Source organism: Plectropomus leopardus, chromosome 7 (assembly GCF_008729295.1).
Source record: "Plectropomus leopardus isolate mb chromosome 7, YSFRI_Pleo_2.0, whole genome shotgun sequence".
NCBI lineage: Eukaryota > Metazoa > Chordata > Actinopteri > Perciformes > Serranidae > Plectropomus > Plectropomus leopardus.
Window position 1 is genome coordinate 23,936,694 of NC_056469.1, and position 70,772 is coordinate 24,007,465.

Genomic DNA, 70,772 nt, shown 5'->3' on the forward strand with positions numbered 1-70,772 from the left:
GCAGGCGCATCCCCTCCGGAGGCAGGGCAGCTGGACCAGTGCCGTCGCCAAATGACCTCGAGGTAGAGTTGGCGCTGCATGACCCAGAAGCAGCGGTGGTGTCGGACGACCCAGAAGCAGCGGTGGTGTCGGAAGACCCAGAAGCAGCGGCGGCGTCATCTGCCCCAGAAGCTGTGGCAGTGTCAGACGACCCATAAGTTGTTGCAGTATCGGACAAACCAGAAGCTGTGGTGGCGATGGACAACCCAGCAAAGGCTGCTGTGGCGTCTGATGATCCAGCAATAGCTGCAGTGGCATCGGACGACCCAGCAAAGGCCGCAGTGGCCTCAGCCAAGCCAGTTACAGGAGCGTGGGAGTGTCTCTGGCCGAGCTAGCAAAAGTCTGAGGTACACAGAAGAACATGGGGACGAACGCCGGCCAGGCACGAAAGAGTTCAAGGGGCACAGGGAAAGGCTTCAGTCGACCCAAAAACAGTCTCAAAGTCACTCGGAGTGGTATCGACCAAGCCAGCAACAAGCAGTCTGGGAGGGGTTCTGGCCAGGCCGAGAACAGGAGCAGATCAGATGTCGTCTGAGGACAAGACGGGAGCAAGAGCAAACGAGGCGTTGTCGGAGGCCGACCTGGGAGCAGACGGAGCGTCTTTGGAAGTCGACCCAGAAGCTGCGGAGCTGGGTGGCTGTAGATCCCTGTGAACCTGGGTGGCGTGAAGACCGTTGAGGAGCCAGACAGCGTGAAGACCCTCGTGGATCTGGGTGGCTGAAGACCCATGTGGAGCTGGGCAGCATAAGGACCCCTGTGGAGATGGGGGGCTCTTTTTGGTTTTTGGCCCTTTTTTTGGACATGCTATACCATGATGTGTCTCTACAAGCTATAACATGTCATTTTCAGCCATTTTTTCAGCATCTCAAAATTTGACGTTTTTCAACATTTTTTTTTTTGACATGCTATGACATTTTTTGTCCTTTTTATTCAACATGCTATACATTGAGCAATCTCCACAAGCTATAGTATGTTGTGTTCAGCCATTTTTTCAACATATCAAAATTTCACATTTTCCATCATACTATACTATATTGTTTTAAGGCATTTTTCGACATGCTATATTATGACGTTTTTTGCCTTTTATTCGACATGCTATACTATGATGTGTCTCTACAAGCTATGCTATTTGTTTTTTAGGCATTTTTTTCAACATGCTATATTATGATGTTTTTGGCCTTTTTTGACATGCTGTACTATAATGTGTCTCTACAAGCTACAATATGCCATTTTTTCAAAATATGATGTGTTACTATGCAATGACTTTTTGGTCATATTTTGGATGACATACAATAATATGACATTTTGGTCACAGTTTGGATGACATACTATAGAATGACTTATTGGTCATGTTTTTGATGACATACTTTAATTTGACTTTTTGGACGTATTTTGAAGGACATACTATTGTATAACCTTTTGGTCATACTTTGGATGACATTGGACTCAAAAATCAACTGATTAGATTTTGGTGGTCAACGGTCAAGGTCACTGAGTCTTCACAAAACATGTTTTCAGCCAAAACATCATCGGCAAATGACAAAAATTAAAGCAAGTGTTATATAGGATAGAATGATGGAGCTGCTGTCATTTTATATTCAAAAGGTCAACTTCACTATGATATCATAATGTTGTGCAAGAACACTTTTTTGGCCTTTTACTCAGCATCATAACTCAGGAACAGAGTGGGAGATATATGGTCAGACACTTAATTGGTGACAGTATTCTTGGGTGCCTACCTTAAAACTACCTCTAGTTGTGGAGGGGCTGCCATCTATGGTGGCAAAAATGCAAATTTCTCTATCTAGATAGCTTATGGGTTAACAGGTTACAGGTGATCATAACCTAGAAAATCACTATTAATAGTGTAAGGTAAATGCATGTAAATTTCATTTTTATTTACTTTGTTAATAGATGCACTGTAATGTGTTGATCTTTGTCTACTTAATGTACAGACAGAATAGCCCATTCATCATTGGTATGTGTAAACTTGGTAGAAACTCTATGGTTCAGTCAACTGTACACTCCCTAGCTGTATGATTTCCTTTTTGGGTACTGGACCGTTGATCTGAGAAAAAAATAATTTGAGTGCTTAGAAAAAATGAAATGCCTTTGTTCCTCACTATTTTGTCATGCTTTATCAAACAAAATTGTTTGATCATGAAAATAATAGTTTTTGAAAGCCCTAGAGCACATCTTGATTTATTTGAAAAGGTTAACTTTATTAAAACATCTACAAAAATAAACAATGAATTACAATGGCATCAATGTAGCAAGCGTTCTACAGAGGTACAGAAGACCCCAAATGTAACAAAGAGTTTTCCATATATTAGTAAAGGAAATTACAATTCTGTCCTTAAAATATGTACATACTATTATGCTCAACTTCAGACACAAAAGGACGAAATCAGACATCAAGAAGTGTCAAAGTACATACAGTATATATAAAAATATGGGTTTAGTCGAACTACAGTGTATCAAAAATGACTCAAATGGCACAACCATTGACAATCAGTAAACATGTTATACTTGATGATCTTGATCAGGACTGATTTACAGTGCTATACAATCAGTAAGGTAGAGACAACATTGATTCTACCGTGGTCAGCTTAATGTACTAAAATGGGATGATGCAGAGGTTGATGTTGACATTCACACTAAAATGAGGACTCACAGAATTACCTGTTTGAGTAGTTCCTTAGAGGGTACCTTTTTCAGTCTAGACCCTGAAACATCCCTGAAATTGCTGTTGCCAGACCCACCAGACTTCATCTCAATAGAAGTATTGTCAATTATCCTAAGACAGGCTTCTTTATAAGTTGTCAAAAACAAAATGAAATTCATTAAAAAAAATACTGTGGTTTGTTTTTCCACTGTTCCAACAATTGTCAACTCTGGTTTGGTTAAAATAAATCCTTAATTCACCTAGTTACATGTGAAATATAGTGATTGTATGCACACTAAAATTACCAATTTAAATGGTGGGCTTGTCGATAGCGATTACAGGGCTGTTTTTGGTAAAACAAAAAGGATCTCACTCTTTAACAAAATGGTCTGTCTCTGTAGGGGACATTAAATGATGGTTGCAGTACTTTCTCCCAATACTGGACCAATTTCAAAAAATGTTATTCCCATTAGTTACTTAAAACATGGGAAAATAGGGTTCTGGTTGAGCAAAAAAAAAAAAAAAAAAAAAAAAAAAAAAAGAGCTACCCTCCAGGCAATGATTTTTATAGTACAGTAATGCATTTGGATGAGCAAAGATTGATTATTCGATGAGTGAATATGTCTCATCAAAGCGTACAAAAGGCTGTCATATATTTAAAATGAGATGAATTGATGGTGTCATTCAGTTTTTTAAATAATATTTTACATCTTATGGTTTAGCAATGCCTTGTGGGGGAGGATTTAACAAGGCAGACAGACTGTCCTGAATTTGATCTCCCCTGGCAAAATATCTGAAATCACTGCGAGTGATTAGAATCCACATCGACAGGAATCATATCAGGCTCCTCACAAAGAAGAGTTTCTGGGGATATGCATGGAGGATTTAAAGTGCAGCTGGTCGTGGAATTTTATGTCTATCCTTTGTTTCTGCATCGCAGCCAGATACTAAAAATTGCCGAAACACCTGAGCAGGCGCACCTAAATGGTGTCCCGTCTGTCCACTGCCCCGGCTGGCAGTATTTTCTTTCTGCTTGGAAAAGCCGTGCCAGTTTGTAGGTGGCGTCTCACCGGCAGCAGCAGATCCTCCTCTTCCGTGCCTGTGTTCTCAAGTTTGAGAAGTCCATTTGGCACCAGAGATACAGTTAGTCTATGTGACTCAAAGATGGGGTTCAAAAACTGCTTGGGCTTTTTGACTACAACGGGGTGGTTTGGTGGTTGAGAGCAAAGTTGGTGTAATTGCTTTGCAGAAAGAGGGCTGCTGTTGTCTGGTCCACATCGTTTTACGCTAATCCACAATAACTTTGAGTTGCAGATGTGGATGTGGGTCACTCTGAAAGGCTGATCGAGGACTATTGAAGGGTTGGCAAACATGGTGAGATCTCTCATGTTCTAGACAGCCATAATCCATGTCTGAAACTCTTTCATGGACTTCTAGAAGATAATCATTGGTGGGGCTGAAGCATGGACTAATCTTGTGGAATTTGACTGACTGTAATGTGTACAGTACGCTATACATACTGTAAATACTAAGGCAATCCCTGTGCGTGCACTTTCATGTCTGATGTTCGGAGAATTTTGCGCGTCGTGCACCTTCACCTGTTATCCTACATGTAGCATTTGAGATGGATGAATAAAAGGCATGTATTTAACTGTTTGTCTGCTTGCTATATCTGTAGTTTGGAGTATTTTTTCTGTTTAGCCTCTGCTAAGCTTCCTGTGGCATTAACTCTACAACACTTAAGCACCAGTGATGTTAAAGTAACTGAGAAGAGAGAAAGGTCCTATGCAGATTGCACCCACCACCTGTGAAATGTAGCCCGGACTGTTACTTGTCTAAAGCTGGGGTTAGTTTTGGGGATGGGGATCTGATGTGGAAATGAACCGAACCAGCGGTGTCTCAGCCCCAACCACCCAAAAAAGTATGACTACAAAAGCAAGCAACCCACTCACCCTTCTCATCTGCCTCTTCCGTGCACCACCTCCACCACACATACCGACTGTAGCAAGGATGCAAAAACGTATGAGGCGTTTCCCATCTTTAGCATTTGCCTTTGTCTTTTTGTTTCTCTCTTTACACCATGTTCATGGCGTCCTCGGTAAGAAAGGAGTGGATGTCGGCAAAGGACGGGCGGAGCTTGCAGTCTCTGTTCCAGCAGCTCAACATGAGCTCATAGAGACCCTGAGGACACACAGCCGGTCTGCTCAGATACACCTGCAAGAGAGAGGCAAGAGGCAATTTAATAAGGGAGACTTTCTTTATTTTAATATATTTTTCATGTTTGATAAAGCACACCAGGTTTAAACTCTGAAATTAGTCATTTTATCAGATATGTTTATCACTTTTTCACTCCTGTTGGTTTAACACAGTTTGTCTGCGAGAGATTAACATGTCTCTAACTGGTTTTAATGACAAAGTTTCCTCCCATATCTATAGTGCATATTTTCTCCTTTTTTTATGCGAGGTCTGTGGATTATCTTGAGAATCAGACTGATGATTTCTGGAAAAAGACATTGCTGTTGACTTTTCCAAATTCATTATTTTGCCGCTTGGAGCACCACAAGTGCCATCGAGTTCCATTATACCGAAGACAGACAACCGATATCTCAAACACTCGGTAACTCACATCAAAACAATCTAGATTGATAACAAGCACTACAGGTAAGAGGAAAAATATGTATTTTTGATATGGGGGTGAACTGTCCATTTAAGAAATGTGATTTAAACTATGAGTTACTACATGCTCAGATAAAGAAGGTGTGGCCCAAAGACCAGCCACTAGAGGGCCTCTGAGATCATGAACAAATGGTAAATGATGAGCTTGTGTTGTTACTGCTTTGAAGTCAGTATGAGCCCAATTTAAAAACAGTTCAGGAGAGTGAAGATCGTTTTTTATCAGTAAGAGCAAAGCATGTGTTATTATAAATGAACTGTGAACTGACAGAAAAAGACTGTGTTAGTACCTGTCTGCCCTGGTCTCTGAAGAACTCTCCAGCGTTGTCGATTACTTGCTCATCTGTGAGGTTGGAGTACGGCTGCTCCTGACAAACGCTCAGCATCTCCCACAGAGTGACCCCAAATGCCCACACATCACTGGCTGTGGTGAACTTACCCTGAGAGCATGCAACCACACAGATATAATCTTCATCAATATAATCTCCATCACTATGACAAGTATTACCAACACCAATCCAAAGGGAGGGAAATTTTACATACAAGCAGTGCTGGTAAGTTACTGTTATGTAGAGCCCGACCGATATGGGATTTTTGACCTTTTAACTGTGCAACAGACTCCTCTTAAAGTCGTTGGTACATTTGAAAATGGAAATACTATATTTTTTTTAATTTCACATGGATTTTTGTATAAATGACTTCCTAATCTATATTTCACCTGTTTTTTTAGTACCTTAACTACTGGATTTTTAAACAAATACAAAAATAAATAAACAAATAAATAAAATTATCAATCCAAAATGATATATAAAAAACTGTGGCACAGCTATCACACACCATCAGATACACAAACACACACATTCCTGTCCTCTTACCATGAGTATACACTCCCAGGCCATCCAGCGAATCGGCAGCACAGCGCGGCCCTGGATCCTGTAGTAATCTCCAGCATACAAGTTCCTGCTCATGCCAAAGTCAGCTATCTTGATGTGACGCTCCCCACCCCGATCCTCTCCGCTCTCACCTCTCTCACCTCCGACCAGACAGTTACGCGTGGCTAGATCCCGGTGCACAAAGTTGAGGGAAGAGAGGAACTTCATTCCTGACGCAATCTGGCTGGCCATGGAGATGAGGGCCGGGTAACTGAGGGGGAAGAGTTGATAAATGAAGGAAATAATGAATAAATAAATGTATAGCTCTGTGTTCTCTTTTTTATATCTGTGTATATGTGCGATGTTTGTGTACACATTTCTGGTTTACCTGATGGTCGGGGTGTTGTGTGTAGGCCCCGTTTTGTCCAGAAGCACTCGGTGAGACAGATACTGGTTCAAGTCTCCGCATTCCATGTACTCAGTGACCATACAGAGAGGATCGCTGCTCACACACACTCCCAGCAGACGGATGATGTTCGGGTCCTTAAGGCGAGACAGGATCTTCACCTCCTTCAGGAAGTCATTCCTACCAGGATGAAAAGAAAGAATGAAGGACATCAGAGAAAAACACGCTAATTTTAGGTCAAATGCAAAGTAAACCTTTTGGATCAAAACCCCCCTGCCTGCAGCTCTAGGTGGCTTTCCACCTCATTGATTTGTTTTGCTGGTCAATATGTTTGTGTTGCTCCAGCTCTCACTAACATCCCGTATAAAACCCGTGGACAGCCCCTCTCAGCACGTCAGCTCAACAAGAAATGAGCTGTACCTGCCCAGAGCCAAAAGGGCAGAGAGCCAAAGTAAACAAGCAGCTGGTGAAAAGAGTCAAACATCTAGAAAACCACTGACGCCCAGATATTTCATCCTCAGGAGCTGGAAGTTCAAACCAGGGCTAAGTATGAGAAAACATTTGGACTTTTATTTGACAGGAGGAAAGAAATCTCTGCTCTGCTTGTGCTGAACATACATGCAATGTCATAGTTGACCACAACACATTCAGGGTGTCTACAGGAATCAGACGCTTACATTTAATGCTTTTTAAGACTTTCACGATAATTTTTAACAATTTCAAGACTAATTTAAGGACAACTCATTGTTTTCTGAATTAAAATATTTATTTTGGGCTTTTTGCCTTTATGAGATATCACAGCTCAAGCGTTAAAAGGGGAGAGAGAAAGAGAGAGAGAGAGGGGATGACCTGCAGCGAAGAACCACAGGACAGAGTCGAACCTGCGGCTGCTGCAGTGAGGACAGCAGCCTCGGGGTGCCAGCTCCACCAGGTTAGCCACAGAACGCCCCAAATCATTGTTTTCTTATTCAAAAAGATGGTGGTATATATATGTGGCCCTGTGCAGATATATGTTTTATGCAGGAATATTGCTATTAGAGTGAGTTAAGTTAATCTACATTTTTCAAACAGGTATGTGCAAGTATAAAGTAAAAAGACAGTACTCAGTTGAGTGGTAGTTTCCAAGATCTGTAAAATCAGAAATGTGCACTTTCATGCAGAAGAGCATGGCAAATTTTGCCAAAATTAAATTAAAAGATGAATTAGAGAATTAGAATAAATTAGAAGAAATGTTTGTAACAATTTATTCACACTTTTTTTTGGACTTTTAAGGCCTAATTGTGCATTCCTTAACATATATTTTTTCCCAGGAATTCCTTGATACTTCCTGACTTCTCAAGGAAATCGATCGAATTTCTGCTCTGCAACTCTAAATGTGCCCTGACATTCCAGAAATTTAATGACCAGCTGCAGTTCGAGGAACACATACAAAAGGGGAAAGGAGGAAATAAGCTGTAAAAGTGGAAAGAAAAACTATGAACAGCACAGAGGCCAGGCCCGGCAGTGTATGATGTTACAGACCTGGCATTCTTGGAGGCATCCGGGCGCAAGATCTTCACTGCTACCAGAAGAGGGCGACCTTTTCTCACATTGAAGGGGAACTCCAAGTTGGGAAGGTCCTGAGGGTTTTCGATTTCACACAGGTGCACCTTTCACCAAATGAACACAGACATTGTTAGAGAACAATCTCCCCTCCCTTCCTCCACCCCCGCACACATTCTTTTAAGGTCATTCCTCACCTCTCCAAACTGTCCCTCTCCCAGCTTCTCCTTGAAGATGAGACACTGGCGTGGCAGCTCCGGCAAAGGGGCAGCGTCGGCCCCGGGGCTTGAGGAGGCCAAAGCAGGCACTGCGTAGGTGTTGTTACCACTGACGCCCTGCAGGCTCACGATGTCTGCCTCGGCATAATGAGGAACACTGGGAGGCAGTGGGGGAGACACGGGGGGAGACAGGGAAGGGTAAGGAGGGGAGCCGGGGTAGGGAGGAGGCTCCTCCTGAGTCGGGGGGAAACCCTTCTCCATGTCCATTTCCAAACCACAGGCTGCAGGGAGGAAGAGACAGACAGGGTGGATGAAATGGAGAGATTAGAAGAACTGTGTAATTAAAAACAACTTTGCTTTGCTTGAAGGCGGTTTGTCAGTGAAAGAGTCACATGCTATCACAAGTCCAGACATCTTGTTATGAAGGAATAGTTTGGATTTGGGAGAAATCTCTTTGGACCATAAAAACCAAAAAACTCTTTGTGCAACAATTTTCACAAGCTTCTGTGAAGAGAACAGAAATAATAAACCTCATACAATAAAATGCTGGATAATAAAAAAGGCAAAGAGTTACAGAAAAGCATTAAAGTAAAATCTGTGTTACTTTTTTCAAGTCTTTACTAGATAGAAAAGCCTTGGCTACAACACATATGCATAGGATCAGCCTTGCAGTGCGTAATATTACTATTTTTCTTCATTCCTAGATGTCTGCGGGATCATGTAGCAGGTATTAAAATCAGAAAAACGCATAACTGAACTTCTTGTGATGGATAAGTCGAACTTTTTTTTTGAAAGAATCAATCTTCCTGGGACATTGTATCTGTCTTTTCGATTAACTTTAAAACTAAATAAGGATCTACAGCTCTACTTGCAGATAAAATTTAAAGTTTTAATTCAACAAAGGTGTAACAACTTAACATTCAACATGATCAGCTTCCACAAGGCTCTGACAGCGCGCATAAGTCAAAGACTTGTGGAGAGTGTGGCTGAATACTAAGTTGTTACACCTTTGTTAAAATGATAATGCAGATGATGATGATGGGAAACTTTCTAACCCAGTGCACACCCTGCCACGAATAGGGACCCTGCAGTTTAATCTATCTGCTAAGATTGATGCTGTATTTATTACAAAGATGAAGAAAAAGTGTTGCCTCAGGGCAAAAAGTATCCTACTAAACACTGAACCCCGTAAAGCATTGCCTTTTTTTTCAAGTGGTGCCTTTGTGATTTTACAGACTCACATAGCAAGATTTAGGTTAAGATCTTGGCCCGCCTGGAAGTTAACGTTGCCCTGGTTCCCTCATAAAGCCAGTTGGATTTTTTTTTTGGATTTTGGGTTATTGCAGAAAATAAGCTCTGTGGCAAACAAATGTTTATGATACTTACATCTTTTGTCCAGCATGACAATCTTCCACCACTTTCAGGGTTGTCGAAGCCTAAATACAACTGACCAAAGTAAAAAGCTAACGTTTGGCTATAAACTAACGACACTATGGTCTAATGTCTTCAATGGCATTGGTGTGATGATGTGCTGCATTACCATCCAGCCATTTTTTTGCGACAGTTTTTAACACATAAAGGCTTCAAAATTCATGAGTGGGAAATTTACTGACAGTTTTTTTTTGTAGAACAAAACCTGAAAGTCTCTTAAGCTCGTGTTAACCACAGACCGTATTTCAGGCATCTAACCAAAAACCCATTTTAAAAAACCTATTTACTTTGAGACGAGGGAACCAGGAGGCAAACAATCGGGACTGCTAAGATGTTAATTCATTTCCAGGTTTTAGGACTCATTCCTGCACCATTCTATAAAACTTTGGTTCTAGTGCAGACGTGCTGCAGCTCTGTGAGGCACAGCGGTGCTCTAAATGCTGTCCGCATACTTACATTCTCCCATCCTGGCCGTGTCTAAACCATGTTAGCATGCCAATATTTGCTAATTAGCTCTAAACAAGTACAATGATGGTTTACAATGATGGAAAAAAACTTGCTGCAATAAGATAGAAGCCACCTCACACACGCATTTCACATTGGTGTTGTACATTCTTCATTATTATTATTGTTTATTTGGAAATATCCACAGCGAGCATCCACAAATCAAAACAAGAGAATATTATGTCTTGGCATGTGGCAGCTGAGAAAATTAAAGTCCAATTGTGAGACTAAACTAAACTCAAAACTTGTTGTTGTAGCTTTATCTGTCCCATCTTTCTTTTTAACTGTACTGCTTCTTTGAATTGTCCAGGCACTTGGAGTGGGTAAGGGAAGAGGCTAATAATAATAATAATAATAATAATAATAATAATAATAATAAATGGTTGCCAAACATGTGCCCATCCTGTATGGTATTAGCAATAATTTCTTGTTTGGTGTGAATAAAAACATTTGATCACAAAAAAGAAAAAAAAAAGTAAAAAATAAACATCAAATTTTTCCAAAAGATGGTTTCTGTCATTTTAGGTAGTTCTTAGCTGATGTCTGTTCAAATGGAGATTTTTTTTCTGATAAGGTTTAAACAGTTATTTGATGCTAAAAAAAAAAAAAAGGGGAGGGGGTTTGACGTCATGATCGACAGCTGTGTGCCATTCAGTGTGCTGGTGCTCAATGGTGCTGCTCGCAACTGGTCAAAAGGGGGGAACACCATACTGCAGAGATGGCTCCTGTGCAGACTTTGGCACCATATCACATCAGCAGCGCAAGATGGCGGTGGCTGTATCTTGAATATGTTGGTGTCAGTTTTACATAAGAGAGTGGAGACAAGTTGTCCATCTTTACATACAGTCTCTGTGGTGGAACAACAGCTAGACATTGTCATCAACAGAGTCAACAGAGTCAGGCTTCCTAGACAGACGCATCTTTCAGTTTGCTGGTCCTTGAGAAAGTATAAAAATTTGTAATATTCCCCAAATTCCAAACTATCCCTTCAAACACAGTTAAACCAAGCGATGAGTGAATGAGAGGTACTAATTAGGTGAGTAAGAGGATGGATGATGAAGGTCAGACACATGCAGAAGACACTAATTATCTCCCAGAAGCATTTCTTTGTACAGTGACGGTGAGAGTACTTCTGAAGCCTCAGCCGTGGACAGACAGACAGGTAGGCAACTAGAGAGTTAGGGCCCCTCCTAACTGTGTTGGCCCAGTCCGAGGTCTCTTACCCTGGGGCACATTGAGGCTCTTTTCCTGAGCCTGTGTGGTGTTGGGGACGACTAGAGGTCTCGAACTTTTCCTGTGATCTGACAGGTGCAGGTGATAGGCTGGGTTGTTTAACAGCAAGGCTGGGAGGACACACACGTTAACAAACACACACACGGTACGGGGCGGGGTAGATGCAGGAACCACGATATGTATCATACGGATCGTACAAAGTGGCACAAAACACACACATACACACACACACACACACACACAACAAAACACAATAACAACCATTAGCATGACACTGTTAGCATATCCATTATAATCCGAGGGGGCGGAGGAGGAGGGAGGGGTGCACTGACACATGGAGCACAGAACAGATGGAGAATAGCAAGAACAAGCAAAGTTAACACAACTCAAACACAACAAAAACCAGTGGATGAAATAATGTTTCTGTTACTCGTGTTATTTCAAACTCACACAGGCGCCTCGTAAAGACGGCATGCAGACCTCCTGTGGTGCAATGCAAGTGAAGGAATGCCTTTTCTCTCATTATTCCTCTCTTTCTCCTCCCTCTTTATTTTTTCTTCCCTTTTCCCAGAACAATGGCTCCTTTGTGCTCCCCTCCGTGCTGAGCATCTTCATGGAGGCACTCTTCCTCGCGGGGTGTTTGGTTTGATTTACTTTTTGTTTGGTGTGGTGAAATACATCGGAATACCATTGTTTTCTTGATATGTATGCCACATTTTGTTCTCCTCCTGCTGCTTCCTCTTTGCACATAAGTTTGCTCATTGATATGATCAAGAATCGGGGGTTCGTGAGAGCACAAACACAGGCACGCAAACTAAGCAGTCCGAACAAACCGCATACATGTTTGCAGAAATTGAAATTATGTACATATGGAATATTGCATTGTTTCATATTTTCCAGACTCCATGCCAGTTGCGTGTGGTTGACTATAGATCAATCCCTGTCAACAAGTATTTAGCATGTGGTATGTTTTACTGCATGTCTGCATGTTCTGTGTCACGCCACTGAACTAAATGGCTTTTTTATTTTGGACTGAAACAATCAGCTCTGACACAAACAACAGAACCAGTCATATCTGTGAATGAAATCCATGACCTTGTGTTTGTATCTTACCTGTGCTGTCTCTGTGATCCCTCGGCCGCAGCAGAGCAATGGGTTCTTGATACTCTCCTTCTCCCTCTCTGTCATGATCGCGGTCATCGGGGAAAGTGTGGATGCGCTGGTAACGGCTCGAGTAGCTGTGCGTGTTGTTGATGACCACATTGTCCGAGGGGACTGACAGGTGGACCCGCAGCTCATCACTGGATAGACTGCCCTGGGCCTGCGAGGGCAGAGGGTTCACGGTTAATGTAGAAATACAAGGTGTAAACAACATATACTCAGTTGCCTGTTTATTAGGTACAGCTAAAATGAATGCAACTCAACAAAAAAGTCCCCCAATAAACCCTACATTCATAGAGGCCAAAAAGTTTTTCAAGAGCACATCATCTTGGTCCAGATTAAGTGCTATTTAAAACATGAACATTTTTTGGACCAAGTAGGCTGAGTACATTAAACCTTTAGGGTAAAACTTTAGAATAGAGGAGTGATAATGTGTGAGACATATATTTTAATTTTGGTGACAGATTACTCCTTACTTGTTATTTTTTTCTTATTCTCTTTAATGCTCTGTAGTTTCTAAGATGAAAGCTTCCCCTGTTTCAACTGTTTAAAACTAATGTTAGAAAATAAAACCTTGAAGAGTTAGACTGTATAATGGATATCTGACACATTACAATTTTACTTTTCCTGTTTTGCGTTTGTACAGTGCTATGTGAATCCATTTGCATTAATATAGTGACTATGTACTGTGAATTAATGTGAAATTAATGTTTTTCCAAAATAAAAACAGAAATTAATATCATGCTCAATCCATTTGCAACACTAAGGTAGGTTAAATATTGGGACATAAACTTCTCAGTGTAACACAAATCTATCTCTAAACACCTATTTGAAACATTTTCAACAAAAGCTGAACAATAAAACCTTCATAAAGGTAGATTTATTGCAGGACTGTTGTTCTGCACATCTTTCACACATGCACTGTAGATCTGAACTTATCTAGACATTACCGGAGGAACTGTGTGTCAGAACGCAAATCTCCACATCAGCGGTACCAGACACAAAACGGACTTTACCTGTTGGCTCTTTATTACAAAGTTCGTTTCATGTCTGACTGAGCCAATGTGAGTATGGAGCAGTTAATTGTCCTGGTATTTCACAGTAATCGAGTGGGCGTGTTGATGACATTTCTATCATGCGAACAGCGCAAAAACTGGAAAAATGCAAACATCCAGGGGTGAGCAAGAAGGGTCATTTAAATAAAGACAGCAATGAAAATGTCAAACTGAAGAGACAGCAAGATCCAGGAACTTCTTTTATTAAGAGCTAATGCTAAAACTGCCAGACTAATTCAAGAAATGGCAAGACACTCAATTATATATGACCAAATTATGAAGCACCTACCCAAACAACACAAGCAAGTACAGATGTGAAACGTGTAGCTGCAGCCATATTTTGTTTAAAGCTTACAGGACGCACCCACAACCAGTACAAGACAAACCCACTACAGCTATGCTTAGCTGAGCTCTGCTGCAATATGACTTGTAGTGACTAAATATGAGGCCAAAAATAGCAATAATTCACTTTATGCATTTACTTTATTTATTATGCATGAAGACATGATTTACCTTAAAAGTGATGAGATGTAACTGTTACCCTTTACCTTACCTTACCTTAACACCTCTCTTTTAAACCAACACTTAATGGCTTCTTTACAAATCGGGTATGCAAACAAAACACTGCTTTTTTTTTTGCATCGTGTCCTGACTCCCAGGCGCCTACCCTCGCCGAAAACAAATGGAGCATTTCCAGCAGGTTAGGACGCTTCTCTCCTGTTCTGTACTAAGTGTGAAAGGGCAACTCATGACAATGTCCGTACCTGATCATGCACACAACACCGAGCTCATATGAAAACACAGCATTAGACTGCATTGGTTTTACCTTCCTGCATCTATTAAACTGGCAACTGAGTGTAAAAGCATCATCTGAATCCCCGAAGCAGATGGTGATCAAACTAGTGAAACAGCCTCTAATCTTTGAACAATTTGAAGTGAATGTAAAAGGATTCCCACAACACGTCCAGATGGAGATCCAGAGGTACTCTGCCAAAAGGCCGGCAGTCGTTATCTCAGCCTGCTATCAATCATTTAAACTTAGTTAAAGGGGCAGTTCAGCCTAATCACACAAGCAAACATTTTCCCGCTAAGGGTTTTTTATTTTGTAGAAAGCTGTTAACAGCAAAAGATCTATGAATTTATTTAGAGTAACTGGGACATTATTTCAGGGAAATCGAGTAGATGTAGAGCTTTGAGCAGCACAAACAAAATTGAATTTACCTCTATTGTGCCAAGGTGATAAGAGAAATCTTAGAGATAGATGATCCAAAAGTTTAATACCAAGACTGCATGGTAATCCACTACTAGTGACGGTTACAGCCAAATCACCAATTGCAATTAGGAACTGCTGCTTTGGAAATAAACAAAAACATTGCTTGTGACCCCAATCTTGACTTGAAGTGACCCAGAATAGTCAACAATTCAATCTAAGGAGCCTGATTTGAATGCTCATACCACAGTTGAACCGTCACAGTTGATGGAAAATTAGGTTATAAAACAAAGGATCATTCTATTTAGGATATATATGTGGGTGCTGAATGATTCAACACTGCTCGTAGGTTTAAATACCCAATGTATAAGATGTGCGCCATTCCCTATGGAAACATCAGTGATCGGGCAAAACACATTTCTTTTATACTTAAGAATAAGATACAAATTAAACTGAATAATACAATCATTAAAAAAAAACAAATCCTGACACTGTCCTGGTCAAAAGTGTGCATACTCTTAGTTCTTAAGCCCTTTAGTCCTTCATCAATGACAGCTTGCAGTCTTTTGTAATAGCTGAGAACAAGCTCCTTTATTTTTTCAGGTGGTAAGGCTGCCCATTCTTGACAAAAAGCCTCCAATTCCCGTAAATTCTTGGGTATCTTGCATGAATTGCACATCTGAGATTTCCCTAAAGTGGCTCATGGGTATTGCGGTCAGGAGACTGTGATGGTCACTCCAGAGCCTTCACTATTTGCTGCTGTAGCCACTGAGGGGTCGACGCAGCCTCTTGCTTTGGACATAGACTGTATACATTTTGAGGCATCGAGTTCGGTATTTCAGCTGTCGCCACCTTGGTTTTTTGGAGCCAGAAGTGACCATATTTAGAGGTGTAATGGAGTGCAGGGTGGACATCTCAAGCGGCGCCGCCCTTAAATATGCGTAACTTTAGGCCCTAATAAAATGTACATAGCTGAGCTTTATTTTTCACCTTCGGAGGTTGCCACTTGCTTTTGGATCATTATCAAGTTCAGTTTTGGTCTCATCACTCCAAATGACTTTGAGGAGTTTTGAGGCTTTTCTAGGTGCTGTTTGGCATATTGTGAGTGGGCTGAAAGATCAGCGTATCATCAAAAACTGTTTGTCCAGTTTTCACAAATTATGCAAAGCGAATGTAAATTTAGGAGCACAACTGCTGAAGTGCTTGTTCTCTCCAAGTAAATCAGAAAATTTGTTATATTGGTACAAATCAAAAGGTGAAAGTTCTGTTTACAACCATGGAAAGCCAGCAGGAACCAAACTAATTAACACGTTCTTTTTATCTGTCTGTGAATATCGTCTGCAACTGATGCACCTAACACACACCTACACATGCACCCCTGACACACAACAAACAGCGCTGGATGGAGTATATCCTAAAATAAGTTCTTAAGCCAAGTCAGAAAGACAAATTGTTTAATTGGATGTTTCAGCTCATTTGTCTGATGTGAAAAAAGATCCAAACTAATGTTACTAATGTGAGTATGGGTCGATAAACAAAAATAAAAAAATCAACCATCAGTCCACAACAGGCAAGACTGTAAATTCACACCCCTAATCTTGACTCACCTTGCCCAGTATCTTTTTCCAGTACTGCCTCCACAGAATGACAGCGATCACAGCCAGCAGCAGCAGGATGATGCCCACCAGGCAGCCAATCAGAATCGCTGTATTACTGCTGTCGTCCTTGGCAACAGGAAGTCCCGCCCTCGGAGTGTTGCCACCAAATTCTGCATCTAAGAGGAGAGAAATTACGGGCGGAAATGTCAGACGTTTGTGTGTGCGTGAGCTTGATCGTCTGAAAAGCTGGTGTTATTTGTCAGTCTGATGTGAGGTGTGTAGATTATTATGCAACACCGTGTGTGTGTGTGTGTGTGTGTGTGTGTGTGTGTGTGTGTGTGTGTGAGAGCGAGAGAGAGAAGCTGGCATGAGCTAATGCACTATTCAGTCTGTGTGCATTAGCTCTTTCAGCACAGTCACGCACTCACTGGGGTCACACACACCAACATAGTTTCATCAGGCTTACTCAACATCTGATGGGGATTGTCTGTGTTTGTATGCTTTCAGTACGCCCTCTCATACCACAGGGCTTCTCAGTGCCCGCTGCTCTGAGAACAGAATGTGAACGCTGTTTTGCTTCAGCTTTGTAGTAAAATATTAATCAGAATCATCCAGTTATTTTTTTATTCCTCTCTTGAAGGTCAAATGTGGCGTGGTATTTGAATGAGGGATGGAACGGCACTAAACTCTGAAAACCACTTCAACAGGAACAAACAGCTCATTTAAAAAGACCAAAAAACAGAAACGCACGCCATATATGATGCGTTTGCGTATACACAAATATACACCTGCAAGCACGCACTCACACACACATTTACAAGCCAATGATTTACAAACCACAATGTGACAACAGAAAACAACCCTCATTCTCTCTCTCTCTCTGTCACTTCAACACCATGCGGGTAATAAATAAACCCAAACAAAGCCGTTTAAATAAAGCCAGTTACAAGGACAAAGCAGCATACACGTCACACAAAACCATTTCCAGCTTTTTAAAAAGCCTGGTATTGTTTAGCTGTGTAGAACAAGAGCCCCTGAAAAAAACATGCAGTTTGTGAGACCGCAGGAAGCCAAGTTGTTATTGTACATAAATATAATGTACTGTAGCTGTTAGTGTTTTTCCTCCAGCTGTATATCTTCAAACCCCGGGGACAGAGCCCAGTGCCAAAGCCTGCTCCTGCATTCCCTCCTCCATTACAGTTCATACTCTGAGCAGAGGGACAGTTCAAGAGGCTGGAGGAGGGCCAGAGCGAACGGAGCGAGCTCCCGCCACTCGGATCGTCCTCTCTGTCTGTTTTTGCGCTCTCACCTGACAGCGTCCAGTTACCAGTGGTGTCCATCGTGAAGGAGGTGGTTGTGTGGAGTTCTGGAGGAGCGAGGGATGGACAAAGGAGGAGGATGTGTGAGAAAAGAGGTGGTGAGGAGGATGATGAGGAGGAGAAATCACTGAAAGCAGGATTCTGGCTCATTTGGCTTTTTAGCCATGTAAATGAAAATCACTAAAAGTTTAACTTTTTTAATTGAAACTTGAGCAAATTGGCTTGATTTGAAAAAAACATGGGGAAAAAGGCAATGAACAACAAAAGAAGAGCAATTGGGAAATAGAAAGAAATTAGGAAAAAGAAAAAGACAATTACCATTAGTTTGCAAAAAATAAATAAACATTTTAAAGTAAAAAGTAAAAAAATGACCCTGAAAAGGTCATTAAAAAATGCTTAAAATTATAGTTATTTGGGTTGTCAAAAACTTTTTTTTTAATCTCAATTATTTGCAGAATTTTAATAGTTAATCACAATTAATAGCATTGTTTTTATCACGTTATTTTGCATTTCAAAACAGTTTTGAGGTCCATATTGATAAGATAAAGCAATTTTTACCAGATTGCCTTGATTAGGAATCAAATAACAGCACACTACTCCATAAAGTGGGCATGTTTTTAAAAGGGAGTTCCCTCAGAACCCATTTTTATTCTCATATCTTGAGGTCAGAGGTCAAGGGATCCCTGTGCCGTTTTTTCCATCGCCAAAATTTTTTCTGGATTTCTTGGGTATTCAAAGTATTCTTAAGCCCGGTGCAGTCTCTTGGGGACAGTAATGTTGGCTGGCGAGTAATACAATAAAACCAATTTTTTTTTAAACTTTATGTACAGACCTTAATTGCACTGTGATAACTGCGTTAACACTGGCCCTGATAATTTTGTAACAATAATTTTAAATGTCTAATTATGATGATTATAAATATAGTTTTGTTCAAACTTTTTTTCATTTTTATTTTTTCTAGTTTTTTTAAAAAAAAATTTTTTTTTTTTTTTTTTTTTTTTTTACATTTTTTTGAGACATTTATTACCAAAGTGCTCATTGCCTTTTTCCCTTTCTTTTTTAATAAATTGCACCAGCGTTCAAAGGTTGTAATACTTGCGAAAAGCAACTGAGAGCAGCACAAGGAAAATGATGTCGCTCCAGGTTTCAAAGGGTTATAACCAAACACAGCTGATAAAAAAAACTTAGAATTATAAATTAAAACATTTGACCTTTAATTTTAAGCCATATTTCCCTTGCCCTTTATGCACAATGAAAAGTGTAAGATTAGCATCCGGCACTGACTTTGGTTCAGCAAATGTTTGGCACAAAGCCAAAGGATTTCAGGGCTCGTGATAAAGAGGGAGGCGAGTCAGACATGGGCCTCCTTTGGCACTGCCTGCCTTTGGCTCTGCTTTAGACACATGGCTTAGACACACTGCCGACATGCTCACACTCATCACAACTGCAGAGAAAAAGACGAGCACAGAGACTAGAGGTGATGAGGGAGAGATCAGGGGAATTAGAGAGCAGTAATGTGGATGAAGCAGCGAGGTGGGTGACGAAAGGGGATGAGGATGGTTGGTGGAGAGAAAGATAGTAAATACACAAAGATGTTGAGGGTGAAGAGAAGGAAGAAAAAGAGGAAGAGGAGGAATAGCAGGACTCACCAGATGGGCCGGCGGTGGTGTTGGAGGAGCTGCGGCTCGTCGTGGGAGAGGAGGAGGTGTGGTTGACAGGAGGAGGAGAGGAACTGGTGGTGGGAATCTTTGGAAGATTCGGAGGAAATGAATCAGACTCTGTGACATCCTCCTCAAACGGCTCTGGATAAGGAGGAAAAGAGAAAGATAATTTAATAAAAATGAATCATGTTTTATATGTTTAGGGGGTTTCCGTAGGGCACAACACACCGTCTGGTTGTCCTCGGCTGTTGGGAAACGGTGGATGTGGTCACAGCTGGTTGTGTTTTAGTATTCATCCCACGAGATTGTATTCAATATGTTATTTTTGACTAATTTAAAGTCAAACTGAGGACTGACTCTGAATGATTGTGCACTGACAAAGTGTTACCTTGGCCAACTAACCATTGCTGCTTTAAAGGAGCAGTGTGAAAGATTGAGTGGCATTTAGTGGTGAAGATTGCAGATTGCAATCAGCTGAAATTTATCGTGATTAGAATTCTTTCGCTGTTCACTGTTCAGGTGTTTTTTACTGGGAGCTGAATTATCTGCAGAAGTCTCCTCTTCTCCAAAACAAACAGAACAGGTGATTTAAACCAGTAAATACACAGAAAAAAAGCACTTTTATGTTACAAATCAGTCATTCTCCTTTGCTTTTTGGCACACTGCAGATGGGCCGCAATCCCAGCACCCACCAATGCTAACCTCACCTTTTTTCCTCTGATAACGTAAGATCCTGACCGAAAAGTCAGATCCAGGAGTTGACTTTTCGGCAGAGGTCTGTTAGTCACCAAAACAAATGCACCAGGTGGTTTAAACAGGTAAAAACACTGAATAAAGCAGGTTCACGCTAAAAATCATTGGTTTTGGTTGGTGCATGTGACACATATTGTATATATTATTGTTATTCTTAGTTATGTTTATCTCTGTTGTTCACTGTAGCATTGCACATATATTCATATTTTTATATTTTGAACTTACATGCTAGTTTTACATATTGTATTGTAGCAAAAGGCACATTTTTATATTTTACACACTTAACACACTCAGCACATTCTACATATTTATAATTTAAATATCCACATACTATTTCTTATTGTCTATTAATGTATTTCTTTACATTTATATTTTTACACATTTTACATACTCAGTAGATTATACATACTTTTATTTTTAAATATTTACATATTAGTGCTAATTGCTTACTATTACTTTATTTCCATTTTATATTTTTACATACTTAATTCATTCTGCTTTTTATAATTCTCTATTCTGGCATCAGAGACAATGTAACAGACCACAATTTCCCCCCAGGGATCAATAAAGTATTTCTGATTCTGATTTTCTGATGCTGTTCAGGTACGGTGGTAGAAGCGAAAATGAGAATGGCCCAATTTGTTGCTGGTGTTTGGTTTGTCTGTTTGTTGGTGTTTGTTCTGTGCTACTGTAAAAACATGGCAATGAGATGGCGGACTCAATGGACGAGGACCCGCTCCTTATGTAGATATAAACCGATCATTCTAAAGGTAACGAAAACACAAGTCTTATTTTCTGGTGATTATACAAAAAAGAACCCATACTTATTATATTATATCCCATTTCTGCCAATAATAATAACATCAGCTGTTTTAGAGAGTTAGCCTGCTGGATTGTTGCCAAACTGACAGTTTGTCACAGAGGTAGAAAGATGTGTTCCTGGTGCCAAAGGACGAAATGTAAGTCCGCTCTGTCCCATATAAGAGTATTAGTGTGTGAGATTTAGTAGTTTTGGTGGTGTAAACTCTTGCAGCCATAACGCTAGCTCGTGTCATGACCTTAAAGCAGGCTACTGTTGATACTGGTACGACACTGCAGTTATTTATTACCGTACTGGCACAAGTCCAGCAACCAGACGTGCCACCTCAGGGTCAGTTCATTTTACCTACCTGAGTCCGGTGTGATTACTGAGCACTTCACTGATTCTTATCACGCTAAAACTGACAGTCCTTTTGAGTAGAGAGGACAGTTTAATTAGTCACAGCAACCTCAGATGGAGGAGAAGCAGACGAGTCCTCTATCTGACTTCCAATCAGATACACATTAATCCTATCTTCGCAGAAGATATCGAAACACCATTTCTGTTTGCTGCGTGGGTCCGTTTCAGCCAGTAAAAAGGTAGATAGAGAAGATAAGAAAACAGATACAAAAACAGGCATTTTAGCACTTTCTGATTCTGTTAAACTGTAAAATGAATAAGAGAAGCTATAAAGCATAAGTGACAGACATCTCAGTTTGGGGTTGCGCCATCCCCTATGATTTTTTTTATCAAGCACAAAAGGAATTATTTTTCTGTTGAAACCCTGCCAGAGTCTGGACAAGGGCCTTGACTGTGAAAAATCTGAACCCTTAAAATAAATTACACACACACACAGCAAGGACAGAAACTTAACTCTGAATATGATTCTGTCATCAGATTTCTCATCAATGTCACTCCATCTGACTTTTACTTTGTGCATTTTATGAATGCTGATTGGACTTACACCCACGGTACAACAAGCTTTTTCAGGTATCTCTTTTCATATTGTCTATATTTAGCTATTGTTTGAGCACAGCCAAATCTCTGCTGGACAGTGCCAGGCATAGTTGCTAGGATATATGCAGAGCCTCTATAGAAGAAACACTGCCTGTCAGAGCCATAGAAACACATACGAATCTAGAATTACCGCCTCGCAGTTGTGTGCCTCAGCCAACCAGTCAAGTTGCAGTTTCCATCCATATCTGTCCAGACTCATATGTAGACATCACAGTAGGCATATTTTCAGATATAGATATTGCTGTGAAGAAGTTACAAATTCTAAAATGTGGATGCTTAACACACATCTTCAACCCGGCAGTACAGAAGATCTCATTTTCCAGATGGACACTCAAGATTAGTGTCACCAGTTAAGTATCCGACCAAATGCCTCTCGTTCTGTCTTAAGGTGTTGAATAATAGCCAGAAAAATGTTTTTGCAGAACATTATGATGTCACAGTGAAGTTGACCTTTGAAATTTTGGACAAAAAATGCCATCACTTTTCATCACAATTTATGCTATAAGACATTTGTGTGAAATTTAGTCATGATTAGCGTATGAATTCCCTCAAGGCCTTCTTCAGATTTGGCACTGATGAGAATAAAAGAAACCCAGGTCAACGTGACTTTGACCAACAAAATCTAATCAAATCAATGTTGAGTCCAAGTGGATGTTTGTGCCAAATTTAATTTAAAAAATCCCTTAAGTAGTTCTTGAGATATCACAGCCATGAAAATGACATGAGGTCACAGTGACCTTTGACCATTAACATCTACTCACTTCATCTTTGAGTCCAAGAGGACATTTGTGTCAGATCTGAATTCCCTTGAGTCATTTTTGAGATATCCGTTCACAAGAATGGGACGGACAGATGGACGGATAACCTGAAAACGCCACCGACCACGGCTGTCGCTAGTGCAGAGGCATAAAAACTGATCACTTCCATATAGTTTTTAGTGATGCACGATAATGTCGGCATCAGTATCAGTAATGAAAGACTGGAATCAGCCAACATGAAGATTTTTGCTGATACAACAAACCTTTTTTTTTTTGATGTACAAAACATCAGTCCTAAGTTGAAGTATTTTTCTTATATTGCACAATAAATAAATATTATATATAACGAAAAACATTGAATTTCATGTTTTCATCTGCTGGTGGGCCATCACGATAAGAGTATGCATAATATGATGTTAATTCCACACCAGAAGACACTTGATGATCACTAACATTAACTGAGGAAAAAGTAGATATGTCTACATTGGTATCTGTTATCAGCCAAATGAGTTGTTAAACATCGGCATATCAGATAACGGCAAAATATCCAATATTGTGCAACCCTACTCGTTCTCTTACCAGAGAGGAAGGATATCTCGCTGATGAGCAGCCAGCGGTCAGCAAAGTAGAATTTGCAGCGGAGGATCTGAGCCGGCCGGCCGCCCAGCGGCAGGGAGATGGGTCGGGAGGAGGGATCCTTTAGATCCTCGAGGGGCACAGGCAGAGTGAGAGCAGGGGACCATGGCTGGAGGATGCCGGGCTTAAAAAGACACTCCACCTTGCTGAAGACTCTCACGCCCTGAGTGTGGCGGTTGTTACTGTGCACCTAGAGAGAGGAGACGAGAGAAGGGAACAGGAAAAACACAGGTAAAAAGATATAATCCTTTAATTATATACACACCTTAATTAACTCAACCCTCATGCAAACATCTGAAAGAACTCAAGAAAAATTGGGGCCTTAACCGTTCATCCATTATACAGTGGAGAGGTACGGAGAAATTCAGTTAAAACACAAAATTAATGACACATTCTCATCCTGTTCAACAGTAATTGCTTTGGCACGACTTAAGAGCTGAGCAGGACTACAAATTAACAAAATTAGAAAACAGGGAGGGAAAGAACGGATGCAAGAAAAGAAGGCATATGACAGAAGACCGATGGAGGGGAGCAGATGATATATCTTTCCTGTTTTCACAAGCAAGGAAAGGCCAAAGAGAAGAGGAATCCATAAAAGCTGATCTAATATATGAGAAGTCATTGTGGCTGGAAGGAGGAAGAGGAGCTTGAGGATACGAGAGAGGGATGCAGAGGATGTTAGGGTGAGCGAACGAGAGGTCAAAACTATAGCTCTGAGAGATTGAAAAGTAAGTAACTTTTTTTTCCCTGCTTAGAGCTAAAGGCTGCTCTGACAGGTTAGCTATTAACCTCACACTTACTGCAAGGCCAGCCACTCTAACCTAATCCACATGTTAACGCACACACACGAGACGCAGGAAGAACAGCTGCACCAGATGCTGAGCTGACATGTAACTGATTCTATCTGGAGGGGGACAGAATTGGGGGGGGGGGTTTGTTTTGTATGTTGGTGGTAGCGGTGGGGGTCTAATAAGTCAACAGAACCAAAGTAATTCACTACTCCTTTTGGGAAAACAGCTCCAATGACCTGCACAAAGCTTAATTTGAGAGCATAACACTGCATTCATTATGTTTTGCTTGTTTCATCATAAATCTAACCTACATTCGCGAGCTCCCTCTGATCTATTTGAGCTTGCAAAGAAAATGTTTTACATAAATTCCCCAAAGGACAGAGCTGGAGCTTTACAAAAGAAAATCTGAGTATGTTAAAGGCCTTGTAGGAAGTGCAGGTTATGACTGGCAAAAGGTCAAAGCGCAGATCTCCCTCTGAGAGAGTGATTAGGTGCAGGTTAAGAAACCACAGAGACAAGTCAAGGCAAAATTAGGTTCAGGTTCCCACTTTTTATTTATTTGACCTGTGTGTCTGACATATCCGCTCTGCCAGGCCAGCATAACGACGTATGTCAGCTGAGGTTAGTGAGGGAAAACCACAGGGGAAAAGGGCAAGAAAAACAGAAAAAAGCTGAGGAAAAACACCAGGAATACCGCTGGGGATGATTTAAAAAGGTAACTGAGAAACACTAGAATAATATTAAATATGTGGAGAAAAAAAAGCAGAGAGACAAAATCCAGAAATGTTGGATGTAAACCAAACCTCTAAAAGATTACTTGTCACTTTTTTTTAACACTGACTGGGGACTCGTGCTGTTCAATGTGCACATGTATAGGGTGAATCCCTCCCTAACCGACATTCCAACCGGCGTCCAAAGAGACAACACAGTTATAACTCAAACCGGGTTGCTTCATATTATTTTCCCCCTCTGTTGCTCCACAAACTAACCCCAAAAGCCACACAGACGCACAAACAGTCTGTGATGCAACTCTGTGGCACGCAGTGAGCTGAGCACAGACGCGCTGTCCCATGATAAACAATGGCACATTAAAACTAATTAAACGGCTGCAGAGCTATTCCGGTCAAAATGCTGCTTTACTGGTGAGATGGCAGACACATAACTGCTGCTGGGAGTTTGTTTCAGAGGTTGTACTGGTTGGAGCTGCAGAAAATTGCCAAGGAGTTTCATCAGTCGCAAAAAGAAACAATCAGCCTAATGTCCTGCCGTAATCACAATGACATGCTTGTCTTGTGCTAATGAGGTGATTAATTAACCAAATTGAGGTATTAATTAACAAACCGGTCTTTGTCTGCACACTTGTCGTCCCGCAACACATGGGAATCATTTACGGGATCTCATTTTAAAACATTGAGGAGTTATAAATAGTTAAATAAAATCACTTTCACTATTTCAATATGCAGATTTATGCATCAAGGTTCTCTAAAATCTAATCATTGCCACTGAAGAGGGAACAAGTGCTGCATCCAGAAAGTTTGCTTTTCTTAAAGGTGTGCAGGATTTTTTTAAAAAAAACCAATATATAGACTCATACAGAAGTAATCCCTCTGAATCATCACAAATGACTCACTTGAAGTATGTGGTGGTAAATTTATCTGCAATGACTCTACCCTCTGCCTGGATTTTCTTTTTTTTTTAATTATTATTTTGTTATTTTTTGGATGTTTGTGGGCTGCCTTTGGCAGAGGTGTGCAGCCTTCAGCAAATACCAGCACACAGGTGAGGTCAGAGCTTCATAAAAAGTTAGTGGCTAGACCTTATGCAACATGCATCCAAGATGAAGCTACTAAAAACTGGGACGCAGCACCAAAACAAAAGAGAATATAGCATGGTTAAAATAGCAAGCGGACAAAGCTCAATCCAAAACGAGAGTGAATCTGGGGTAGGCTTTCACTGGATCCATTCAATATCAGTGCAACAGTGCACCGCTTGACATATAACGGCGAGGGCAGGGAAAGCTATATAAATGGAGAGTAATCTTTCAGCCAGCAGCAGCAACCATGTAATTGTCAGCTGACAAAATAAACACTAACATCTGCCTACAGGGCAAAAGCCATGGTAGCTTTCCTAGTGGACAAATAATTGCCTACATGGACATTTATGTTCACAGCAGGATATTTTGGGTTGAATGACATTAATTAGTTCTCTATCTAATCAATCTCCCTTGACTTGTCTGTGTTTGTATGGGCCATGTGGTCATGGTGACATAAATGCCGCTCTTGCCACTGAAATTAAGCGGTAGATCTGGCACATAAATTAGCTATAATAACTGTCAAAATGTGTGCAGACGCCGCCTACTGAATGCACTGCAGGCATAGGCTGGAGTTGTAATGTCTGTTAGTCGCATTTACAAATACAAACTAAAAATTCCTGCACTGTATACCTTTAAGGTTCGTTTTTGGCACTTTTGCCTTTACTGGATGCATAGCGTTTCCTAGGAAAGCAAAGGCATGACCTACCCTACTCTTCCTCTGATTGGCTGTTACTCATTACCTTGTTGGTTTGGTTAGGTTTAGGCAGGAGGAGTGGGATGGGTTAAAGTAAGAATGTCAGGGTAAGCCAATAAGAGTAAGGCATGGTAGGGCGGGTACTGCCTTTGCAATGCTAGGAAACACAAAGTCGCTCACTGCATAGTTGACGGTTTAGATACAGACAGGAAAAATGGGGAGAGATGGAAAAGAAGTAATAATAATATTATAATATTGATAGGATTTATATAGCCTTTTTCTAAGTACTAAGATGCTTTACATAAAATACAACATAAAAATACAAAATACTGAAAAATGCATACATGAAATGGAAGAAGAAATACAAATGCAAATACAAAATCTGGCAGTTGAGAGTTGGGGAGGCAGAGGAAGACAGATATTTTAGGCTTTTTTGAAAAGGTGGGTTTTGAGTTAATTTTTAAATGAGTGGAGTGAGTCTGACCTTAGTCATTGTGCTTAAAAAGGTTGGATGGGGATTGCTGGCACAGCTTCACCTGCCTCCAGGTGCATGGAGAAGGAAAAAAAAGTCTAAAAATGTTGAAACTCCAGCAACACTTGTAAGATTTAGAGCAATTTAAAGTTGTTCTATATTTTATAAGTGTTGCTGGAGTTTCAAGCTGCTGAAAAAGTTACCCAAAGATGTAGAGATTCTGATGTGATAACAATGTCCTGGATAACAGTGACATTCATTTTCAACGCCAGAAAAACACGGTCGTCAGATCAGATACAGGATGAAATGAGAGTCTGGATGTGCACAGAACTTGACATCCTGAGGATTCTGTATAATCTTTGGCTTGTGGACAAACTCAGCCGCCTCGTACTCCACATCAGAGCATATTTTAGAAAGATCCCCGAAGACACAGACCGGAACCGGGGCTTTTAGCCTTGATGACATCTCTGATTTACAGGCAGCTCAATGCTGTCTGCGATTCCAGTGGGATAACAACGTCCTGCATAATAACGTCCTGCATAACCTTCTAGTATTCGTTTACACACAACAACACATGCACCCTCACGCAGAAACTTTCACCGCCTACCTGCATGTTGTGGAAGACACGTGGTTTCTCAAAGTGGAACTCAATATCCACGCTGCCTTGCCCGAGGGCCTCCCGGCTCCAGCCTAGGTAGTCATACCCGGGCCACACCCGTAACTCTTTAGTTTGTATGAAGTCGTCTCCACCAAGGACGCCGTCACAAAGCTGACCCAAGCCTCCAAACTGCATCCTGCATACACATAAACACACACACACACACACACACACACACACACACACACACACACACAGCACTGTATGGGTTAACATGTAGCTCTGTGCAGAAATAACGTTGTGGACTGCTTGTCACTTCCTATTTACAAACTTATTCATGTACTGGCATGCAACGATGCATAAATAAGAATATATACATAGATGTTAATGCAAACAAGCTGGCACACGTTTACTCACACACAAACTACACACATCTGCTACGAATACGTCTGGATTAAATCAAACGTATTAGCTCACCCACTAGCAAAACATTTCAGCCCCATTACCCACACAGTGTGGTCCCCAACCAATTCCTAGTTCACCCCTCCTTTGCCCCCTGCCAAAACATTACGGCCAGGAAACACATCAAATCCCCATGTAACTAAGAAAGAGTTAGTCTCTTTCGATTAGGCGGACACCAGAATAAAGTCTGACGAAAAGATTTGGCTGAGACTTCAGCACCAACAAAGTTGATGAGACAATTTTGGTATTCCACTGATCGCTCCATATAGTTGGCCATAAAACTTGTGAATGTTTATTGTGATCACATTTGCAAAAAAGCAGTGTTGCAATTTACACCCGAGGGCCGTGCCTGTTTCATCACGTATTTCCATGAAAGCGAAATACATAGGAGCAGTTTGTAGGAATGTATGGAGATGAGCTATTTACTCATACATAGAAATGAAAAAAAAAGGGGAAAAAAAGCCCGGGGGATGAATATCTTACCCTTGCTCTGTGCTCCCATCGTAGGTGGAGTCGTTAAGATAGACAGGCATACCAGACAGGTGCATGACGTGACCCACTGGAGCTGTGTAAGCCCTCAACCCATCTGAGTGACACAGAAATATGCAAAAATATTCAACGCAAGTCGAGTGATTGTTAAAACAAAACATTTTTTCTGTTTTCTATTTAAGAAACAGACATGCACAAGCTGCATATCAAACTTTTTTTTAATATATGAGGCTTTTCATTTCCATCATGAGCAGCCGCATTTTTACATTTTTTTTTAACAGCGAACATTAAACAGTAATCACTGCCGCAGGGGAAACGGCTACAGCTGTTTTTTGAAGTAGTAAAACAAACCAAGAGGTCGGCTGCTCGGGCCCGCTCAATCCCAGCCACCATTAGCCGGTGAAACTCAAGCCTCTCCACTCCAATATACAGCTAATCAGCCCGCTCCCTGAGAGCAGAGGTGACGTCAGCAACACGGACATCAGCCCGCTGCTCTGCTACCCATAATAAACAATGCTTCACATAGGATTTGCAGTATGTGGGCAGTTTTCTCTGTTTGCATATAAATGCCTGTCTGTAGATGTGGTTATGCACTTAGATGTGAGTGAGAGAGTGCAGGTCCAAACTGAAGGTAAAGCAATAAACACAGGAAAGACACTGGGATGCCATAATATTAGGGCTGTCTCCAATTCCATTTTTTGGGCACTGAAGCTTCTGTGAGGATTATCTGCAATTAACCCAAACTTAAAAAGGGGGTGATAAGAGAGGAGGACATCAGTTAAACCTGCATGCCAATTGGCATGCAGGTCACTAGCTGTAATAGCTAGGAAAAATAATATTTAAGGACTGTTCCTTATTTATGCAGGGGAAGAGAGTGGTGGTAAATGGAGGAGGCATGTCAAATTATTTTTTAGGCACTGGGGAGGGACTAGGGAGGACTTCTGGCATCACAACTTTAAGTGGTTGCATTCTGTATTTATTTTAAATAACCTCAAAATCTCAAAACCAGCAAGAGGGTTAAAACAGAATTGTCTCTAAAATTGCCAAAATTTTCGACACTTCTGGACCACATCATGAATAAGATCGTCTGTTTCATGTAAAATGTCATTGAATACAAACTGTTTATTATATTAGACGGCTGAGCTGCTACTTACAGTTTTCAGGTGATTTGTCAGGATTGTTGTAGATTTGTGATATATCAGATTCCTCTGGCATATCTGGCTCTTGACAATTTGGGGTCATTTTCACAAATTTTGAAACTATTCCAAACACTATTTGACATCTTGGTGGTGTATCTGTAAGCCTGTCACATGTGGTCAAACTGTCCCAGTTTCAGTAGTGCTGAACTGCTGGTGACTGACGTTAGATGGAAGAGAGTCACAAAACTATCAGTGAGTTTAAACATCCTTGTCTGTTCCCACACATTTTCAGCAATGAATTTTAAAAACCTTTCCATAAGTTTTCCTGAATATACTTTCCCATAGTCTTGACTATTTACATAGTTTAGAATGCCCATATAGTAATACAGCCATACATTATTAAACACACACCTCCACCGGGCATTTATGGATCAGCAACTGCTTGCGCATGTCAACTTTACTCACTTGATATAAATTCCGACCATCAACTCGCTGCATATGCAAACTGACCAGACCAGCACATGCAATTACTTGCCAGTTTGGTCTGTAGGTTTAACAAGATACTAGTGACTTACAATGGTCACACAGTGTAGCATTAAATCTTAAATCAGATACAGAGGGACAATTTTTTGCATGGATAGATGGATAGAAAATAAAGTATCTGAACTGTGGTTTTGACATTGATTACCATAGCAATGATCAAAGTTTTAAAGCTTCAAACCACTTGGGTCAGACCTGCATAATATCTTGTACAGGGTGAGACGAGAGGCTGACTGTGCGTAAAACTTGACATTCTGTAGATCCTGTATAATCTCCAGCTTGTTGATGAACTGAGCTGCACTGACTCCACAATAGAGCATATTTTACAGAGATGGTCTCCCTGAAGATGCAGACCAGGAACTGGGACTTTTAGCTCTCTGTGACAGCTTTGATTTACAGGCAGCCTGATGCTGTGTGAGGGAGGTGGATTGGGCAGACAGGAGGTGAGCCAGTCATAAATACTCAGCTAGTCAGTGTTGTGCCTCAGGAGACGTGGAGACCAATACCATTCATCACTGTGTGGCTTCTTTTATCCGTGCAAACCACAGCGGGGTTGTTAATTTGATGCAATGCCTTGAATCAATCCATGGGACGTATGGCGAAAACACACACTCGAAATCATTACAATCAAAAAAAAATCCCCCTTTTACCATCAAATGCAGGAGCAAATGGTGCCTGATAGCCGACTGAGCCACCTTCAACATTTGAGATGTGATCTGAATTATCAAGGTCTGCAGGGCATGCCTCAGAATATACAGAACAAATGAATACCTAAGTAACAAAAGCAGAGATATTTTGTATCTCTGTAGTCTCCCCGTGTCCCTCACACCCTTGAACACAAACACTTACCGTTCCACACACAACCATAGAGCTCCACTCGAAGGCAAACACTCATAACCCGGTCAGCCAGAGGGTAGATGCGCACCATGCGGGCCACGATGGGAGGGCCGAGATCTTTCAGCACAACATCATAGGTGTTCTCATTCCCTGACACCACCTTGGGGAGAGACATACAAATATTCAATCACACAGTACATTGCTCATCTCCCCTGTTATCTGCAGGGTTGAATGAATCTTGCCAGAGGGCTCTGATTTTTTATTCAGTGTGTGTCTTCAAATTCGATTAATCTAAGAAGAGCTCAAATGAACTGACTTTTTCTTTAATACACAAAGGTGTAAAGGGGGACTGATTTAGGGTTGAGCCTCAGGCAGTTTTTGTCGGCGCAGTCGACACCCAAAGATTTACGTCGGCTTTGTGATTTGTGAATGTTGTCACTTGGCAATGATCTGAAATAATAACTGAAAGGGGAACACAAACAGCGTGATTCCTTCCCTGAAACATTGGCTGTTGGAGGTCTTGATTCCCGTGTTATCTTGTTGTAAAATACACGCTACAGAACTTAGAACCAAAGAAAAAAATATTGGAGATTTACCAAAATCAAGATGACTTTGTGTGCACAATGTGAGACATTAATTTCATAGTGCTGAAAACACACAAAAGCAGCCTGCTTTGCCTGAATAGAAAAGTTAGAAGCCAAAGTTTAGCTGGAGCAATGCCAAACGGCTCCACTTGCCAATAAATAATAAATAAATCAAATGCAGATGAATAATACAGCCCTCTGTGTTTAACATGATATTCATATTAAACAGCCACGGGATACTGAACTGTTCCCTATCAATAATTGAGCCTCAACTTCAACTTATTAATGTTCCTTGATTCCCCCAAAGCTCATTTCATGACTTTCAAATTGCCACTGTCGTCCATCTGAGTATACATGAAAGAGACTATGAGCTCAAGCTCTGTTGTAATTAACAAAACACAAAGACCCCGCTTACTTCCTGGCCCCAGCGGTCCTTCCAGGTGATCCATTTCACTCCGTCTCTGGAATAGCTGAGCCGATAACTGCGAGCAAACTCCTGCCCGAGCCCGTCTGCATGACGACCCTGAGTACCAACCAGAGCCAGGAAGTGAAGTTTGTGTAGATCTATCTGCAGGGGACAAAAAAAAATACATAATCAAAACATGTATCACTAACATGCAAACAGATTAAGATACAGATAAGGTAATGAGGTTGAGAAACTATAGAAACAGAGTAAGAGTGAAAAAGAAGGTGGCACACTGGCCAGATATTTTTCTAGTTTTTGCAGTTCTATTATTTATTCCATCCTACAAGCACAACTGATCTTTATTCCTGGTTGAGTTGCTAAGCTGTGTAGCTATTTCCTCTGTGGCTGAGTTATGTTAGCACAATGAGCACATGTGGGTAAAGCACACACTAACCTGCTAAAAGACTTATGGTAACTTCAGTAGACACACACAGTCATTATTCACATTCTTAATTTAAAAAAGACACAATCCATTTATTGACTCTATGCAACTATCAACCAAATGTTTGTTTAATGCCCTCCCATCCATATTACCTGTTGGTCATGAGTTTAAACTGCCAAACAGGAAGTGAGAGCCTCCAATGGGCTCTAACTGGACTCGGACTGTACCATTTTGAGTGTAGTGGAGAGGGGGGTTTTATGGTCCCTATCTCCATCACTACAATAACCATCTACATCATTCAAAATACATATGAAAAGGATTAGCAAAGAGTTATGGCACTGCGTAGATTTCATTGTAAACATAAACATCCATATAAATTGTGCATTTTTATCAATTTGGTGTTACTGCTAAGTCTTAAAACTGATGAATTATGGCATTTATTTATTTATTTTTATTATGACTATTGCTATTTAATTGGGGAGGTAGATTAATAAGTAGAAACAAATGGATCTGCACACCAAGTAGCTCCCGTTGGAAGGATTTTTATGCTGTGTAACATGCCTGGCTCGAAACGTTAAAGTATTAAAATTCTTCTGCTACTTGGTATGCGGATCTATGTGTTTCTACTTTGCCAGATATTTCTTCGACCAGTGTGTGTCTGTTTTTGTTTGTTTGTTTTAAATTTTTGTTTTTCTGTTTAAACTTTGTTTTATTTACTGTCTTTTTATATAGAAGGACACCACATACTTTATATATTTTCTAGTAGAATTCTTTTTTCACTGAGTACTTATACAGACAATCCTAAAATACACATATGCAAGGAACTATACTGCCCAGGAGGCAAAAACTGGAAAAAAAAATCGATATGGACTGAGCTACTGCTGCCCCACATACACTCACATATTTGCAAATAAACTAAATTGAACAACTTATATTTTCAATACTTAACTTACTAAATTATGCACTGTCTGTGGTTTGTCTGTAGGAGGAGCTTCCAGTTAAAAAGTGAGGAACAGAAATTACTCAGAGGGAGTTCATTGTTGACACTAAAGTTGGTTCAGTTCAGGTGCCGACCTGCTGCAAGCTTGCTGCTAGCTGCCCAACAGCCAGAGGCCTGGCCTACCTTTTGTTTTGTTGATTTATGGAGCTCTCACCGCCTTTTTGGCTCCAGCTTCATAATAAGTGGGCAGGTATCTTCTCATTTAACTCTCAGCGAGAAAGTAAATAAGTGTATTTCCCAACAGTTCAACATAGCTGTTACAAATCAGTCTAAAGCACAGCCTTGAGTGGATTACAACAGTTACTCAGAAATCATTGAATTAAAATGTTGTTTAGAAGTAGTCTAAACAACCTTTTGTATCAGCTTTATACTCATGAAATAAAAATGGAAATTTTAATGGTATTCTTTGAATGAACAATGCGATGATTATACAGAGCACGTATTCCAATGTAACTGTGCAAATCAGAGCAGAGTAAACTGAGAGTCTGACCTGAAGGTATTCTGATCCGCTGGGGTAAACAGCTCCTGAAGGACACCACGCTCCATCCCCCTCTCCAGTACTCAACCTGAGAGAAACACAGACTTTTTAATGTTTGATAACAAAATGAGAAAGAAAAAAAAAAGCTTCCTATAAAAAGTTTAAATAAAAACTGAAAAGTTCACTAAATCCCAGTCCCACACCCAAACATTCACATGCAGAGATACAAGCACACCCACAACAAGACTGACTACATCAAAACCCACAGTGCCGGCAGCACGCAGACGTACAACTGAGAATTCAATACAAACAGTCCAACCCTCCTCTACCACCATACATATTGACTCTGCAGCATCACGTATAAATGGGGCAATGTTGTGTGAAAGAGAGAAAAACTTGGCTATGGCTAAAGGCGCACAGTAGAAAGAGAGGGGCTGCAGGGAAATACAGAGACACAAGAGATGAAAGGAGCAGAGTGAAAGTTACGAGCTCCTCAAATCTAACAACAAGATCTGGTGCAGAGCGTCAGGACCAATCTTTATTCGCTGCTTCCCAGGCCTGCCACGACCACACACATGCACCACTAAAAAGGATTTTCACTCAGTGTGACCTTCCTCAATCCAGCTTGAGAAGAAAAGCCCATACTGCCACCACATATTGGCCACATGAAGACCGCATACTTGGCCTGGTGTGTCAGTGACGTCAGCTCGACTCGTATGGGGAGCTTTAAGAACAAACGCCAGGCCACAACCACGCTCTGACCACTGTGGGGCTTCTCTCAAAATGAAAGCTGCTGCTCAGACCGCCAAAACAAATCACTATACCAACTCGGTCACACTGACAGTGGCGCTAGTATTTCAATCAGTCCCCTCGGTGAGTGAGATCATGCAGCCGGAAAACCACGAGATGATATCAACACATTAGTGCTCCACAAAGTGATGGAGGGAGGAGAGGATGAGGAGGGAGAGAGGAGGAATGTGGCTGGGCAGAGTTCAGTCCACCATGCGCCAGCCAACAGGATTAACATTACAGCGTGCTGTTCTGCCAAGTACCTCATTTTTCTCCCATTTCTGTCCGCCTTCTACCTAAATACCAGCCAACGATCATCGCTCTCCTCTTGTTCTCAATTCTTTTTCCCCCTCCTGCTTTTCCACCGCACACAAACATGCTGATATTTCACTCCCGCAGAGTAACAACAAAGACAAATACCTACCAGCTCTGCATCCCACCCTTCACCCAACACCTTCCTTCAAACCCTGTTTGCAAATTAATTTTACTCCAGCTTTCCGAGCAGCATTACAACGATCCACCTTTCACTTGTTTTATTTTTTTCTCCTACGTCCACTGTTTTTTCTCTCAGTGTCTCCCCGACGTCTCTTAAAAAGAGCTCGGGATAATAATCATTTCCACATGGTTGGACAGTCAGCCAAGTGACCCAGCCCTTACAGACCAATGGAGACAAATGAACACACACGCACACGCGCACACACAAACACACACACACACACACACACACACACACTCTCCCGAATGCATGGCTTTAGTATGTTACAGGCCTAACTTGGCTGTCATGAGTCTGACCTCTCTGCCAGACAGACAAGGTGGTAATATAATTATGGAGTGGGTTTTACAAAGACACACTCTATCATCTTCTGTCATAATCTAATAGACCTCGGACAAATGACTTGAGCTCGGTGCCAACAGACTGAAAAAAGAGGCATCAGATGAACACATTAGTCCACAGTGACATGTGTTTCTGTACTATAATATGTTATTCCGGTGCTGTTGCTTGACTTAAGTTTTGCTCAAGTAGATACAGATCACTTAATCTGAAGTACAGTGATATCAGTAGTTTGGAGTCCACTCGGATTAAAGTGAAAAGGCCAGTGTGACATCCTGACCCTTACTGTTTCAATGTCAACACTGATAATGTAGCCTGATAAACAGACAAAATTACCAGGCTATTGAATAATCCTATCAAGTACAAATCATTCAAATGGCTGTTAAGTTTTCCTTACAAGAAACTTTCTAAATAAATGACTGAAAGAGTACAAGCCACATTTAAAGGGCTATATCTGTAGTTCTGAATGTTTTAATGCCAATAACATACCATCACGGCTTATTGTTTTACAAACCATAATGCAAAGCTTTGGAGGTTTGAGTATACTTTCAAACTTGTTTCCTTTCATCTTTGTTTGGAGTGAACATTTACTTGATGCAACAGGGGTGGGCGACACCAAATCTTTTCATTCAATATGATACTGATACATTTTGTTACAGTTTTTAACAATACCACAACTGACCATTTCTTAAATGAGTATGTGATTTTTCAAGAATCCAAAAATGTCATTGTCCTTTAAGTTAGATATCATCTTAACTGGGACAAAACAAAAGTCTAGCAAGTTATCCCCAGCTGAAATTTGGTTTAACTTTTCACTTTGCTGCTGTGATGTAAACATGTACTCCAGGGCGTGTCTTCGCACCATGACGTCACTGTTAGGCGTGGTTACAGGTGCAACAGAGCAACATGATCGGCCTGCTGTTATTCTTAAACCTTGTTGCGGTTCACTTTGACCCATTTAAGAATTTGTGAATCTCTGGAAAATATTTTAAAGCAATATAATATATGTTTATATATAATTATAAATCCCCCCCAAAAATGTCACCATATAGGCCTATTTAAAAAAAAAAAAAGACATGATCTGAATAACACCATTGCATTTAATATTGATTGAATTGTTAGTAATTGTATTAGTTATGAGATACAAACAATGTTTATTTGGATTGTTCTGTTTTTTTGGATGATTAAACATGACCCTAGTCACTCAGGAATACTCGGGCTGTGATGACAAATAAGCGTAACAGGAGGTTTAAGAAGATTAAAAGCTTTTACACTGTAACCACACAAAGTGCAGGAAAGGCAGCTTGATTACTGTGTTAATTACTTTCCACCCTGCGCACACACTCACACACTCCCCACCTTCCATGTTTGGCCTCAGTGGAGTCTGACCAGGCGCTGGAGGCGGTGATGTCAGAGTCTGGGATGGTGCCATCCTCCATCCCCAGGGCATAACGGCACTGAGCTGCAGGGGGGAACAGACAGGAGAGAAAGACAGATAAAGAGAAAGCAGGAGAGAGAGACGGGAGCAACAATCTCATCCGTATGGAGCACATGTCCGAGGGAAACTTAATATTTCCATTAGAGTGTCAGCAGCCATCATTGGTCACGGAGCATAATGTTGTTATGTCATCTCTGGGAAAACTTCCGGACTCCATGCTTCATAACTCACACAGACACTGAGAGGAGGGAGAAAAATACCAGACTCTACAATAAATTGTTCCTGTCCTCTCTTTTTTTTTGTTTTACAGAATCTCTCAGGGTAGACTCTGTACTAATGAGTTCATGTAAAACGTAACGCCAGTGTTTTGCATCACTTGTTCCCGCAAATCCCCTTTGTCCTGTCAAAAGTGACAGCATCAAAGACAGTCATTAAAATGTGTTTGTAAAACAGCAAATCAAGTGGCCCCTGGGAGACACTGTGACCCGTCTTCTGAGACTACACCTTTCCTGTTTCTTTTTTCCTTTTGTCTTTCCGAATGGTTCCCCATCCCACACAAAGCCACCTCCTCGGGGCTCAGGCGATCCCGCACAGCCCCTGTTCCAGTTACCACAGCTCGGGGATTTGCAGGAAGAGAACAAAAGAGGGAGAGAAACCAAGGGCGAATGAAAGAACACAGACAGGTCTCAGATATCTGCGCTGACTCCAGTCCAGCGACAGCATTATCAAATGATCCAGATAGTGTGGTCCCAGGCAGGGATTACCCAACGACCCAGCTATCCGCTCTGAAGTCAGTCATCAGGAGGAGACGGTGGCGGGGGTGTGTGGCTGTGAGGGAGGGTTTGGGGGAGTGATAAAGTGGAGAGGGGTACCGGGAGTGATATGGAGTGGAGGCTGGGGGTGACAGAAAGAGGCGGGGGCGAGGTGGGCATCTAACTCAGTTTCTGTCATTGAGTCAGCTCACAGGAATGTTGGGCTGACTGACAAACCCTAAAAACCCCAACCGGTGCAGCAGACTCTCTCTCTCTCTCTCTCACACACACACACACACATACACACACACACATCATCATCCACACCCTGCAGACAGGTGCCCATTTTATTACATCATCATCATCACGCATCATCACTCAACAACCCGCTCTCTGTAATCTTCTCACCGCTCTGTCTCCGTCGCTCTCTCTGTGTCCTCTGCTTTCACTTTCTCTTTTTGTCATTTTTCATAAAACGTCGGTCCATGCACTTAACCTTCCTGCTCACGCTGTCAAGATTGATTCAGTTGTTTCAACGGGACAAAGCATGTGTTTGTGTTTGCGTGTCGCACCACAGTCTGTTCATCTGTCTATTCTCTTCTCCATCAATCTAGCTACATATGTCTCGATAAATCAGTCTGACGTTCAACAGACAATATCGCCATCACAAGAGCTATGCTGCAAGCATTCCTAAAAATAACTTAAAAGGATACTTTGATGAGTTTCAGACAGATTTTCTATCATAAGAATGTGGGCAGTATGTGAAAATAAACTGTGGTAAGCTTCACTCCATCTTACCAACAGCTAGATCTCTCCGCTCATCTCTCAGCTCAAATCACATCATCAAGTGGATTTTTGTTGGCACTAGAGCTGTTGCTCAAACTGCAAATCGTACTTCTGCATATTCATATGCCCGCCACCACAGATGCAAAGAGTAAAGGAGCAGATTGAGAGAGAGAGCTGCCCCTCTGTCTCTCTCTGAAACTCATGTCAAAGCGTAAACCTGGGCAGTGCTTATCGAGCATAAACCAAGACTCTGTTACTGGATTGACGATTTCTTGCCTGAAATGTCTTCAGAAAAATTTTAGTGTACTGGTTGACTGTGATATGACAATTTGTGGATATGAAGTGGGCACCAGAATGTTTCCTTTATAGTGGAAATGGAGGCTAAAATTCTGAGCTCAAGCGGTAAAATGAAGCAGCGCTGATCAAATATAAACCAAGATTCTGTTATTGCTTTGCCCATTTCTCTTCTCAGATATTTTAAGAAATAAATTTGAGCTTACAGTTGATGTGTAATTCAAGATCCTGTTGTTAAATGTCATCGCTCACATAACATCACCCACCAACAGGAGCCTTTATTGGTATAATGCAATGCAGTGCATTCTGGTAGCTGTAGGTTTTCTACCTCTTGAATAAAAGTAAAAACCACAGTCCTTTTTCTCTGTTTTCTCTTGTCATGTATCACCAATTTCAAAAAATATTTGCATCCTTCTACTGCATAGACTACCTGGCTTTATGAAAAGAACATCTTTCCAGCAGTGAAATCCTTTTTTTTAACGATTAACTTATAAAATAACTGACCATTAGGGGTGTATATCAAAAGTTTAACTGCAATACAATATCGTAAAAATTCTTTGACAACAATATGATATTCTCTGATATCACAAAGTCTGCCTCGATACAATTTTGATTTGATTTAATTCAGGGGATTGCAATCAGTATGAGATTATATCAGTAAATATCCTTATTCCTTACTGTTTCCTTTACTTGGAAAAAAAAATCCTGCCCTACAACAGTCTGAACTGAGCTCATATTCCCAGTTAGTGGGTGAACACTAACCTGTGGTCATTTTTCTGACACCTCCTGCTTGTCTGCCTGGCGCTAGGCTGCTCGGACTGTCTGAATGTTGAGGACGGAGGTGCACTTGGATGGAAATGGTGACGCAGACGTTCCATGGATATTTTAAAATAAAGGCATTTGTTAAAGATGATGATTTGTATTTAACTTTGACTATTGAGTCTATATATCAGTCCAAGTTCTTGTATTGTTACACTCCTAGTCATGTATACGGAAATAATTAAAAAATCCAAACATTTGATGGATCCAGTTTCACAGATGTTAGATGTGTAAAAACTAAGTGATGAATAAAATATGACCAACATATAATCAAAAATAACAATCACTACTCTGCAGCCTTAGTCTCATTCATATTCTAGCTGCTGCAGTCAGAAGGTCGATCGCAATGCAAAGTCTCCTCTGCTTTCACCTGGTTGGCTCTCATTCAACAACCCCTCATGCGCTCCTTGCCCGACATTTTGACTGACACTTTCATGAGCTGCCTGTGCATTAGCGGTCTTGACGAGCCGAGGGGGGTGGGTGTTGGGGAGGAGGACGATGGGGGGGCCACCCTGCTATCTCATTCTCCTATTACACACGACTGGCTGGCAGACGGGGAGAGGACACAGGATAGCCTGTTGATAGCGGCCGGAGAATGAGCCTTACTGATCTGAGAATGTGAGGAGAATGTCGGAGCAGCAGGAAGGACGATTGCTGTGCCCGTGGACACAAGGAGGAGACGGAAAGCGGAGGGTGAGGGCTTGGTAATGCAATCATGTCTGAGTTTGTGAGGATAAAAAACAACCTTGAAATATGGCAACTGCTGAGCTGTTTCAAGTGTGACAGTATTTCGGGGGAAACAACAAAGAAAAAAAACTGTGGGGAGCAATTTATCCATCATCACTTTAGATGTTTCTTTGTTGCATGTGTGTATAGGAAATCCTACCTGGGTTAAAGTGCCACTCGTGGTCTCCTAAAGACGACACCAGCGCCACCAGGACTGTGATCACAGTGACAGGAAACAGCCGCAGGGTTGGCAAGGCCATGACAGCAGCAACACACCTGGTTACCTGTCCGGAGACACACTGATGTCCACAGGCATACCTGTCAAAGAAAAAGAAACATTTAGATTTACATCCACTTTAGCATTCTTGTCTTGTTCAAACTGCAGCAAACTCCATCAAACCACAAATTAAAAAAATATGTATTTTCACACCCAAATACATTACGCATGCACACATACAGTTCTTGCCTGAGGCTGCTGAGCTCACAGGCTCACCATCTCTGTCGATAACTCAACTCCCTCAATGAAATCCTCACAGTCGAAAGCACGCAGCGTGTCTCGCAGTCATTTGTTTCTCTGCGTTTTGCATTCCGAGCTCAGGCAACGGCCCAAACCCCAGAGGAGCAAGCACAAAGCCATATAACAAAGGCCACTTTCACACACTAATTTGTTTTTCTCTCTGGCAGCAGAATGCCGTGATACAATAATACTTTCTTCAGAAAGGGTACAAACAGCTTGGTAATTGAAGATGGTATAATTAGCCGGCCCCATTTACTCCCAGAGAATTTTTTATTCATCTTGTATTTGAAACTGATTTTCGAACCCACTTTCCCTTAATAGCGCGGAGCATATGTGGAGCACCCGGTCGGAGATGCTTGTTTGAAATAAATAACAAACAGATGAAGCTGTAAGGCAAGGGAAATGAAAGCCAATGAGAGAGACAGAAGGACAGATGTCAAAGTATTTGTGTTAATGGGGACACAAATATAGTCTGTGCTAGGTCAGTGCAAAGTAAATGAGCTACTTACAACGTCACATCACAGACATTTTGCATGTTTCCCTGAGTGGGTTCTTAAAACACCTCCAACCAGTAACCTATCTATTAGGTACACCCAGATGAAACTAAAACGGTCTAAAGGCCCAGACACACCAAAGTTGGGCAACAGTATGAGACTGTATGAGTAAATAGTCTCAGTATATACTGCAGTGTAATAATGTAATAATAATTTTGTTAAACCATGTTTTACAAAATTATTATTACAGTCAGTTACAATGACCCTTAAAGAGATGAAAAAAAAACGAAGGGCTCTTTTTAAGTTAAAAAATGTTATTACTATAATTGAAACTCTAAAACATTTTTTAATCAATTGTATGTGTTAAATGTGTGAAAATGACAAAAATAAAGGTATCATGTCCTGTCATGTTGCATTTTTGTATGATAACTTTCATACCACGGTATACCTTGAAAATTATAACACTTGATGCGAAGGTGGCGTTGCTCGCCTGGCAAAAACGGCAAATAAAGTCCTCTAGCTCCACGGTTTTCTTCCACGATATGCAGCTCACTGAATATGTGCAAAACTGTTTCTCCCGCTGGCCCCACCAGCGAGTTCCTGGTCGTCTCATAGACTTTAAATTTCGACGACGTCACTGATTTTTAAATGGCATTTCTCCTCCTGAGGAAAGCTTTATAAATGTAAAACCTCAATGGAACAAAAATTAAGAGCAGAAAGTCATGAGTGAGCTTGTCTGCAGTTTGAGGAGTCCTGTCAACAGTTTTACAGACGTTTCTTTTACAATAGTGGCCTTTAATGAAAATCATTGTTGGGTCGCCAGGCATTTTTCTTTTTACAATACCGCAAGCGGTCACTGGAAAAAAAAATGGAAGCACAGTTGAGCAGCTTTCCTGGGGGCCTGAAGTTAACCAGTTGGCACATTAACATCACAACATGATGTTGAAAGAACACAGCCTCTTGACTTCAGTTGTTTGTTTGCTTTCCTCACCTCCATTTCTCTTCTCGTCCTCTGAGCTAAACTGCTAATCAGAGGGATTTTATTCACCAACAGGCTCCACTGGCTCCGCCGCTGCTTTAACATGCTGAATTGGTATAAAAGCAGGCGACAAGGGCCTACTAGTGCGTGACACAATGCAAGAACAAGGGCGACAGACGCGCACCAATGGCCCGACATTGACCAATGGCTGACTGTCGGCTTGTTCTTCAGCTCTGAAGCAAAAGTCCTACAAAACAAACTCCCCTCCAGACAGTTATAACATTCAGTCTCTGTTGAAACAGCTGAAGAGAGGTGTTGATACAACTTAATGATCATTTTGGAGGATACAGAGATGTGTTTCTAATACTTAGACTACCCTCATATTAAAATGGTGGACATTAATCTTAAGAAGACCTCAGTATGATGCAGTACACTCATAACCTGGCATATACAACATTTTTAAAATGACAGTATATGTGATATGTGATGAAGAATATATGAAAAATACAGAAATAGTTACTACAATTCATTGCTCCATCCCTCGTGCATATTTCACTTTTAAGATGTGTTCGAGGAAGACTTCCAGTGGTGAAGCAAGAGGGAGGAAAGAAACCTGCAGATAAGTGGAAGTCTTAAGTGGGAGTGACAGCTGGGAGAGACAGAGAAGCCAGGCTGTCCTCCCTGTGGACCCTCTGTGTTTCGGCTTCATCTCTGACTAGACTGGGACAGGCCGACAGCTGACACACAGCTGTAGTGACAGAAGATCGGAGGAGGGGGGAGTTGGCGAGGGAGTCTAGGAGGGGGAATGTATGGAAACAGAGTGAATAGTAGAGTTAGCTCAGGCACACCAGGGCGGAGACGCTGGAACAAGAGCAGCGATGACATGGGTACATGTGTGTGTGTTTGGGAGGTGGTGCAGAGAGGGTGACTTATGGCCTTGGGCGGTGTGTGTATGCACGGGTCCGTGTGGCGCATATGCGGGCAGAGAGGAGGGACAGCCAGCCAGTGCAGCTGTCCTGAATGGCAGACACAACGCAACCGATACACAGTGCATGTGTTCCAAATGGGGAGAGAAAGAAAGTCTGAGATCTCTTTTTTCCTTGCAGAAAAAACAACCCAAATTGTCCAAATGAGTAAGTATGCCAGATGACAAAAAGCTGAAAAATTGGGCTTACTGGACTGAGCTGCGTGTGCAAAATCAGAGCTGAGAATCTGATGACTGAGGCCACAAAACACCATAACAACCACAGTGATATCAACAAACATTATTCTCAACAGTGTCTCATCCCCGTTTTGTCAATGAAGCTGTGGAAACAACATTTTTATCCAACACAACACAGAGAGATCTCTTTAAAACAGCAGAAGACAAATGCTTTTGGCGAGCAGGAGCAAAAGTGGCCACGGCCATTGGAGAACATTGTTGTCGGAAAAGTCAAGTGGTGTTGAACAGCTGTGGTTAGTGCTCAGAGAGAGGCAGAAGGAGCCGCTGTTTTCTGAAGGAGGCAGCACAGTGTGGAGCCCAATCTACACTCTCACATTTTGTCTCGACTAATCCATACGCAGCACTAATGAATATGAGCAGCTGCTGTTTCTGTTCGCACAACAAAACACAACTGACAAGAGAGAAGCAGAGTCAAGAGCAGAGAGACACGCAGGAGACGCGCTGGTAGTTAGCAGCCATTGCATCATTAAAGATAGTTTGCCAGAGTCTCTATAACTAGATTGCTTCAGTAAAAAACTGGCAGGATCGCCTTGGCACTGGTCAATGTCTTTTTTAGAGAGAGCCCCTCGCGTTGGAACCAAATGTTTGCATATGTTAATTTTTCCAGTTGTATAATAAAGCCGCTCAAAATGTCAGCAGTGACCTCAAGGATTATTCAGGTGGTTTTGCATGTTTTAGCCCATTAACTGTAAATTGTGTAAGCATCACACCACTGCTGAAAACTTCATAACTTGTTGGCTTTTCGTGATTTACTGTATTCCAGACAGCCATTAATTTAGGATTGTGTCAGTGGAGTAAAAAATCAACTTACAGCAACTTGAAACCTAAGAGAGGTAATCAATCAAAACCGTTACATAGCCAACATTTTTTTGGTGTATAATCAACATCTGACTCTCAAGAGAGCTGCTGAAAAGCAATATTTCAAAAGCCAAGAACTAGCAAACTTACAATGTGCTTTTCACAGCGATTGGTTATTATTCAGTTTTAATTTGGAGCAACAAATCATTTGAAGGCCATGATTCTTGGCAGCCAAACTTAGTGATTTTGGTTTAGAGCTGCTGGAGAGGGATGGAAATTACACACTCAGTCACTCTTCGTCCTGAAATATCTAAACAACTATTGGACAGATTGCAATGAAATGTATACAGACATGTATTGTCCCAAAAGGATAAATTTCACTGACTTGATCAGATCAGTGTTTCCCCTATAGTTGTACAAGCCTGGCGGGCTGCCCAACCAATGAGAACAGGTAAAAAAAACCAAACTTTTTAATGCCAAATATCCATTCATTCAGAAAATCAATAATTTGTCTTTGTGGCAGCCTGTTCTGAAACATAAGTCCACCCCGGTGCCATTGTCTGGGAAACTCTAGACGTGATGTGATTGCCACTGCTATCAGAGTCTCTTTAAATGGGATGCAGGTTCGCTAAGGTGAGCTGTGTTTCTTCTTCCACTGCAGAGCACAGGAGAGGAGACAGGTGATATGAAAGTTACTCAAGTTGATGAGAACTTGTTACACTGCGTGCAATAAAAGCTAACAAATCAAATCTGTTGCTGTTTCTCCAGCAGTATCAGCCGCTCTGTTTTTTAACAGTGTTAGGCCAAGAACACATGTATGCTTGCTTATATTCAACGTTTCTCTTCTGTCGGAAAGATGCAGTGAGTGACTTAAACCAACAGCGAATAGAAAACCCCAGGAAGGAGTTCTAAGAACTGGAAATTAATTAGCATTTCAGCATCTCCTGTTCCCTCATCTGAGAGTCAATTGGATTTTTTAAAATGGATTTTTGGTTAGATGCCTGAAATAAGGTCTGTGGTTAAACACTAAAGGTTAAGAGACTTTCACATTTAGTTCTGTGACATAAAATATGACAGTAAATACCCCACTTGAACTTTGACACTTCTATGTGTCTTTAAAAAGGCGGCTGGTAAAAAGTGGCTAAACTAGACTACAGAATATCATCACACCAAACCGCTCCAACACCGCTTGTTGTTTAAAACATTGAATAATGCCACTGTAGTGTAGCTCGTCTATACTCTAACGTTAGTTTTTAACTTCTGCCGATTGCATTAAGGCTTAAAAAATCCTAAAAGTGGTATTCATTTGTGAAGATGGAAAATGGAAAAATCCCATTGGCTTTTCGACGAGGGAACCAGGGCGATGCTAACTTCTGCGTTGGCCTACAGAAAAACATCATCCCTGGGGTGCTATATGAGCCGATCCACCACACTGAAGCAGTCAACCTCGGGAAAACACTGCTCTGACTACGGTAGAAGGTAGGTAGAAGTTTTCACTTCTAAATCACTTCCACGTCGAGGCTTTGAGGGCTGGCACATATTCTGCTGCAAAGTTGGATGTTTTAACATGGGTGTCTGTGGGAATTAAGTCGCTTTTGGAGCCAGAGGAACTGCAGTTCTTGGCATTTCCACATTGGCTTCAATTTTGGGCCCTTGAGGTTGCCGTTTGGGTGAAACCAACTTGTATTAAAGGTACTAAATGTATTTCAAATGTATTGTGTCATCATAGTGATATAAAGGATATTATCTGTGCTTATGTTAAAACTTTTAATCCTTGTTTCTTCCACTAGTACTCTTCTTCTACTGTATTGTCTTTCTTGTCCACACACAGACCTCATTGTGTGAAGTCTCCAATCACAGCAAGATCGAGTAACACGCAGACATGACTAATGGCCCCCGGAAGACAGAAAGTAGTGAACTCTTTGTTTTTGGTTTCCGTCAGTGCAAGAGGACGCTGGTGAGGACGTCGTTCCACTACCCTCTGAGTCCTGGAGAGAAGGAAGCCCGAATTAATCTTCAAACTTCACAGCACTTTGAAGGGTGAGACTGTGCCAGCCGCAGAAACAAGGTCATTTGACGGCTTTCCTGTAAACAGGCTTGTTTCTGTGTGACTCTGGGATGGTGTAAATGGAGGACTGATCCCTGTGGGGCCACTGTTTCCTTGTTTTTTTACTGAAGACCCACTCCAAGGGCAGGTGTAGGTTGTTTGGCAGCACAGATCTGTCCATGGGGTTCCTTTTTCATCCTAAAAGCATTTCCTTCAGCTCACTTTGGTTAAATATTATAGTATCACTAAGTCTCCACCTCCAACTTCACCTCAGTCCGTAAATATAGAGACATTTGCTCTTTAACCCTTTCAACACTGGATCAGCATCAGTTTTTTGTGCTTCATTCAGACACCTTTTACAAGCATTTAAACCTTTCAAACATGGGCAAATTTGGTTTAATTTCTTTTGAAAACATGGGAAAAAGGCAATTAGCAAATATTCTGCAAATGAAAAGAAAAAAAACAATGGGAGAGTCATTAGAAATGACAAATAAATTGGGAAAATACCAAGAAAACTAAATTTATAGTTATTATAATTCTAGATTTAAATTAGGTTACACATACATTGACAGACGGACAGATCACTAGATAATTTATTTCTATTGATTATTTTATTTTAGCACATTTTCCCGTTATTTCCTGTTTTCTATTCTTTTACTTTTTTGTTGTTGTTTGTTTGTTTGCTTACTTTCAGGTAATTTTCTTGTAACCTTCTACAAATTTCTTGCCATATTTGGGGGTAATTTCTTGTTAAGTTGCTCTTTGCCTTTTTTCCATCTTTTTGAAAGAAATCAAGCTAATTTGCTTAGGTTTCAAAGGGTTAAAACTAAAAATACAGGCAGCACACTTCTAATAATCACCTACACTGCCATCCAAAAATGATCCATGATATGCCAGGAAGTTGTTGATGTGCCCTGCTATTGGTCATAGTGCTGGTCATACATTGGTCATCAAATAGTACAGCTGTGTGTCACGATATTCATCTATACAAGGAAGTACCAGTCACGACTGTGGAATCTGATTCTACTAAGTTTAACCAGAGGTTGAGGAAGCAGGAGGGAAGAATAAATGAGTCACTTAAAAAGGGTAATGAGAGCTGAAGGAAAAGGCAGCAACAGTGGCCAAGTCAGGAAAACAAATTAAACAGCAATAACAAGAAAAGGAGAAAGTGCAGCATGTGACTAAAGGATGACTGAAGGAGGCGGTGAATCATGATGAAACGCTGAGGGAAGCATGGTAAGGGGATTGCAAGAGAAAAATGTGTTTCCAGGAATAGTTAAGTTGTGCTGAACATCGTATGACTCATTGAGACGGCTCAGCTTTCATCCCCAAAAAATACTCAATTCGAAAGACATCTTCCTGGTGGCACAGACAAAACAGGGCAGTGCTGTGCAAAAACAAAGCTCATAACAAATTTAATTCACGAGCCAGCACCGGTATTAGTTTAGCACAGAGGCTCATGCGCTGAGGCTCAAGGGTCGAGCAAAAAATGGGTAAAAAATGAATGTAATAAAGTCGGGTTCATTAGCATGCAGCTACACAAAGCTGAAATCAATCATAACTAAAGAGCGCAACTTCCATCTTCTCCCTTTTCACTGACTGCTTTGTAGTTGGAAGCAGGTCCACTTGGCCCCTCAGTCTATACCAGTTGCAGCACTGCTCAGCATATCTGCATGGCGGACAGAGACAAATGGTGACTGATTACCACAGGTTGTGCTGGCAAATGAAGAATGCCTTCATCAACAGCAGCCGCACAAACCTATTTGTAAGTGTAGGGACAAAGCATTACACCAAGCAAGTAAGCAGAAACACTTTTTTTTTTTTTTTTGGTTTTCTGTACTTTTTTTGTTTGAGGTTCTGATGGTCAAGAAATATTACAGTAGGAACTTGATTTGTGGCAGGGGCTCACATTACAGCCAAAACACATACATACATCTAGGTGTCGACTGATAATGGGCCTGGACGCGGCGTTTCATTTTAACGATTGCATATCAAATTAATTGATCAAAAAGTGCAGAGAATGTGTCAGCATGGGAGGACCTTTTACTTTGTAAAACCTTAGGGAGCTATTTTTATTTTTTTTATTTTTTATTCAAATTTTCACTTGACTTTGTCAAAAAAACTGGGAACTTGCTGTACAGGAAGTTGAAAGTATCAGTTTTGATGAAACATTTGCTAAAGGAATTTAAACAAGGTTTAGTGTTGTAGTTTGTTTTATTCTAAATTCTAAATATTGACAGAAAGAATTTAATTTTTATTGTAAATGCATATCGGTTCCAAATATCGATTATCGGTCTCATTAGCTACAAATAATTAGTATTTGTATTGGCCCTACAAAAATCAATATCGGTTGACCCCTAATATAGACGAGTTCAAAACGCATCAAAAATGTATATAACACACTGAATTCATAAAGAATGGATTGCAGCCTCTGACCAAATAATGAATCACGCATCACTAGGAACCACTACCTGCCCCGTGTCATGGTCTCATTGACGATATATATTGCACTAATGATACTACAGTGTAAACACAACCTTAAAGTTTTGATTTAATGGGCGTGTTTGATGTTTTTTGTGTGTCACTACAATTATACTGAACAACAGCAGAAAGAAAAGACATTTTTGGTCCGCAAGACACAGGTCCTGACAGTCTAGGTCTATTTCTCAAAACTTTGGGCAAGAAATTTAAACATGACAGCGAGAAACCGTATTTAGGATTTAATATCCCAGACAGTCATCGCGCCTCAGTCACCACTAACTCTCTGAAGACGTTAATAATTTCACTTTAAGTGCATGCGGCTATTAGTGTGGGTCTTTGTGAAATGGACTGTTTTTGTAATGGGGCTCATTTGCAAAGAAAGGACCAATTTTGTGCCACATGTATGTATGTTACATAATTTAAATGTGAGCAAATGACACAGGAACACCAGGAAACTATTTGCTTGGCAGCTCAATTAGGGGTGCTTTGCAGGTGCTTTTAGCAATTACACAATTTGTTTTTGTCTTATTTGTGCAAGTTTAGCAGCTGCAAAAGTTGGATTTTGTGAAATCCCACGAATTATAAAATATAAGCAACAATGCTTTTGAAAGCACCAAAAACAGTTTATAAAGTTAGTAAGTTAAGAGTGTGATGGAGGTGGGAAGTCATCTTAGCATGTGGGCTGAGGAGAGGAGGCTGTGTCGTTATTTACTGTAGATAATGTTCAGCAGAATCTGATAGAGCTACAACAATATATAAACAAATATTATCTTATTGTGGATAAGATAAGATAATACTTTATTTGTCACACAGTGGGAAAATTTGCAGATACATTTGAAGTAATAAGGAATGCCAAATATTTGGTTTTGGTAACTTAGAAGGAGTGTTTCTGTTCATCAGAAAGCCCTGACAAAGTTCATTTTTCAACTGTAAAATGTTTAAATATTTAAGAAACATATTTTTTTCTGCAATATGGCAGAAATCCAGCTCTTGTTATGAACTAGTACCTGCTCTTTCCTGATTTTTAGTGTTACAAATAATGTTACAAATGATACACAATACCAAATTCATAATAATCAGGATCTTGTTAAAACTATGTCTGTGTGTTGGCTTTATACAGAAAACAGTTTAATCTCTTCTGCAGTGTGAACCACAATGTTCCAGTTCTGTGAGAGCAGTGTTGCTGTTATGTTGCTTGTCTTTGTTCAGGTAATGTTATTTTTTGGCAGCTGTTTTGCGCAACATTTGTGCCAATAAAAGGCTTGTTGGGAAAAAGGTGACGCTTGCAGGTTTGTCTTCTGTTGAGCTAGAAATCAAAAAGCCGCACCCAGGTAGATCTAAAACAGTCCATGTAGCTACAAGCCCACAGTACAAACACAATATTTAGTCTGGATGGGGTTTTTTTAATTATAGCTGAATCACTGTGCTCCAGTATTATGGCATCTGCAGAGGCCATCAGGAGGAAATAAGCCCGAGCAGCCACATAAACAGTAATGACACAGGAGGAAGAATAAAAACTAGAATAAAACAAAGTGTTCTGTGATGGCTGAGATGTGACAAAGAACAGTGAGTGCAACACCAAAAAAAAAAACCTCCCACCACGCAAAGGCCTTGTTAGCACCTCTGGCAGCGAGCGGGATGCACACTGAGTCGGCTGTTCATTAGCCGCATCGAGTGAATCAAAGGGTGACGTCCTCTTTCTCTCATGCAGAGAAAAAAAAAAGTAGAAAAGAGTGTATTAGACGTTCTTGTGGAAAACTGGTTTTTGACTGACAGAAACTGGAGCACAGTTTTGGTTCTCAGGGCTTGAAGCTTCATACATGTCAGTACATGAAGTTTAACTGTTCTCAGCTCTTTTCGCTCTGTTTAATGCCCCTGGAATGAAAGGAGTGGCATTTCACTTCCCTGTGAAAGTGAGTTAATGAAAGACCTTTCTCACCTCCACTAAAAGTTCGAAGTTTCATGCTGCTGCTGCATGAAAACGAGCCTTCGCTGCTGCAGCGAGGGAAGATTAGTTCTGAGTTTGACCTCAGTTGAAGCGTGGGTGTAAAAATGATAATGAGAATCTAGAGCAGAGATATGTGGCAGCATTATCATGTTAATACGACAGCAGAGTGTATGTGTGGATGGTTCTAGTTTTGACACCACGGGCGTTTCAGGGCTGCAGTGTGACGGCAAGCCGCAGCCCAATTCCCTGAATTCAATTTGCACAGTCTCACTGCCACCTGTCAGAGAACAAGTGAGAAGCAGAGGGGAGGACGGGGTGAAAGCAGAGGCATGTGACAGCACAGTGCTACTCTCACAATGGGCAGAGAGAAAACGGACGGCGACCAAGATACAGGAAGACGGACAGACAGACAGAAGAATGCAATGATGGAGGAAAACTCCCTCCAGTAACCGAACGAAGAGACTGAGAATGACAGTGTGAACGTGGGACAAAGGCAACTCTTTGCCTGCAGGAGGGTGAGAATTATTCAGGAGGGTGAGAGAGAAAGAGAGACAGGGAGAGGGGAGGGAGGGAAAGAAGGAGGGATGGCCTGGAGAGAAGCAGAACGGAGCAGAAAGAAAGGCCAGGTCAAACAGGAATGAGTTCAGTGAGACTCAGCATTTTGAGTCAAAGTGAGAAAAACAGTCAGGCCAAAACTAGCCCTCTAACAGATGTCTTCGTCTCATTTCTAATGAATGACAGCTGAGCAGGGAGAAAAGATTTTCAGACATCTTTGCGCTGTTTGATGTTTAGCTTCTGCAGTGGGCAAACCAAAGAATACACTCACATAAAAGCATAAAAGCACTGGATCCAAAAAGTGTTGCGACCTGATTAATATAAAGACTTTGCTGAAACTCTAGACACACACACACACACACACACACACACACACACACACACACAGTAGAAAGCCTCAGGCACAGGCTGATACCTCTATCACACTAGCAGTCCTCCTCCTCCTCCCTCTCAGCTGAAAAAAGGCTCCTAAAAAGAGCTAAATTACACATCACACAACAGTTTCCTGATGCTAATATGCCCCTCTAAACCCCTGGGAGGGAAAGACAGACAGGTCCGCCTCTCTCAGTATGAACATCGTTACAATTCAAATCCATCTTACGAAGAGAATCATATAAAAAAAAAAAAAAAAAGGAGTTCACCTTTTATGTTGAACACAATTTTCTTCAATGTTCCAACAAGGTTTCAAAAGCACTTACTTTGCCAGAAGCCATTAGTAGTTATTAGTGATATACCGAGCCACGAGAGGCACGATGTGTGCTCGCAACTCAAGACGAAAACACCACCACAGTGTGAGGATTTGGACAGGGATGAAAAAAAAAAGCTGAAAAGAAAGAAAGAGCGGGAGGGAGAGAACAGAGCACACACGCTGGCTTTTAAGTGTCAGAAAGTTTCCATCTTTCATAAGGTTCGCCTCGCTTTTTCCACAAGCGATAGCTTCAACTGCCGGTTATTGAGGAAGACGTGTGAAAGAAATCGACTTGATTCACGGTTGTTTTCAACTCACAGGATTCAGCATTGACCACATTTACTCATTAGATCATTAACTCAGCTCAACATGATGTGATTTAAAAGGGGAATTACACCAGTGCTACACATCAAAGTGTGTTGGCAGGTGTTTTTGAAGAACTACTGCACATGTGGATAAAAAGTTGTAAAAAGACTTCTGGGACTCCAGAGGGAGATGTATCAAACCTTGAGCTGCTTTTCATCTCTGCTTGAGGCTACTGCTTGAGGCTGCATCAGCTGCTACCTGCATATCACACCCAAAGCTCAGAGCTGAAATGTTTGTGGGAAGGTTGCATTGTGGGTAATGTATGCACCAGGATAAGACAAGGAATAAGAATGCATAAGCAAATGTACACGGTATGCGAATACTCAACTTTCACACATTAAAAACGGTATATCACTGCAACCCTAGCGACGATATTTGGGCGAGAGGCTGGCACTGTGGAGGAGCGAGGGGTTGATCTGACTGAGAAGCCGAGGACGTCATCCGCAAGGTCACTCAAAGAGTCGCGACCTTATATATGCATAAGCTATAAGACTTAATGAAATGTGTACACTGGAGTTATATAAAAATTCACCCCACGTACAGTTGCCACGAACAGAGACATTAGCTTTAGAGACCAAAACTGTTTTGTACCTGACTGTAAACTTTTTTATTTCTGCTGTAAAGTTGGGCATTGGGGATTGACTCGCTTTAGGAACCAGCATGAAGTGGCTGTTCAGCGAATTGCAGTTTTTGGCACTATTGTGTTGGCTTCAGTTTTCAGCCCTGGAGGTTGCTGCCGGGCCCTGACACACCCATGATCGGCAGTTGGTCAATGACGGACTGCTGTTGAGTATCTGTGGCCCTAGTTTTGGCCATACCATTGCAACTAATTGGCCTTTGTCAGGTTTTTTGGGGCCGATTCAGCATGTTGAGCTGGTGCCGGATCCTGTTGGTGAAAGAAATCCCTCTGATTGTCAGTTCAATTGAGTGCATGAAAAGAGACACTGAAGTATAGAAAGCAAACAAATGACTGAAGTCAAGAGGGTGTGTGATTGAAACAAAAATGTTGTCATGGGTACGATTATTTTTTTTACCCACTGAGCTCTCCCAAAAAAAGTTCCTAAATGTTTGCACTATTGTTTGCCAGTATACAGTAAAGATGCTTTGTTCTTTCAGCAGGTTGTGTTGTTGTTATGTGCTAACTGGCTTTTAGCATCTTGAATCCACCCTGTTGTTTTTAATGAGGAATACAGTCTACCAGCTCCTGCTGCTAGGTAGAGTTATTTCCTCAAACACAGGTGCAGAACGTATGTGCTTGTTGGCATTTGGCTGTTGTGTGTTCATGTGCACCTTTTTGCCAAAACACAAGCCTCGAGGGACGACAAACAGTCAGCCTTTGTTGCCACCAGTTCTTAGATGTTGGTTTGGCGTATTTGGGCCTTTAAACTACAAAAAAATCTGACAATGTCATAAGAGTGCAATACTGAATCAGTGGAGTACTTAGTGAGATTATTTTATTCATGAGTCATAAAACATGTAATATGGTTAAAAATTGCACATTAGGGAGATATTTTCATTTTTGTTCTTTTGTCTGAGTGAAATATATCATATGAATATGTTAGCGCCTCCAAAGTAGGCCACTTTTAATTTGGGGACTCGCAAAGGCATTTCTGCAGGCTCCTGAGCTCAAACGAGGCATCAAGCCAAGGTTCTGAGATACCTTGATAAGATACTGTGACAAATTCTTTGAAGAAACCTCAGCAGCCAAAATATAACCCCAGTTTGCTTACATCGAGGCAGCAACATTGTTATCTTAGCAGGGCACCCTCGACGGCAAGAGCAAACAGATAAATGAGGAGACTCACAGGGACGATAGGAGCAGGGAGGCTGAGGGTGAGATGGATGAGAGGTGGAAGGAGGGGGAGGAGGATAAATGAAACATCTAGAGCTGCTTCAAAGGGAATGGGGAGATAGGAGATGAAGAGGAGGATGTGTGTTCCATGTTAGATGCAAGGAGAGAGACAGATTGCTAGAATGATCAATTAGGGGATCAAAAGTAAGCTGGATGTCAAGGTTGGATGGAGGGCTAATCTGAAAGAAGGTAGGACTTTGGTGATGGAGAATCACTGTGAGGAAATCAAATAGAGGCTCGAGAACTTACTGACAACTAAAGCCAAAGAACACCCCAGATCTCGCTTTGAAGTGTCACCACCAATTCCTCGATGAAATTTGTTTCTCTGACAAGCCGGGCGAGCTTTCTCTGCATGTGACCACACATACAGGCAAAATGCAATTGAAAAGTCCAGCTGTCTAGACTTGAGGGGAAATTGGTTTAGGAAAACAGGGTGGACAGTTGATTCCTGGTCTCAATTGGTTTCATTTCCTATTAGCAGGGGACTGTAGAGAGGAGAGGCAGGGAACCGTGTCGTGTCTTTGGACTTAAATGAATTCTTCCAGTTGCTTCGCTCGGCCTGTCGGGAGCCAATTACGCGCAAACACAGAATTTAGTGGAGCTGCTGCCTAATGCGTGATCGCAGTGTGAGAAGTCACATAAAAGAGTTCTTATGGACGGGAAAACACTATTATCATCATTGTGTTCTTTGATGAGGTCAGATCGGCCCCACCGCCGTAAAGATCAGGCAACTGTGCAAAGCATGCAATTCAGTTATTGTTCAAGGTTCTGCCCTTGGTTTTTGGATTTGTATCCACCTACTAAAAGTCTTTTCAGAACGGTCAACAACCAGAAACAAAGAGTCACAAAGCATGTCTGCCACCAAAACAATGACGCAGATAGAGGACAACACACTGAGGTCAATGATCAACCAGACTACACAAACCAGTGCTCCCATTGTGGAGACTAAACCGTGCCTCCGAGTGCGTGTGTGTGTGTGTGTGTGTGAGAGAGAGAGAGAGCTTGCACACAGGCATCTGGAGTGTTTTCAATCACAAAACAACAGCAATCAGGCAAAACTGTAATAAAAAAAAACAGCTTCATTTTTCTTGTCTTCCACATAAAAAACGTCTTTCCAAACCGTTTGTTGCAGTCTTTTGAAATGTCTAAAAACCGAAACAAAACAAATAACAAGGAGCCATTTTTTCAGACACTGTCAGACAAATTACTTTGCTCTGTGTGCATACTTCTCTACAAATCATATTATGCAATTAATGTCATTTTCTGCTAAGCCTGCCAAGACAAATCAATAAAAAAAACTGTTCCCCACTATGCATATGCAATTATACTCACATAACTGGTCTTTCCAGCTATTTAATATGTTCTGCGTCTCCTCTGCTGGACTGCACAGCTGATAAAAAGCAGCTATGCAGGGCCAGCGGCTCTCGTGGGATGCTGTTGGAGACTTAGCAGCCAGATGCCCATTAGACAGGGATCCAGCAGACCTGTGGTTGCAGTGAGGGACTGTGTATACCCACGCTCAGGGCTCCTCCTCACTTTATACCCCTGCCTTAAAGCGGGAGGGATGGGGGGGGAGAAAATTGTCTTTTATTGCCTCACTATCTATTGGCAAATAGCACCCCCACCGCCTCCTCCTTCTAACAATGCTACACCTCCTCTGGACTGCCTGCTCAGTCCCCTCGGCCAACAAACTACCCACATCTAGTTTTCATGTGGTGGGAAAGGTGACTGCCCCGCTGCACTGCACACCCACTGAAGCCCATTGTGCACTCCTCCATCAGGCCACCTCCGCCTCTCTGCGAGGCATGCACAAACACACAGCAAACAAGCTGGCAACAAAACACATGCAATCACTCCCACAGTCTCACCTCTTTCCTTCTGTCTCTTCCTGACATAAACAAACAAACTGCAGCAGAAAGATAAAATATTCAGTTCCTGAGCATCACTTTTTTTTTTAAATTCCTGCTCCATTCTGTTCACAGAGCAGAATCATTCATTAGACCACATGATTGATTCACTCTCCCTTTCTTCTGGCTCATGAAAAAAACAAGCTGTGCACTCAGTTCAAAGTCCAAACCTTCGGGCAGCTCCTCCCTGGAGTTTGGAGATGTTTTCTGTATCAACAAAAGGTTCTCATCTCCACCACCAGGCGATGAGTTCAGACTATAGCTCCCCAAAGTTGGAATAAACTCATTTATGACCAGAGGTGACTGAAACCAGAGCGGATGGTCTTACTGGGAGGTCAAAGGGTTAATGCTGGGTGTGATGACCACCGCCTGGATGTGTGGAGGTCATCCTAAACATTACATTTTACTGACCAAGTTTTAAAGCTTGGCATGCTGAGAAGAATGACTTTTGTTTGACTTGTGAGGTTGATGTGTGTGTTTAGTGAATGAGGTGCAATGTGAAGAATGAGTTTAGCAGACTGAAGAAAGGAATGACTGGTGACAACTTAACCAAACATATTATATTTCTGTGGCCTTCAGACTGGGTGAAGCAAGACGGAAGAAATAAAAGGTGTGAGAGCAGAAGTGTTGGCGCAAATCAGGACTCAGAGTAATGTTTTCTCCTCTGCCAAGGACCCACATTTAGAAAGATGTTGAACAGTTTGAATAGAGTCCAGATCATGATGTACACTGTCGGAATATCTCAGCCACGCAGTCGGCAAATGCCACAATGTTTCTGCCACACAAACGTGCACAGAACCGGAGCGCAACGTTACACCTCATGCGCTTCTCAGCAGTCCGTGGCCAGCGTCCAGAGCTGCCGTGCCCGCCTCACACCGAGACTCACAGACGCCAAGCCACAGAGTGAGAGGCAGACACACACACACACACACACACACACACACATTAACAGACACGCGGACAGCTGGAAATATCCGCCGCAATATTATTATACCCGCTGATTATGGAGTAAAGTGCGCGGAGAGGAAACGCGCGAAGGGTTTAAAGGAGTTGGTCAGTACTTACCTAAAAAACACAGGCAAGTGTGCGTTGACAGCAGTCCAAACTTTTAGTTAGACGAAGTAAAGCTACCCGGAACAACACACGTCCACTGAATAGTCCAAACTGTGCTTCGGAGGAGTTGTTGAGCTCACAGATCGACCTTTGTCAAAACTCAGACAACAACAAATTACGCGAAAACTGCTTTACGCATCGGCTGATACTAAACCAGCAGCCTCGCTCTCACTGGGCACACTTTGGATAAATTATAAAACTTCTCGACAATGAGGGCGAATATACAAAAACAGACTGAGACACCGTCCGGAGTCTCTGCACCTCGGCCCCTCGGTGAATCTGAGCCCCGGCAGCTCCAACCTCAGTCCGGGCTCCGCAGCCGGGCCAGCAGGCGCCACCAGGTGCTCATTTACATAACTGCACCGGCTGTGTCCAATCACAGCTCCGAGCAAGGTGTCTGATTGAATATTCCAGCAGCCTCACCGTCCAATCACAGCCCCCTGTGGGCGGGAGCTGTGACCTTAACAACACTAGAGAGAGAAATTCAACGTGAAGCCTTTGGGGGCGATGGGAGTTTCTTTGTTACAACAAGGCTGAGATTTGGGGAATATGATATATGATACAGCAGAGTGCTTTCACCTTGTTAACCCTTTGCATGTAGGAAAATGTTCTGCTGTTTTATAACGGATTCTTTTATAACATAAACTTGTAAACCTCTGAAATGATCTGTTATGCCTCTCAGCATCTGCCTGGAGCATGTAATGTGGCCCCACAACAGTTGGTATTTACCTCTGAAGGAAACTTTATTACAGAGTATTGGTGGTGTAACTGTATACCATTACTGCCCCTGGGCTATAATGACTCAGACTGAAGGGTTTGCGATGGAGCTGGAACCAGGAGAGTTGTTGATATGAGACCCCGGAGCAAAGCGAGAGTGAAATGGGAATTCATGTTTTAAAAGAGCCACATGTGTGTATGTTTACGCTGAATTACAGCAAACGTTGAAACAGTCAGACACAGACAGACTGAGGGGGAAAAAAAGCACCATCCAGGAGTTACAGTATGTGTTGGTACTTGTCTGACTGAGAGGAGGGAAACTTTAGCTGGCGCTCAATCAGCAGCGAGGGACAATAAAGGTCATTTAACACACTCTGAGCTCCACCTTGGGTAAACAGGGAAGAGGAACTCTGATACTCTCTCTGCTGCCTAATGTTCATTTTTGCTTTTGTGCATGTGTTTTCACTTGCACATGTTGCTCTTAGTTCTTTGAAGTAAGGTGGTTTTGTCTAATCTTTTTGACTGAAATAAAGTCAGCAAAGTGATAGATTCATGCTATGCAGTGGTGGAAAGTAACCAGGAAGCCTATATTTACTAAAGTACCTTACATTGCAAAGGGAAATGTACTTCTTACTTCACAAGAATTATTTAACAGTGATAATTACTGTTTAGTTTTCAGATTTTACATACGAAACTATTCACTATGTGCTTTTTATGCTTTAGGTACATTCTTGATGACAATTCTGCAATTTATATTCAGAAATTGCAATTTGCAGCGTGTGTTCGAGTGCAGCTTTGGGGCCACGACACAGGCGACCTGAAGCGATGCAACAGTTGGCTTTCATCAGCACTAGATGTGATGCTTGTTTGGTGTGTCTGGCTCTTAGCAGAGGAGTTTTATTTTGAAAGAATTACAGATATTTCCACCATACTGTAAATTTATGCAGTAAAGGCACAAATCCATGCTTTAGAAACAAAATCTACGCCCCTGTGTGCTATGATTATTTTTTATGTGTCTTTATTACCTGACAGGGTCACCCTGTCAGGTAGAACACATTCACCTTTACTCTTAACAAAAAATGCTGTAAACATTTGTGTGTGGGGTTTTCTGTTTCCAGTTTAACATAATCCATCGTTGTGCCAACAATGTCACAAAGCGTATCATGTTATATTGGCGATTTCTGAGCTCTATGTTAACTGCTTTCACTCCAAACATTGCTAGATCTGTATCAAGTCGCATCTGTAAAACTTCAGAAAGAGTTTGGAATATTTTAGTCTAATAATTAACAATCCTTAGGCAGCTCGATAACGTGTCCCAATGAGGCTGGTGCACATCAATTGCAGAATAGATTTACTGTTGGAAAGTCTCTGTTTTGATAAGTGTAGTCTGTGTAATACTTTGAATTGCAACAATCCATGTCTGGTGTATACAGAAGAGGCACAAATACATCTTTTCTATTTGTCCATCATTTCTTATAAATGTATACTCACAGTCTTGACTTTCCCTTCAGCTCTTGCTCCTTTTAGGCCACATTTACCCCAGCCCACCCCGTCCACTAACTCCCCCACCCTCACCCCTTCACCCTCCCCTCCTCTCTCTCAGTGTCTTTGTGTTTATAAAGACTTTAGTTGGACTTTCATCTGGCCTGGCCTCATTTTCTCTGCATATCATTAACATTCTCTCACCACTTTCCAATTCAGAGCTAAAACAAACCAAAACACTCTTCTCTCCCTCCTCATGTTTAATGGTTAAACCTCCCTCCTTCACTGCTGTACATAAAAACTAATCTTCTGAGCAGAGTTTTTTTTCTGCTTAGCCGTGATGTGAACATGATTTATTAATGTTTTCTGGGTCTCTGTTTCATACAGGCACTGATTTTTAGCTAAACCTTGTTCTTCAGTGATGCTACACCAGTAAAAAGGGTGATGAGCTTAAGGTGAAATGAAAGAGACGATGAAGAAATCGCTGTGGATATTCGACAGTGATTATCCATGACGTTCACTGATTCCCAGAAATCATCCTGCTGATGAGTGCAGTAATTCTCAGCTCACTCTCCACAGAGCCTTTCCTTTCTCTTTTCAGCCTTCTCTGTGGCACACATTGTCCAACTGGCTCTGCTTTGTTCGTTGTCCCGGCAACTGCAAATCCCCTGGCAGAAATTATGACCTTTTTACTATTATTTATTTTCTACCCTGCGCTTCTGGCTCCTATTCTTCGTATATCTCACTTTCTCTTTGCCCTGAACTTTTTTTTTCCCCATCTTGTCTTTCTTTTTCACAAAATATGCTCAGTCCCTCCATGGAGTTTTAGTTTGTTGTCACTAAACCTCCTTCTTTCCCTCCTCCCTCTCTACTCATTCTCGATTTGAGTGAAACTAGTGGAGCATAAAAAGCAGGTCTGATCCTGTGAGGAATTCACCGAGAGAGTGAGAGAGTGAGAGAGAGTGAAGGAGGCAAACAGAGTGAGAATGATAGAAGTTCAAGTTGTATTGCACTTATGAGTCAGCAAGGACACCAAAGCACTCAGTACGATAGGTGAGAAGAGATAAAGAAGAGAAAGAATGAGTTGCCCGAAACATCAATGGTCTGTCAAAAAGAAGAAAGAAGGTTTCAAAAGAGATAAGTGTGTTAGAAGTTAAAAGTCCTTACTTTAAAAAAAAAAAAGGGTTATTGCATTCAGCAGAAAATTACCATTTTCATCCAGAGTTTCTGTCAGGAGGGATGATGGATGATCTATTTTCTGTCATTGCGACTGCGTAGTCTGAATTTATCACCTCTCATATATCATTATAGTAAAAAAAACAAAAAAAAAAAAAAAAAAAAACAGAAATCATCTGAATTAGATATGGAAGTGTGCAACACAGAAACACACACAAACACACACACACACACACACACACACACACACACACACACACACACACACACACACACAGAGGCAGCCTGTCCACCCCCTGTCATGGATTGACAGCTGTGCAGGGCTGCAGGGTTCAGACAACACAGATCAGTTGCAGAATGCGAAGCTTGCAGTATGTTGGGAACCGGCGTAAAACCACATACCAAGCATACTACCCTCCCAAACTTCTCCATCAGTGTCTTTTTCACTGGGAATATCCAAAACCAATAAATGTCTGATTCGATTCGCAACGGTCAGCGAAACCTCGAGAGAGCCCCATAGCTCCTTTCACTACAAAATTCCATCTTTTTTCACAAGCATGCGTGACTTGAGGTCCAGGTTTGATTTAAACATACATGTATACATGTGTGAGAGTCTACATCCACCTCGGTGTTCCCCCCTAATGTGTGTTTACTGTGACTCATCTGTGCTCTGTCAGTATTCGTGTCACAGGCCCCGGGGCAGGTTGTATTTGATTGGCCCCTGGAGAGGATCTGTGAGCGGTGGAGGTGTCAGGGGGGTCACAGGGTCAGCGTCTGCCTCAGGGGAAGGTTTCTTGGGTGGGGGTCAGGGTGGGCGTCACAGTCTTGGAGTTCTCTTTTAGGTACCCGGTGAGGAAAATGCTTGTGTCAGCTCCTCTCACTTTCCACAGAGCTCCCTGACTATTCTGTGTTTGTTCGCTGTTGTTTTTCTATTTTTGGGTTCGAGATTGTTGATGTATTTTCTCGACAAGAGTCTACACAGTCAAGCTGGCAGCTCTGTGAGGCTGTGCTCAGGCAAAGAGATACTTTAAAGGTTCAGTGTGTAGCATTTAGAGGGATATATTGGCAGAGATGGAATATAATGTTTTGATTAGTGTAAAACCACAAAAGGAATCGTTGTGTTTCCTTAACTTCAAATGAGCCGTTTATATCTACATATGGAGCGGGTCCTCGTTTATGGAGATCACTGTGTTGCACTGCCATGTTTCTACAGTAGCCCAGAACGGACAAATGAAACACTGGCTCTAGATAGCATGGCATAGGGCAAAAACTGATTTGTAACATTAAACTGCTTTTTTCAGTGTTTTTTGTTCTGGAGAGGAGGAGACCTCTGTAGATAATTTAGCTCACTCTTAAGTTATCTGAGATAAAAAAGTGAGCACACATTAGCATGTGCTGGGCTAGCAGCCTGTCTCTGAGATGCCAGACTGTCAGCGAGACACTGATTTGTGACATGAAACTACTTTATTCAGTAAAAACCTCCTGAACAATAAACATCGGATGAAATCTAATTTCAGCTAGCTGCAATCGCAGTCCTCACCACAAGATGCCAATAAATTCCTTTAAATCTTACACACTGGTCCTTTAATTTCCTGATATTTGTGGAACAATTTCTACCAAGACTCATGTTGCCTTTTTTTCTCATGTTTTGGACAGGAATCACACAAATTTGCTCACATTTCGAAGTTTAAATACTTGTGAAAGGTTAATGAAAGCTGCACAAGAAAAGTGATGTCGCTCTAGGTTTCAAAGGGTTAAATTCTACCACACATTAGCTGAAGCTGTTTTGTATTGAAGAATGTCCTTATGCCAAAACATATTCTGACATTAATATAGCTCATAAAGTATAAAGTGGTAGTTTGTAGATGTCACATACAAAGAGGCAATGGGATTAGAATAAGATTAAGCCAAAAGTCTGGGGATCACCAAAGTTATTGGACTACTTTGTTTGGCAATCATGAATGTTTTTACAACATTTTGTGGCAATCCATCAAAATACTGATTAGATATTTTAGTCTGGAGCAAAAAAACAGTCAACATTACCATGCAAGAACGTCATGGCCTTAGTTTAAAGTGTTGTCATTCTGTCAAAAAAAAAAAAAACCCATCGCCTATAAAATGGGCTCTTATGTTTGTATTTTGTGTTTTTAAGGATCTTGTAAGAAGAAATGACTGTTTTCAAGCATCCTTTTCACTCCTTTGAAACCAAACATAGCTCACAAACACAGGAAAGTACTGCTCAGATTCATCACTGGCAAACACCTCACAAGCTCTCTCAGAGTATCTGGTGGACGAATCCGATCCTGCCTGGAGTGTCCTTGTGATCATGCAGCTGGATGTGTGTGAAGTGTGATGAGCTCAGTGTTGTCAGGGGAATGTGAGGAGAGAGGGTGAGGTGGGAGCGAGGCGGAGGGGAGGTGGGACTGTTGGGTGTTGGTGGGGTGGTGGTGGGGGGGGATGACCCCTCACACAGTCAGGAGTCCCTGGAGACCCTCTCAGCTGTAGCGGTGCACTTGTGCCTCCTCTTCCTCATGGCTGGAGGTGGAGGAGGGAGGGGAGGCGAGGGGGGGGGATGCAGACTCTTTTTGAGTTTCAGGTTTCTCCCCCCTCCCCTTAGAAATCCCCTCTGTACACATGAACACACACACACACATCTGACAGTGCGGAGGGCTAACAGCCTGTGCTATGGCATTTGGGAGGCTCCTCTACAACTGTCGCCCTCTGTTCAAACTGTGCCCCCTCTAGGATTTTACTTCCCCTTTTCCTCACCCCTTCCCTCCCTCCTCTCCTCACCTGTCTAAGCCAGCCGTTGAATGAATGGCCTCCCTTTCTTCTCCAATCTCTCTGCGCTGCTAACAATAGAGCTTTGGGAATCATTCACTGTAACCACCATCGGATGTGCTCTGATCTTCTTTGTCTGGCCCTCCACCCGACTGTCTTTACCAATTACATGTTTAGCCTTTCCACACCCCTGGTGTTTAGCTCAGACAGTAGTTTAACTCAGCCTATTGCTGCCTGAAACAGCCATGTTGTGTTCCCTGGGGTGTGTGTGTAGAGACATATAATTATAGCAATCCTTTAATTATTTTAATTAATATTCAAATTGGACAAAGCCCAAGGGAAAAGCAAAATTCAGCTAATATACCGGAGCAATTTTGAACGCCTTGCCAGAGGACTTTATCTCCATGGTAACCCAAGTCTGATCTGCTTCCCGTCTCCGCTGCTGGATCTCAAACTAGCCTTTTTTTTTTTTTTTTTTTTTTTTAACTTTGAGGCAGACTGTTGCTGGCTCCTTCCAGTGAGAGTGAATGTTGTGGCGGATTGGAAGCCGCTGAGGACGGGGCGGGTGGACGAGGAGGGTGGTGGAGGGGACTCAGAGGGGTGCGAATGAGTGCCATTGCAATCCAGTGAGAGGTGGTGCTAAAAATACCTACTGACACATGGGCTCCGACTCACAAACAGGGTCACAGACAAACACACAAGCCAATGACCAAAGAGGTCTCATTCATGCACCAGCAGGCAGAGAAACACACGTACAGCATATCAGTGGAACTATTAAAATACATAAAGCCGCCACTATTTACTGTATAACTGAACTGTAAAATACTGAATCCCTCTGCGTTTGCATTGGCAGTGATTTGTGTTTTGGAGAGCTCTGTGTCAAACAGAGAGCAGGGCCTTTCAACAGTCAAGCACGAGTCCTCTGAACAAACAAACCCAGCTGCCATATTGTGACCCTCCACAGGAGGAATATGGGAAAGCTGCTCTGTACACATTGTATTGAATGCTCACTGTGACAAATATTGTTTCTGAGTTTACCTCACAATGACATGCTGCTGGGACTGTTTGCCAAGCACTGATCACCTGTTTTATTTTTTTGTGTGTACTCAGTTTACAGAGTCATTATCACAAAATATGGGTGTGCCCTTCACCTGGATGAGATTTTCTGAAACAACGATGTGTTTCTACCACTCAGTATAGACAAGTCTATTTGTCCCCACATCTGGACTGACAGAGAAATATTTGACCTGAAGGGACCTTAAAATCAGGTTTATTCCTAAATGTCAACAGCGCTTCAAAACATTCAAATTCTCACATTCTTTTAAATGTGTGCCCTGGGCAGATTATCAGTGGTCGAAAAAGTACTCAGACACTTAACTTAAGCAAAAACACACACAAAAAACATACTATCAAGTACAGGCTCTGCTGGAAAATGTGATTAAAATACTGTTATGGTAAATGGAGTCTCAGCAACTACTCAAAGCGCTGTACAATACAAGAACCATTCACCTTTCACCATATATATATATAAATATATTGCATTATTAGATATTTACATATAACATTATCATCTTATTACTGATAATCATTTTTAATAAAAATCTAACTGTGTGGCTGATTGAGGTGCAGCTGGCATCAGCTTTAATAATATCAGGGAGTTTAGAGGTTTCCAACCAAGATAAATGTCAGGGGTCTTGAGATGGTTAATGAAGTTGTAAATAAATTTCTAAACACAAACTTTAATTTTTGTACTTTTGTTATGTGTATAATTGTGTGTGTATAATGCATAATTTACCTCTTTTTTAAAAGGTCTCTGGCTAAATAGTTTGGAGACCTATAGTATAATCTTTTAGTTGTGATACATTATTTAATGTGAAATCTTAAAAGTATACTTTGCAGGATTGTGTATTATTTATTTTTAAATACACTTGCCGGCGAAAGTGCCAATAAAAGTAATAGCCAAACACCACCTTGCCTCCTTTTTATAAAGCTCTTACTTCACCTGTGTGTTGTGGGGCTACATGCTAATAAACGTCCAGAACACAGAAAGTGAGAGGAAAAATAAGAAAATACAATCAGAGGGAAGAGTAATGACTAACAGAGGTTACTTTGTATGAGTCTATATATTAGTTTTTAGGGAAATCTTGCACAGTATATCTTTGATCTGAAGCTATAAAATGTAAAGAATCGATGCATAAGAAGACAATATATTCCAATCTTTCAAATTGTAGTTGAGTAAATATACTACATATAGTTATTTTTCATCATATCAGATAACTGTAGTGGAAACCAACATGAGAAGAAGCAGAGGAGGACATTCAATCTTAAGAGGGCCGAGGCCTCGTCACCTAAACAGTGCGGCTGAAGAACCAGGACGCTGACTGAAGGGACAACTGCCTGAGCTGTAAATCAGTGTGTGTGTGTGTGTGTGTGTGTGTGTGGTCTCTGCTTATCAGTGAAAAGTGTTCAACTTTGCTAACATAGTAAAATAAAGATTTCTGGCAAAACTTCAGCTGCTTCCAAAGTGCATGGAGAGGGGAAATAGTCTGAAGGGATTTAAAACTCCAGGAACAATTGTAGAGTAAGCAATAACTCTGCTTACTGCAGGTACGAACGCTGATCTGTGAACTGTGTACGCAACAGAAATCATCCCTCATCAGTGTTAGGAACTAAGAACATTTACTCAAGTGCTGTACTTAAAGGGACAGTTCACTACAAATTCAAAAATACATTATTTCCCCCTTACCTGTGCTGCTGTTTATCAGTCTAGATTGTTTAGGTGTGAGTTGCTGAGTATTGGAGATATCAGCCTTAGATATGTGTGCCTCCTCTCCAACATAATGAAACTAGATGGCACTCGCCAGAAAATACATTTAAAAATTTAACAGCTTTGTCTCTTTTCAGAAATCATGAACCGGTTACTGAAGATAACCCAAAGACCTTGTTGTTAGCAGCACACATCTCAATATTTACATCACTCAGCAACTCACACCTAAACAATCCAAACTGACAAATAACACTACAGGTAAGAGGGAAAATATGTATGTTTTTTATTTGGGGGTGAACTGTCCCTTAAAGTACAGTTTTAGTTTGCACTTTTTTCCCACTTTCTACTTCTACTCCACAACAATTCAGAGTTAACTATTGTACTTTTAAACCTTTGAAACTTGAGCATATTGGTTTAATTTCTTTTAAAAACATGGGGAGAAGGCAACAAGCAACTTAACAAGACATTGCCCAAAATTAAGCAGAAAATAATTTTTAAAAAAATAAGAAATAAAAAAAGGTTACAGAAAATTACCTGAAATATGCACGAAAAAGTTAAAAACTAACTCCACTACATGTATTTAACAGCTGGTGATATTAGTTTGTTTTATTTTCAGCGTAAGGCTTTACATTAAAAAAAACATGATACATTCATAAAATATAATGTACTGTTAAAGACTACATCATCAACTCAAAACTACTCTGATTACAAAAAAGAGCATTAAAGATGAAAAGAGTACAGATTTGACTTATTTGAGTAGAAGAACTTTTATGTTCTTTAATCATCTCACGACCGCTCAGATTCATTTTGTGACCCCTCGGAAGGGTTTGACCCCAAATTCATGAATCACTGAACTAAATCTGACTCTATATGAGGAAGTTTAAACTTGCTCCACCTCAACCAGCTGCAGCATTAAAATCCTACATGGGCATTGTTAAATTAATGTTAACAATCCAACAGTGTCATATATAACAATATATCACTCACAGGGGACATTTTACTGCAGAGCAAGAACTTTTTACTTTTGATATAAAGTAAATTTATGTGAACTTGAGTAAATGATCTGAGTACTTCTTCCACCCTTGCGATAGTTAGTTACCCACCTTTTCTAACGGTGATAAACCGAACGTGCTTTTAATACCATGTAACACATACACACACTATAAACACCACAAATGAGAAGTCTGCGCACAATGAGCTTGGTGCACCTGTCTATTAACTGCAGCAGAGACTTATAGTAATGCTGGCTTTGATAGCCCTCTAGTGACCACGGAGGTGTACCTGCCAGCTGAGATGTATAACTATAATTTACTGCAATGAGACTTGCTGCAGTTTGGTTGTTTCTGTAAAACCAACAGGGAAATTTGATTTTAGTTTTGTCTTTAAAAGAAACACTTACGCTCATTTGTGGCTATTGTTGTTCTTTGTCACCCAGATTACTTTTTTACAAATTTCCCACTCACTCTTTATCTCACCTGCGTGTGTGTGTGTCTCAGTGAGTGTGTGTGTCTGCAGCGCCCAGGGGACCGTATAAAACCAGACTAATGAATTTTTCTGCTCTGCTTATGCTCCGGCTCTCATATGAAACCAATTCATTACTCCCCGGTCTCACCCACGTTAGCCAGGGTCACATAAGGAGCAGGAATGGGGCAAATAAGAGAGAAGGGGAGGGTGTCCGAGTCCCCACAACAACCTGATTGCGTCATGAGAAAGTTATCCAAAAAGAGAGAGAGGGGAAAAAAAGATCATATTCAAACCACATGGGCATTTTTGGCGTGACCACTGTTGGCAGCAAAGACATTTAACACAGCAGAATTTAATTAACAGTTTTGAAATTTATGGTGTCATGCTCCAGTAAATCTGGGGTCTTTGTCTGACTGTAATTACTGCCATACAGGTTTGAGGGCCACAACATAGTTAGAGCTCTAGCTGGGGAAATTAAGCAGCTCATGGCTCCGGCTGTGAATCGGAAACAATTCCAGATGATTCCTCTCTTCCCTCCTCTGAGTTTATCTAGTCAGCAAATAGCATCTGCGAGCAGGCTACCATACAAGTTGGCACTGAATCCAAATTATGCAAGATGAGGGGTTTTTCCACCCATTTCCATCCCGTAAATAATGATCGTGGCAGTCCTCAGCGGTGATTATCATCATACCGTCTCAGCTCGCTTATGAATGGTGCCCACTGGGTCAGGATAAACATAATGAGATAATAGCTGCAGCCAGATTTACTCTGACAAGAGGATTGGAAAGGCTTCAAGAGTGTGAATAATTTGACAAACACTGTCAGTACAGTCATCCCATAATAACTGACGACTGGTGACAGACGGCACTCAAATGAGACGTAAATCTCAAGGGTTTCACATTTTTAACACATGACTATGGAAGTGATTTTATTAGAATCTGGGAGAGGTGATAATTTATTCCATATGCTTTACAGTTAATAAAAGTGGTGGTGCAGTGGACAATGCTCAGAGGTATGTTTTATTGTTTCAGCCACTCTCTTCCTCCCATGCAGATCCTGTTTTATTAAATGTTGTCATGTAAGACACAGTGGAATGGAAATGAAAATTGGAAGTGCTTTGATAAACAAAAATTATAATAAAAGCAGACTCACAATTTATCCAACTGCAGTGTCTTTTCAAAAGGCTGTTGATTTTCCTCTTCACTCTTGAGGGGTTTCTTATGGGGGCAAATAAATCACATGCAGTGTCTCATGCATTGCTCACAATAAAACACACTGATCAGCCACAACATTACAACCACTGAAAGGTGAAATGAATCACATTGATCCTTTTGTTGAAATGTTCTGCTGGGAAATCTTTAGTCCTGGCATTAATTTGGGTGCCACTTCCCACACGCCACCAACAAAAAGAACATGACAAAGAGCTCAAGGCGTCGACCTGGCCTCCAAATTCCCCATATCCTGATCTGATGGAGCATCCCTGAGATGTGCCAGTGCCCCAGAGCCAAGTCCGATCCCCATTGGGGCCTCCTTGGATCGCACTTGGCTCTGACCTGACAGGGTATGGATGCAGGATTCTGGGGCTTTCCTGTGGTGTCTGACACCTGAGTGTTGGCAGCAGATCCTCCGAGTCCTGTGAGTTGCAAGGTGGGGTACAAGCACTTCCCAAGGAAGCTTAATTAGATTGGGATTTGGGGACTTTGGAGGCCAGGTGGATGCCTTGAGCTTTTTGTCACATTACTCAGGCCATTCCTGAGCAGATTTTGCAGTCTGGAGTTCCCATGCAGGGCTGTACTTGGTCTGCAACTGTGTTTGGTGGGTGGTACATGTCAGGTGTCATTCACATGAATGCCAGTTCAAGTTTCCCAACAGAATATTACATTGTAACCAGGACCCAGTTGTTTAGAAGTAATTTGAACCAATACAGATTAAACAGCTATCAACTGGACCAAATCTTGAAAATGGGTTATAATGTAAACCAGTTTTGGTTTTGCTCTGGATCAAACCTTTGATATGTGTTGCTCAAAACTTTTAAATAGGACTGCAAAGAGTTATCCTGATCCCAGCAGAAGGGTGGATTCAGGGTGAATTTAAGGAACAAAACGTAATATATTTTTTATTTGTTTAACAGTTAATTAAATAAATTAGGCGTTGAAGTAGAAATGAGGCTACCTATTAAGCCTTTCAGTACAGTAAAGTGGAAAAAAAACATTTTGTTCACATTAAGCAATCCTCAAAATAGCTGTCAATATCAAACCACCATTTAGTTACAATCTTGAAGATCCTCATTTCGGTCTCTTTGGCAACACCTATGGCAATAAGTGGTAACTGCAGTGTGTTTTTTTTCGCAGACTGCCTGCATTATGACATGTAGTCCTTTTTAGAGCACTGGTTATCCAGATTAGATAATCCTGAAAAGTTTGAATTTGGATCCAGGTGATCCAATCCAGTTTTACTTTGAAAACTTGATACTAAAATAAGTGGTTGTGACTGATCAGCGTATGCGAGCCTTTTTAATTTTTTTTTTCACACCAGCATTACAGAGGTTAATAGGATTTAATGTTGGACTGTGCATCCATCCACTTTCTACATCTCCCACGCAGGTTAGGTTGCAGTCTATCCCATAATGCATCAGGTAAAAGGCAGGTCAACACCTGGTCATCACAGAGCTCAATCACAGTGCCTCA

General features: G+C 41.3%; 1 protein-coding gene across 4 annotated transcripts; it reads right to left on the minus strand.

The window, feature by feature from the left end:
• Nucleotides 1–2,209: 2,209 nt before the first annotated feature.
• On the minus strand, nt 2,210–57,990 carry ddr1 (discoidin domain receptor tyrosine kinase 1). 4 transcript variants are annotated; one of them, XM_042489310.1, is made up of 20 exons: nt 57,651–57,990; nt 40,892–41,049; nt 37,276–37,378; nt 34,308–34,383; nt 32,385–32,537; nt 31,398–31,545; nt 28,864–28,966; nt 27,928–28,114; nt 23,494–23,740; nt 19,576–19,728; nt 17,917–17,973; nt 16,617–16,783; nt 12,697–12,904; nt 11,574–11,651; nt 8,395–8,696; nt 8,177–8,304; nt 6,638–6,835; nt 6,253–6,520; nt 5,668–5,817; nt 2,210–4,918 (listed from the first exon to the last, which is right to left on the minus strand). In XM_042489310.1, the coding sequence occupies exons 2-20, from the start codon at nt 40,989–40,991 to the stop codon at nt 4,778–4,780; spliced, it is 2,967 nt and encodes a 988-aa protein (XP_042345244.1). In that variant the 5' UTR covers nt 40,992–41,049; nt 57,651–57,990; the 3' UTR covers nt 2,210–4,777. The 4 variants fall into 4 exon arrangements, with proteins under 4 accessions (XP_042345244.1, XP_042345243.1, XP_042345245.1 ...); XM_042489309.1 differs by having other exon boundaries at nt 11,574–11,693; XM_042489311.1 differs by lacking the exon at nt 17,917–17,973 and having other exon boundaries at nt 11,574–11,693.
• Nucleotides 57,991–70,772: the final 12,782 nt, after the last annotated feature.

Bases quoted from the DNA above. Each gene is read 5' to 3' on its own strand.
- ddr1 (XM_042489309.1), bottom strand. From the start codon at position 40,991: ATGGCCTTGCCAACCCTGCGGCTGTTTCCTGTCACTGTGATCACAGTC. The intron at 32,538-34,307 runs GTCAGACTCTCA...TGTCCCCTGCAG, and splicing joins GCGGATCAGAATACCTTCAG to ATAGATCTACACAAACTTCA. The intron at 8,697-11,573 runs GTAAGAGACCTC...TCCTCCCTGCAG, and splicing joins GAGCCTCAATGTGCCCCAGG to CCTGTGGTTTGGAAATGGAC.